This window comes from Cyprinus carpio, chromosome B1 (genome assembly GCF_018340385.1).
Source record: "Cyprinus carpio isolate SPL01 chromosome B1, ASM1834038v1, whole genome shotgun sequence".
Lineage (NCBI taxonomy): Eukaryota > Metazoa > Chordata > Actinopteri > Cypriniformes > Cyprinidae > Cyprinus > Cyprinus carpio.
This window is the reverse complement of record NC_056597.1, coordinates 27,810,036-27,882,124: the sequence shown is the minus strand read 5'-3', so window position 1 is coordinate 27,882,124 and position 72,089 is coordinate 27,810,036. Positions and strand designations below refer to the sequence as shown.

The following is a 72,089-nucleotide window of genomic DNA, read 5'->3' as shown; positions in this document are numbered from 1 at the left end:
CACAGTTGTAATACCATGAAATGTTAATGAAGTTGGAAAAGCTTTTTCTGCATTTCTATCGCTGAATGTGCCGAAATCTGCTGATGCAATTACAACCGCTAAGTGATAGAGAAGGGGAGGGGAGGCCGGGGGAGATGAGCTCTCATGCCCGCTGGTAACAAAAAAAATTAGCCAATCAGCATCAATGTTCACTTTTCAGCCTGATGAGTGGTTGAGAAAGAAACTCGAGGAGGCAAGCCCTCCCTTCTGGTATCAATCTAATCATCATAGAGACGAAATTACATGTGATATTAGTTTGAACGCCCGCTGCTTGCACTGGATAAGGCACCAAGTACTTATGATGATTAGCTTATAGTTGAATATTTGATTGCCAACAGATTTACTGTTGTCATTCAAAACAGTATATATACTGTTTAAATAAAAAAAGGGAAACACGTCTAAGCTGGATACAGTATACAGCAGTCGGCTTAATTAAACGGCACAACAGGCAGCTCTCTTTTAACACACAGACTTTAAGAAGGAATGGATGTTTGCTTCCAGGTGATAGAACAGTTAAGGAAATTATATTATCTTGTTGTATGCATGTCGTTTTTCTTTCACGCTTTCTGACTAAAAAGCAACCAAAAAAGCCATTTTAGCTGCAAGTTAAGTAAATAATAATAATAATAGTGCGGGGATCCCAGACCAATACAATTAGTGTGCCTCCTCTACTTTTAAAACCCATGATACGCCACTGTTTGAAGCTACTATCAAAATAATAGCTTTGTGTAAGTCACAAATACCTGATTTTTCTCTGTTCCTCACAGCATTAAGTTAGCCACATGGTTTCTGGAGGATGAAGGTTTTTCGAATGACCCACTATAGTTCCAAAAGTTCAAAGGTTAGCAAGAGAGAGTTCATTTAAAAAAAATAAAAGAATACTTTTTTCAGCAAGGGTGTCATGGAATTACTCATGGAAAACACTGCAGATCCAAGTGTAGTTTTAATAATCCAAAAAACAAAGATCCAAAAACAGGGCAACAGGCAGAAAACAAAGGCAAAAATGTATCCACAACACAGGAGGCAGAAAACAATACTCATGCAAACAGAACATGGTATATATAGGGGAACTAATAAAACGAATGACACACATCTGAAAATAATGAGAACTAATAGACAGAGCAAAAGGGTGTTGGGAAATGAAGTCTAGAACAGACAAATCCAGAAGGTATGCCCTCTGGTGGCTGTTATGGGCACTCGAGCAGATGACTGTGACATGACCACCGCTGTATTCCAGATGCTCCACCATGCATCAAAGAAGTCCAGGAGGGAGGTGGATCAGGGATTGTGGACTAGGCCTGTGTGGTGGAAAAGGGCATGGGTCCAGAGGTAGCTCATGGAACCAAGGATCATGGGGCCGGCAGGGGCAGGAGGCCAAGGTGGGGCCTGAGTCCAGGCTGAAGATCCAGACCTGCTATTGGCCAGAGATGAGCATAAATGACCAGGACACAACCCCTAAAAGCCCGTTAGCAGCTTGCCAATCACTCCACTGCCTGCGTTTCCATCCTCCTCCAGCTGCAGATTGCTGCCAGACTCAATGTAATTTCTGGCCAAGAACTTCAGGGCTTCATCCATTAAAATAACAGACAGGGACATCTTGTGAATAGTCACCCACTGAGGCTAAGCACAACTGGCCTGTTAAGCCAAAAGGAGGCCAAGGCATGGCCAGCAGAGCGGGAGCCCTGACAGGGCGGAGAATGGAGCCTGATGACCACTTCAGCAGAGCTGAAGATGCAGGAGACCACCAAGGCAGATCAGACAGAACTAAGAGCACAGTACTTATTCCCCACTTATGCAATAAAAAATGTGCAATTTCCCTTATATTTATTTGTTACCACCTCCATCCTAGTACATCCCTTTATCTCACTCTGTTCTATTCCATTTTATCATCTATAGCACAACTGTTCATACAATTTATTATTTTTTTCGATTTGCAATATTTGTCTATTTATATTTTCTTTTCTTTTTTTTGCCTGTGTGTTGTTGTTGTCTCTGTGTTCTGGACAGCTTATGTCACTAAAACAAATTCTTGTATGCATAAGCATATCTTGGCAATAAAGCTCTTACTGATTCTTGATTCTGAGAGGTTAGTAGCATCCTTATGGCTGTAACAGGACAGGCAGACAGTTCAGCAATGGTCTCCTTGACCGTAAAAGGACAGACTGAGAGTTCAGGTGTGGGCCCACCACCACCCAGTGAGGAGCTGAAAGCGGACGCGCCACCTCAGGAGGAACTGGATAGTAGGCCTGTAGGAATGGATTCCTGGACTTGAATGAGACTCAGGCGTGAACTCATAAAACTTGACGTGGGCTCTTGAGGGGCAGCTGAATGCCTTGAGTGGGCTGACTGGAATGAACTTATGATAGACGTGAGTGGCCTTCTGGGGCGGGTGGATTATAGATGGGGAGTGAACCAGTCGAACTAACTCAGAGGCTTGAGTGGCTCTGGAGCAGATTCATGGGTTGGCGTGGGTTCTGGACGTGTCCTCTGGCGGACTCCCTCGGGACCCGGAGAAGCCTCTGAGGTGGACTCCAAGGGCTCCCTGACTGGAGCCGGCTCTGGAGTGGCCTCTGTACGCTCCCAGCGCTGAACCGGGTCTGAGAGTACGACCCTGAAAGCGGCCCATGGCTGCAGAACAGCCATGAAGTGAAAGGCAAAGACGGACTTCTTGATTATGGCAGCAGGAGCGAAATAGGGTGGCTCTCTAGAATCCACTGAGACCTCACCAGAGGCCTGCTCCCCATGACCACCAGGTTTGGGACCATTGGAGTCAGGTTCTCTCAGGACCAATGGACTTTGGGGGAACACCGGAGCTCCACTTTACGTTTTCTTCTCCTTTCGCCGACCTTCAAGCTTCTGAGAGACAGAGACAACGTAAACCCCACGGTCCCTCCAGAGATGCAGTGGCAGACTCAGCCGTCAGCCGGGGTCTAGGCCAGGGGAGCACCCTCCGGACTGAATTTAATGGTACTAGATGAAAGCAGTAACTGAGATAGTCAAGGAAACCCCAATAACAGAGCCTTAAGTCCTTCCATCTCCCACAGAGGGAAGGAGGTATAATAGGCCATTCAGTGAAGATGTTATTAAGCTCAGTATCGCACAAAGCTCCAGCCTCCTCAACGCCATGGTCCAAAAACATCTGAGCTAGGCACCAATCGCCCAGCCCCTGTAGAGTAATGTTTGCAACATGCTGGAAGACGTGGCCTCTTGCTACCTTTAGGAAGCTGGAGGAAGAATCTGAATGTCCCATGGTTCCATAAAGAAAACAGAGAAGACACCACTCCAACTGCTGGATATGGACTTAGGCGTCCATGATATTCTGTCATTGGAATTATTTGTGGAAAACATTGAAGATCCAAGTTGCAGTTTTAATTTGTGATGGGACATTTGACACTGAGGCTACAAAGCACTGTTTTACCTCTATGAAGCACATGTTGAAAGGACGGTGTCGAAATCTTGTATTAAATCTCTGTGAGCACATGATGAGACGTTTGAGGCTTCAGCGCCACCATGAAACACCTGAAGAGAGATGAATGATTCAAATCTTTGGCTCCGGTCATAATTATAAGGAGATGTGAAACATTTGGTGTTCCTCCCTGCTCATGTGTGGACAAGATTCTCAGAATGAAGACACAGTTGCTATGTGCGTAAAGTCGCTTTGGGTTGAAAACTGGAATCAACAAGATGTGCACGCATTTGAAAGTGTGCTATGAATTGTCAGCTGACAACTAGAGTCCTTGTAGGGTCTGTCTTTGAAGCTTTGAAGCTTGGTTTTGGTACAAATCAGAGGAAAAGGCCCAAAAGCTTCATCTCCATCTTAGTTTTAAAATCCAAAAACAAGACCAAAAACAGGGCAAGGGCAGGAAAGTAAAGGCAAAATAATCCACAAACACAGGAGGCAGAAAAACAATACTCACACAAACAGAACATGGTATATATAGGGGAACTAATAACACACAGCTGAAAATACTGAGAACTATAGACATAGCAAAGGGTGATGGGAAATTAAGTCCAGAACAGACAAACTATAATGCAGAAGGGAGTGCCCTCTGGTGGCTATTATGGGCACTTCAGCAGATGGCTGTGACAGGATGCATTAAATTAATTTAAAATAACAGTAAAGGCTTTTATATTGTTACCAAAGCCTATTTCAAATAAATGCTGTTCTTTGTATTCGTTAAATAATCCTGAACACCAAATCAGCATATTAAAAAGTGATGTGAAGAATCATGTGATGCTGAAGACTGGAGTAATGATGTTGAAAATAGAAATAAATTACATTTTAAAATGTATTTAAAAAAAGAAAACAGTTATTTTAAATGTAAATGGTATTTCACAATATTAATGTTTTTACTGCAATTTGGTAAAATAATTGGTGAGTACAAAACTTTTGACCGGTACTATAATTATGACAAATATTTCTTAAAGCTATGAGGGGTTATGATTTACTATATTACCCTCAGTCATTTCCTTCGTCTTTTGGGAAGCCTTTCATCATCAGGAAATTCATACGAAATCCATCATTTCCTGATTGATTAGGCAACTACTTTATTGTGGTTTATGACAGACAGGCATGCACAAGCCTAAACTATTAAACACTCACATTTCTCAAATTCCTCATTATGCCCAAGCATAATTTTTCTTAGATTGTACTGCATCAACTTTCCAAATTCTCAAGCACACAGATGCATACTTACAGGAAGAGGGTCCACATATAAGATGAGGAAGTGTAGGGCCATGGAGAGACAGATGGCTCCCACCACCAGGTTTTGCCCACGGGGCATTTTGGAGAGATTGATTTTTGACAAACGGAACATACACACACAAAGACACAAGACCCGTCCTTTTCCCTGCGTCTTAAAGTCAAACGGTAAAAGTTTGCTTTTTTCCCGTATGATCACTTTTTAAACAAACATATTTTTTTCAAAATCTAAATTACATTTATGAATTTCTTAAATGTTTTTAACCCCCAATTTTAAAAGTTGGGGGCCAATAACTTTTTTTGGAAAGAAATTAAAACCTTTCTTTTCCAGAAAATGTTTTTTTTTTAATTCAATATCCAAAAAAATTTATCGGGTTTTCCAAAAAAATAATAAGGCACTGCTTAAAACTTGCTAATAATAAAATGTTTCTTGAGTTTTTGAATCAGCATATTCAAATATTTCTTAGGCATGTGACCGAAGCTGGGAATGATGCTAAAAATTCAGCTTTCCCATCACAAGAAAAAATTACATTTTAAAATATTTCAATAAAAATACTTTTTAAAACTGTAAATAAATTACATTACAAATAAAAAAACACTATAGTGAAATTTTTATTTTAAACAAAAAATCCAAGTCAAAACTGTATTTTGTGCCAGTTGTATACCCCCACATTCAAAAGATTTCTGTCATTACGTTTTTTTTTTAATCAATACCTTTTGAGGGTTGCAATTCTTTGACCACAAGACAGCGCCATAGTCATGGGGTATAACTCGAACACTGGCACTTCACTCCTGAAAACTAAACAGGACCTTACTGCCTGCAGATAGGGACTATAAAAGAAACCAAGAAAAATTTAATAATACACATCAACAAATTTAAACTTCAAAAAAATTTTTTTATTCCCACTGGTAAAAATGAGCTTTGGCCCACATGAGCTGCCAGAACCACCGGCAGCACTCCAACTGTTGCGCCCCTCATAACCTAAAAACAGGAGAGAAAGAGGGGCAATGCAATTTAAAAAATAAAAAATTTTCAAGTGATTTCTTTGGTTTTTAAAAATTTAAAATTCATGGTCGAAAAGGGGTTGTAAAAAATTTCCCTTTGACTTTTTCCTTGGGGTTTCTTCGGGCGGGGATTAAAATACGGGGTTTTAATAAACCCAATTTTTAAAACGGGGGCATTTTAATGAACCAAATTATTTTTAAATTCCAACATCATCTTTTTTTTATGCTTTTTGTTGACGCAAAAAAAAAAAAAATTTCATTTTATTTTAAACCCGCACTCCCATATTGTACTCTTTAATGGGGTGTGACAGATCTATTCTTAGACTTATTCATATCCTTTATATTCTTATTAAGGGGGGTTTTTCCCCAAAATTTTTTTAATTGGGTAATAAATTCCCCACCCTCATTTTTCACCTAAATTTTAAGAATTTTAAAGGGAAATTTGAGGCTTTTCTAAACCTCCTAGACAAAACCCCCAAAAATACTGGTTCAAGGACCAAAAGGTAGTAAGACATTTTAAAATATCCATGTGACACTGGTTCCATGGTTTTTGGGGTTGCTGACGCGGGACCCGGTTCTGAGTAACCCGATTGCGTCCCTTGTTTACAAGCGAGCTTCTTTCGAAAAATTTTCGATACAGAATACTTAAATTTTTTTTGCAAAACCTTTCTTATTTGACCAGAATACAGACTTTAACAAAGAAATGGCCCCTAGTCAAATGCCGGTGCAGTCACAGCTCACATGATCCCGGGGTGTCTCGTGAACACATCAAAGACTAAATGAAGAGAAAAATTTTGAATAAAGTTTTTTTTTCTTTTTCTTTCACACAAAAAGTTTCTTGTGTTTAAAAATTATTTTGAACCTGATTAAAAAGGACCTTTGTGTTTTCTACCTTTCTACCCCTATGTTCGGGTTACATTGCGTCTATGGGGGTAGAAATTCCTTGATTTCATAAAAATTTTTAATTTTTGTTTTCGAAATAAAACCAAGGTTTAGGGTTTGGAACCAAATAGGGTGAGTAATACATTACATTTAATCTTTTGCAACCATTTATCCAAATTCTTAGAAATGGAAACAAAAAAACATTCAGAGAATGGAGAGAAACTATACAATGCTGGGTTTTTTTTTTTTAAATAAAAGGGAATAGATAAACAGAATAGAAAAAAATAAAAGTGCTATTTTAAATGTCAGGTGCTGGCGAAAAGATGGTCTTAAGAATTTTTAAAAAAAAAATGAAAACGGGGCTCTCATACAGGTTGTTCAAAAAAATATTTTTCACGTTTTTTACATTTTAAACACCTCTCTCCTAGTCTGGCATAACGGCTGGAAAGTTCCGCAAAAATGGGGCCCCGCCTTCTGAAATACGAATCCCTGGTTGGTTCTGCGCCAGTCTGGGGTTTTGTTTGGGTTTTAGTGGGCCGTGTTTTGTTTGCAGCACCGGGCCCCTGGTGGGGAAATGTATCCCCTTAGTCCCGCCTGGTGAGTTCATGTAAATTGCCCCCAAATAAAACCAATTTGGCGGTTTTAAACCCAGTGATTAAACCTCTAAGCTTTTGTCTTGGGAAAAGCTAGGGTCCCGACATAGGTAACACTCTTTTGTCTACCAAAGGCAGCTAAACCAGTCGTCCCATTCTCGATTTTTTTGATAAAAAAACCCCGGAAAAATAGCGTTGACCCAAAAAGTCGTTCGTTGTTTTTTTTAAAAAATGATTTCGTTAATAAATATCCCTTTGAATGGATTTTTGACTTGTAAATTCAGTTTTTTTTTTTTATGCTCAACCAACTTACGAAACTAAAGTTGAAAAAGTGAAAAGCAATAAAACCCCCTTTAAGACAGCGGGAAAGCATAAACTGCCTTTGTCTTTGTGGGTATTTTTTCAGTTTTCAGAAAATCAATCTCTATTTATATTTTTTAAAATACAAATACTCGACCCCTTAAGAATTTATCAATTTTTTTGTGGGTTTAAATTTTGGGTTAAAATTGAAAATTTCTTGTAGAATTTATTAGATAATGGTTACCGAATGTTTTTTTCCCTATAGTTTATTTACAACTGGGGCATGTTGAGCTTTTTTCTAAATTGCAGGGGGTTGCTTTCATAAAAGCAATTTTGATAATAAAAAAGCCATTATGGCCCCTGTAATGTTTAATAGGCTAGCCCTTAACAAAAAATGCACATTTAAAGAATTTGGGAAGGGCCTTCGATATTCCAAAAGAGGCATGGTTTAAAACATTAAACCCTGATGAACTGTTAATGTTTTATGTTTTTAAATAAAAAATTAAACAATATCAATAAAAATTTTTTTAAGTTAGATTATTTCCATGGCTTTGAATTAGAAAAATTCTGTCAATTTACCCTTTAAAAAGTGACAAAATAATATAAAACACGTAATTTTTAACCTGCCATTTAAAAAACAATAATTAATTACTACCCCAATTTTTCCCAAAACCCCTGGACCTTTGTTCATCTTTTGACATGAATTTAAGTTTTTTGAGCATTCTGAGAGCTTTTTTCCCCTCCATGACAGAAAGGGGTACTCCAGCCCAGGTTCAAATGTATCGGGATTCAGTAAATAGTCCATTGACATCAGTAGTTCAACCGAACAAAATTTTTGGCACAGGAAAATAAAAATAAAAACTTTGTTGAAAAATTTTTCCCCCCTCTCCGTTGCGTGGCTTGCCCATTTTGGGGAGTATCAGACGCATGCCCCGTTTTGTGTAAAAGCTGCGTTTTTCCCCCCAGTCCGTTTTGATTAAGCGCGTGCAATGCCTTGCATTTTTCATAAGCGTAATTCATCATCGTGATACTCCCCAAAAAAGGGGTCTTAAAAGGGGTTTGGAATACTTGGGGGGGGTAATTATTGCAAATTTTTCTTTTTTGGGAAAAACTACCCCTTTAAATATGATTTACTTTATTGCAACAACTTTGCATAAATGGTAGCACAAAACCCCACTTTCAAAATAAATAAAAACAAACAAACAAATAAAAAAGGGGTTGATGAGCTTGCCCGGGGATCAACTAAAACTTCCACTTTAACCAGCCCCCCCCAAAAATATGACCACTTGGTATTATAAAAGCTGATCTAACCTTAAAAAACATTCCAATTACAAAATGAAAGGTTTTAAATCTTAAAAAAAGGGGTAGGGTTGTAGACTCACAGCCGAAAAGGTATTGCAGAAGACCCCCAACCCGAAAAATTGGTTCGTAGGTGACGGGGGGTTTGGACATGAGTCCGGTCAGGGGGGTTGAACCGGAGCAAGGGGGAAACCATCCGTCACCAGTTTGCCCCAGCAATGGACGGGATCAGAGCCCAGGCATCCCAGCGCGGTGAGGAAAATAAAAGAACAGAAAAAAAAAATACAGTCTTAAATGTTAATTTTGCAGATAAAACCCGCCATTTTTTGAAATTGGGAATTGCCAACTACATGTGATGGAAAAAAAAATAAGGGAGGAAAAAATGTTTTGGTTCTTTGTAACTGAAAACTTTATTTTCTTTTGGGAAATGTAATTAAGTGAGGTAAAAGTTTTCCTCGGCACATATTTTGGGGGTGTTTAAAGCCCTTTTGAAGGTTTTCTGAAAAACCCCCCAAAAGTGGGCCCCAAAAAATTTTTGGGTTTAAAAATTTTAAACCCCCTTTTTTTTGTCTGTACTACCCGACTCCCTCTCCCAAATTTTTTAAGAAATGAGGAACGGATGAATTTTTTTTTAAACCGGGCCCCCTCCCCTGCCCGTGGTTGAAAAAAAATTTAAAATTTTTGAAAACAGATTTAGCCCAGCTTTTCCTGAAACCCTAGCAAGCCAATCTCAGCCTTTTAACTGGGGCATCATTCACCCATCACCCGTCTGGACAAAAAAAACCTTCATTAATTTAAGTTTTTTCCTTTTCCCTTTTGTAACACTTACATCCTTGGTGATATCATTGAGGCTTTCAAAAACTCACAATGCGGGACTTTTGTTTGGGCCCCCGGGGCAAACACGGGGGGTGCGGCAGGCCGTCGTTGAGGTGGGGGGGTCATTCCCCCCCCCTTTTTAGGCCCCCCGCCATCCCCATTCACCCCTCCCCCTTTCAGGGAAGTGCCCAACCCAGACAATAACGGAGGCCCCTTTTGCCCCGACAAAATTTAAAACGGGGTTTGGGGTTCACAGAAATTTTTTTTGGGTGCCAAAAGATGAGCTTGAGAATTAAATTTTTTTAATTACAATTTAAAAATTTATTAAAAAAAAGGGGATTTTTCACCCCCAAATGGTTTTAAAGGGTTTTTTAAAAAATTCCCTTAAATTTTCGACCCAAAAAAATAAAGGTTTTTTTAATTTTTTTTAAAAAATATACATTTTTTGCGACTTTTTTTTACCGGGGGGGTTTTGATTTTTTTTTAAAAAATTTTTTAAAAAAAATTAATTTTAAAAAGGGGTTTAAAACCAAAGAATTAAAAAAGGAAGGAAATTTTTTTTTTGGGGGTTTTCTAATAAAAGGGAAAAACCATTTTTTTTTGCAAAAAAAGGGGGGTTTTTTTGACAAAAAAAAAAAGAAACTTCTTGAACCTCCCCCCCAAAACGGTTTTTCCAAAACCCCCGGGAAAAAACCAAAAAAATTTTTTAATTTTTTTAATAAAATTTTTACCCTTTTTCATTTATTTGTTTTAAACCCCTTGGGTTTAAATTCCACCGCTGCCTCACCTTCGCCTTTCCCTTTCCTATTAAATTAAAAAGGAATTCATCCATGGAGAGCCAAAAAGGGGTTTAAAAACCCCTTTTAAAAATTTTTAAAATTTTTTTTTTAATCAAATTTTAAATTTTTTTTAACCCTTTTCCGATTTTAGAATTTTCCCCTTGTCATTTAAATTTTAAGGGTGCAATTTTAAAAAGGGTTTTGGGGCGGGGGGTCTTTTGAAAGGAAAAAAACCCCCCCCCCCCCCTTTTTTGGGTTCCCCCAAAAAGGAAAGGGAAACCCAAACCCCCCCTTTTTTTTAAAAATTTTTTGGGGGGCCCCCCCATTTTCCCCCCCAAATTAAAAAAAAAAAATAGCATTGGAAAGGTAAATAAATTAAGAAAAAAAATTTTAAAAGGGAAAATATTAAAAATTTTTAAAAAGAAAAAAATTGTTGGATGGCCTTAATTAAAACCGAAAAGGGGATAAAAAAAATCAAAAGAAAAAGGGAAGTTTAAAAAAATGAAAAACTTTTTTTTTTCAAAACCCCAAAAAACCGAAAAAAAATTTTTTACAAAAAAATATCCCTTAAAAAAATCAAATCAGCTTTTTAAAAATTTTTAAAATTGGGAAGTGAAAAAAAAAAAAAAAAAAAAAAAAAATTTTAAAATTTTATTATATTATTAATTAATTTCAAAAATTAAAAAAACAAAAGGGCCCCAAAGGGAAAAATAAATGGGTTACAATTCCTTGCCCCCCCCTTTTTTTGAAAAAACCCCCTTTTTCACTTTTTTGGGAAAAATTTCAGCCATTTTTTAAACTTTTTTAAAAATTTGCACTAAAAAAAATTTTTGAATTATTTTTTTTTAAAATCTTTAATTTTCGTTTCCCCCCAAAAATTCAAAAAAAGGATGGGAAAAAAAAAAAAAAAAAAATGAAAATCCTTTAAAAATTTTTTACCTAACAGAGGATTTTTTTGGGGAAAAAAACAACTTTTTTTAAAAAAACCCAATCCCCTTTTTCATTAAAGTTAGATGAAAAAAATGTTTAAAAGAATGGGGAAGGGTGGTTTGGGTTTCTTTCCACTTTTTCTTAGGGGGGTAAACACAAGGTTTAAAAAAAAAAAAAACCCCAAAACCTTTTACCCCCCAAAAAACCGGGTTTTTTCCCTTTTCCCCTTTCATTAAAAAAAAAAAAAAAGGAAAATTTTTCAAATAAAAACCAATTTTTTCCCTTTAAAAAGGATTTCCCAAAAAATTAAAAGAAAAAAATTTTTAAAACATTTAAATTTTAAACCCCCTTTCCAGGAAACAAAAACAAATTTAAAAAATTAAAAAAAAAAAAAAATGCCAAAAAAAAAGTTTTTTTTTTTAATTTTTAAAAATTAAAATTAAATTTTTTTTTTGGGGGAAAAAAAACTAAAAAAAAAAAAACTTTTTTTAACTCAATAAATATAAAAATAAAATTTTGAAAATTTTTTTAAAATGTTTTTCATGTAATTAAAACCCAAAGGCCGAGGGGGATTCGGGGGAAAAAATTTTTGAAAACTTCACCCCCGGGGTTTTAATGAAGACCCCATTTTTTAAAAAACCCCCTCCCCCAACAAAAGAAGCCGTTTCAGTGTTCCCCATTCCAAAAATTTACCGAAAGAAAAAAAGTGATTTTTAAATTTTTCAAAAAATATTTTAAGGTTTAAAACCCCCGTTGTAACCCGAAAATCCTTCACGCACAGATGGGGAATTTCCCCCCCCTTTTTAAAGGGCCCCCCCCCACCATCCCTTTCCTGAAAAAAGGAAAAAAAAGAATTGGGGCATTGGGGTTATTTTAAGTAACATCAGGCGCTTTGATATGAATACGAAGTCTACATTTTATACAGTACAATACCCCTCGTTTGTGGCTCGGCTCTGTACACAAGATGACAAGATCGCTCTCTCACCCTGTCCTGCAGTACAGACAATACTGGTTGGTGGTAAGAGTGCCTGTTTTGTCAGAGCAGATAACGGAGGGTACAGCCAAGTGTCTCTACAGATGGGAGGGAACGGACTATAGCATTTTTGCGGGCCATGCGACGTGTGCCAAGTGCCAGGCATGTGGTAATAACAGCAGGAAGACCTGTGAGAAAGAACAAAGACATCAGTGAGTAAGGTTATGGGAAAAGATAGAGGAGTGTAGCACAGTAAAATGTACTATTTAACAATGAGATATTAAATAACAGTTCTCTAAATCTTTTTATTTTTTAAGAAAATCAAGCTTTGGCAAACAACGCGTGTAGATTTAAATGCTGTATTTTTATGTATATGAAATTACATTTTCAGGAAGCTTTATAACACAATGGGTTTCTGCACTTTTTTCTAATTTACTATGAAATATTTCAGTATAAGTTATTTTAACAGCAAAGGTGAATATAAATGATTTTTTTAAACATTTGCTATATTTAAAATCTTTTGCTTTGATAAAAGCAGCACACAAGCTGAAAGTAAAAACCTGATGTTCATGGTTACAAGAAATTATCCAAAATGCATCTCATCTTTTGTACAAAAGAGTTCACATAATCATGTCACAAATTTGATTAATGGATCCTTTTCACAGATATGACGTGTTTCCAGTTATTCCACTGAATACTAGTTAATGCTAATGTTGTGTCAGGGTTAATATAGTTAAATAAAACTAAACCACAAAACATATTTTTGTTACTTGAAATAAAAATAAGCACTAACTGAAATCAAAGAAAAATCTTAACAAAAACTTAACAAAACTTAACTAAACTTAACTTAACAAAATAACTTATTTTATTTCAGCTTGTTGCCAATGCAACATTTCTCATTCATTCATTTTCATTTAGTTAAACTTGATGTACTGAAATAAATAATAATAATACTAATAAAATTTAAGTAAAAAACAAATCTGCTACAGAAAATGTCAATTGCAAATAAAACAGAAACCTTGCCCTTAGAGATGAAGGATCTTCTTCACAAAGATGTATGAGGCTGTGTGGTAAAAGCTGAAAGGAAGCCACAAAGCCAACTACCCTTCTCTCCCTTCAGGAGAACAAACATTGGCACATGGAATGTCAGGACCATGTACGAGTCAGGAAAGATGGCGCAGGTAGCAGCCGAGATGAGGAATAACAACCTGACCTTGTTATGCATCAGCAAAGCATGGTGGACCTAAGCTGGACAGAGACGACTGATGACAGGAGAGCTGTTGCTGTACTCAGGGCATAAAGACAGTGATACACCCCACACACAAGGAGTAGGCTTCATGTTGTCCAAACAGGCACAGAGGGCTCTGATTGGATGGGAGGTGCATGGCCCCAGGGTTATCACAGCATCTTTCCGTGCGAACGACAGTGAAGAGAAGGATAAAGATCAGTTCTACAGCAGACTGCAGAAGATCCTCAAGACCTATATAGAGAAGGATGTTACCATCCTTATGGGAGATGTCAATGCCAAGACTGGGTCAGACAACACTGGATACGAACAAGTCATGGGCACCCATGCCTTGGGAGTGATGAACAAGAATGGAGAGAGATGTGGTGACCTGTGTGCACTCAACAACCTGGTCATTGGAGGCAGCATCTTCCCACACAAGCGGATCCACAAGAGTACATGGATATCACCAGACAGAGCGACAGAGATTTAGATCAACCACGTCTGCATTAACAAGAAATTCAGAAGATCCCTGTGGGACGTTAGAGTGAGAAGAGGAGCAGATGTGGCGTCTGACCATAACTTGATGGTGGCTTAAGACTGAAACTGAAGCTGAAGAGAAACCAGACTGACACATCAGACAGAAGAATGAAGTACAATGTCAGCCTTCTGAAAGGCCCCAAGACGAGAGAACAGTTTGGTCTGGCACTGGAAAATAAGTGCTTCATGACCTTTTTGAAGAGGAAGATAATGTGCTCAACAGGTGGCAGAAGTGAAAGAGACACAAAGATCAACATGTCAAGAAGTAGTGGGACAAAAGGAACACCACCAGAAGGAGTGGATCACAGCAGAGTCCTTGACCAAGATAGAAGACAGGAAGAGAAAGAAGGACACAGTCAACAACAGCAGGACTAGGGTAGCAAAGGCCAAAGCTCAAGAGGAATATGCAGAAGCTCACAGAGTAGTGAAGAGGAGTAGTAGTAAGGACAAGAAAGAATACATGGACAGACTAGCGGCTGAAGCGGAGCAGGCAGCGGCAACATGAAACAGCTGTGTGATACCACCAAGCGACTCTCCAGGAAGTTCAGCAAGCCAGAAAGACCTGTTAGAGACAAGCAGGGCCACACCATCAATAGCTTAGACCAGCAGATGAAAAGATGGGCTGAACATTTTGGAGAAACTCCTGAACAGGCCAGTACCTCCGAAACCCAGACATCGAACCAGCAAATGTGGATCTCCTGATCAACTGCGAGATGCCGACTAGGGACGAGATCAGGAAGGCCATCACCCTGAAGAAGAGCGGGAAGGCAGCTGGACCAGACGACATCCCAGCAGGTGCTAAAAATCAAATCTGGATGTGTCAGTGGAGATGCTATACCCACTCTTTGAAAGGATCTGGGAGGAAAAAGATATACCAGCAGAATGGAAGAAAGGTTACATAATTAAGCTTCCCAAGAAAGTTGACCTCAGTAACTGTGACAACTACAGGGGCATCATACTACTATCTGTGCCAGGAAAGGTTTTCAACTGGGTCCTTCTAGAGAGGATGAAGAACATCATCGAACCACAGCTGCGAGATGAACAGGCAGGCTTCTGGTAAAACAGATCCTGCACGGACCAGACTGCAATGCTCCACATAATAGTTGAGCAGTCACTGGAATGGAACTTTCCGTTGTACATCACCTTCATCAACTACGAGAAAGCATTAGACAGCATGGATCGAGAGACCCTCTGGAAGCTCCTTAGGTTCTACGGCATCCCAACAAAAATGGTCAACCTAATCAGGAACTCCTACGATGGCATGTCCTGCAGGGTGATCCATGGAGAGCAGCTTACCAACAGCTCCCAGGTGTGAACTGGCGTCCGACAAGGATGCTTATTGTCGCCGTTCCTGTTCCTAATTGCCATTGAATGGATAATGAAGTCACCCACCAGTGGGTGCAGGAACGGAGTCCAGTGGACTTTGTGGAAACAGCTAGATGACTTGGAATTTGCTGACGATCTTGCCCTCTTTTCACACAGCCAGCAACAGATGTAAGAGAAGATAAACATTGTGGAATTCATGTCATCACAAGTTGGCCTTGACATCCACAAAGACAAGACCAAGATTCTGAAGGTCAACACCATCAGTACAGAGCCAATCACTCTGAACAGAATTCCCCTGAATGAAGTGCAGTCCTTCACCTACCTGTGTAGCTTTATAGACCAACAGGGCGGCACAGATGTACATGTAGATGTCAAGGCAAGGATTGGCAAAGCAAGAGCGGCCTTCATACAACTCAAAAACATCTGGGTCCCTAGGGAGCTGTCCATGACTACCAAGATCCGACTGTTCAACTCCAATGTGAAGACAGTCTTACTGTATGGAGCAGAGACCTGGAGGATGACCAAGACCACCCTCAGGAAAGTCCAGACAGCTGCCTCAGAAGGATCCTTCAGGTCCGCTGGCCTGACACCATCAGTAACACCAAACTTTGGGAAAGAACCTGCCAACTTCCTGCTGAGAAGGAAATCAGGAAGAGGAGATCGGCTGGATAGGGCATACCTTGCAAACCGGCAATACAAATCACCAGGCAGGCACTGAGGTGGAACCCCCAGGGAAAGCGGAGGAGAAAAACCTGGAAGTGTGACCTTGAAGTTGACACCACAAAGATGGGTTATAACTTTTGACATCTGGAGAGAATGGCCCAGGACAGAGGACGCAGTAAATAAGTAAGTAACTGCCCATACCCTGACAGGGGTAAGTAAATAAGTAAGTAACTGAAATAACTAAAACTAAAACTGCATAAAAAATTATTTAAAATGTTTTTTTTTTTTTTTTTTTTTTTTTACAAGCACATATTTGGAGTAAATGGGAAACAGAAATTATATTTTTTTTTCAGTATATTTATAAAATTGTATTTGTTGCTCTGTTTACCATTATAGAAGTTTACCCAACTAAGTTTACCCAAACGACTTAAACTTCCGAGAACCAGAGAATGTGTAAAGGGTCCATAAAAACCAAAAAAGTTTAATCTTTTTCTTCATTTTGTGCTAACTTTACATTTTTCCTTATGTTTTACATTTTTCAAAAACCTAAAATATTCTGTTCTGTAGGTACATTTTTTTAATTTTAGATTGTCAAAAAGTTTTCAGACATCTGGATCCCAAAATATAGCATTCCTGAGAAAAGGAGATTTAAATTATTTGGCTATGGCAAAGATAAAAAAAAAGTTAACATTTGCGCACCCTCAGGGATGGCGGCTACAGCCAGAGCCACTGCGATCTTAAAGTAGTACACCGCTCCACGCAGCCAGCTGCCTCCGTGCACTGGGTCACTGAAGTGACCGATGTTAATACCCCAAACGGCCACACAGATCACTGTGATCACCTTCAGACAGAAAAAGAAAGAGAAAGAATGACTCAGATTCAAACAGTTACTTCTGACCCAACTTCTGGAGCTCGAAAATTCTGACAAATTGTTGCAGAGGGAATGCTAACCGTTATGTAGCAAATGAGAGGATCTGTCAATGAAATACTGTAAATGTATTTTTACATTTGTATTGTATTTTTTGGTTCATTTAACACTGTTTTTGGAGTGGAATACTAGATTAGATTAGACTAGATTAGATTAGAATACATTCACTTTAATTGTTTTTGGGCAAAGAACACGTACACAGCCAATAAAATACAGTTATATGGTATAAGGCATAGGTGGCAAGAGATAAGTTAAATGCAAATGACAAAGAACAAAAATAAGAGAGGGTGCAGATACAGGGATAATGATGTATAAATGCCAGATGACAATTATAGTGCAAATGGCAATGTGTATAAATATAAAAGGTGCAGTGAGTTCATGAATAGCAAAAATGTGCAAAAAGGACTAAAAAAGTAAAAATAATGAGGTACAATAATGAGGTACAAAAATGGCAAATTACCATCGCAATGCAAATAATATGCTCTAAAAAAACCTCAAAGTGCACTGAGTTCAAGTATAGCAGGAAATAGCTAAATTATGCCAACGGCAGAATATGGAATATGATACAGATTTTGTGTGTTATTCTTTAACCGTTTGGAATATATACTGCACACAGCATATATTAAAGAGCCGACTAGTTTTTTAAAAGTCATATGCACATGCAAGATTAAATATATTATAAAATCAAGCATATTTCAGAAATAAATAAGATTACTTTGTCATTTTAATCACATTTTGTTTAAACATGGATTTTGGTAGTTTAATACACTAATAAAATCAAGGGAAAAAATTTAAAATCACCCTTCCAGTTTATTCATCAAACCTGAAATGGAGAATCACATTGAGCACAGTGCTCTGTTTTATACTGCACATTGTATCCATACAGACATTTTTATAATGTACACAGAAATCATATACAAGGAGCATAGTTACTCGACAAACAATAGAGTGAAGTTAAAAATAAAAAAGAGAGAGGACAGATAATTGAGTTTCCTACCTTTGAGAGTTGCTCTCCAAACTGGTCTAGTTTCTGCTGCAGAGGGGTTCTCTCTGGATCGGTGGCTGCCATCTCATCTCTGATCTTCCCGATCTCTGTATGCACACCTGTGGCCACTACAACACCTATCGCTCGTCCTGCTGCAATGTTTGTCCCCTACACAAACACACATTTACATGTGGATCAGATGAACTGTCATATAGAGTAATTACTATGAACGTAATTGAATTTCCAGAATGGATTAACATCACCTACAGTACTTATAACAAGCTTAGGAATTAAGAAATTGAATAAAATGAACAAATGAATAAAATGTTATTGGCCAGTTGGACAGGAATTGTGACATAATACATTATTTAAAATGCTATTTATAAATGACAAATAATTTAAATCAAATCTAAGCAGTGCAAATGATCTACCAAAACAGAATGTATCTTTTTACCTCACCTTTTACTTCAGTTGAAAATGTACCAACTTTAGAAATCTATTAATCTATTAATCTATTAATCTATATATTCCTGACTTTAAGCTATCAAAATGAAATAATAAAGAACAAAGAACATCATATAACTTCATATATGCTTGATATAGCTTCATAGCACTTAGTAGGTACTTTTTTAACACCTACCATTGTCCGCTGAGACAAAAAAGTTAATTTTGGAGCCAGTTTACTAAAAAACAGTGTACTTACCCAAGAAAGTACTGTAATATAATATAAGGTAACTTCATGGGTTAGAGGTTAGATTTAGGGGTAGGTTCAGGGTTAGTACCTAGTTATTACCCAGTTATTATAATTGTTATAATACATACATAAGTATGTACAAGCAGAAAAGGACTGTAAAATAAAGTGCTACCCATTTCATTCATTGTTTTGCTTTTCATTTTTGATGGGTCCTCCAAGTCACTGTTTATGTTCCTGTCCTTAAATGGCCAGACATCTATTAGATTTTCTCAGCGGGACAGAAGTAATGGAGGCTTTAGCGTGTGTGTGTGGGTGTGGGGGTGGAGTCTTTGAGGCTGGTACTCTCTGGTCATTATCCATCTGAGAGCTCAAAGCCTGTGTGATATGATGACTCAGTCTATAGCCATGTGGGAGCAAACAATATGAGTGATGTTTTATTCAACACACAGACTCGACTGCCGGACAAAATCCACTACAGTACAAAAACCATCATACACATCCACATCTGGCCGAGTTTTATCCAGTGCCTAATCGCCACAGGTAACAAAAACAAAGCCTGAAATTCATAAAGAATAGCTGAAGAGAAACAGATAACTAACATAATCACTCCACATAATCTTACAGAAAAGAGCATGTTTTTCTTATCCTGGTTAACGGCACGGGGGTCAGGCACTGGGTCTGTGTGTTTCAGGACGGATACAGACTCCCCCGTCAGGATGGACTGGTCCACTCTCAGAGTAGTAGAGCGTATGGAGGTCAGTCGGATGTCTGCTGGGACTTTATCACCAACTGGAGAAAAGCAGATTCAAAAAAGATAAGACTCGTGTCATTTTTTTATCAGGCATGTTATGCGATAAGAACAGTAAAGGCATCAAAGATATACATCATTTTCTCCCACTTCGCTTCCTGTCACTACACTGGCCTAAAAAAAACACAAATCTTTAAGGCAAAAAATAAAAATATTAAATATATTTAATATTTTATAATATATTATTGACTGTGCTCTGATGTGTTAATACTTACAAAAGGACCCCTGTAGCATGATCTGCAACACTTAGAAAAGAACCCCTGTAAATGGAAAAAACAAAAAAATTCTATACTGGGATGTTTTTCTATCACTTAATGTTGGGAATTGAGAAAAAAAAAGGTATTTAATTGCTTTAAATAACTACTGTCATTTTGCTACAGTGGGACTCTGAGGTTTAGACTACAATACTGCTGATTAGCACCCCATACTTTACAGTCTATATTTAGAAACCAATGTCAGTCAAGATACAGATCGAGGCAAAAAAGACGTCAACCTTATTTTTATGCATTAGCTTTGGGATTCTTAGAATAGAGCTTTGATTGGAGGGCCAAGAAAATTCTGAGACTGGGTCTTAACCGTTTCTGTCAAATCTGATACCAAAGACCACAAACACTTCAAAAATTGGTTCAAATAAAAATACATCATGTATTATCAGCATAATAATTTGAGTGAATGACTAAGACATTTACATTGCCATTGTCACAAATTTACTTATTTGATTAGTGGCATCATTTCATTTATTTTAAACTATTTAAAATCCTCCCTGTGACCCTACTTGGGAGGGGAATGGATAGATGGATGGATGAGTGATTCAAATTTTAAAACAATCTTTTTTTTCAGGTTTACATTAGGTTTTGAATACTCAGATTTTCACATTAAAATTAAATTAAATTAAAAAAATAATAAATCTACTAAGAAAACAAAAAATAATTGCAAATGCACCTACAAAGGAGAGTCAAATTAGGTTGATTGCCAATTAGCAGCAAGCATCAGCTATAAATGGGTTCAGACGATTAAGACTTTGATGTGAGTTTTCAAAGCAACAGGAGGCAACTAACAGAGTTCCAAAGATGCCAAGCGCTACACTTGCAGGTGCAGAATGCATCCAGGGAAACAGCTTATAAAAATAACATGCGCAAATAAATCTGGAAAAACTTCAGTGACGCAAAAGGAACTCTGGCTGCAAGTCACAACTCACCAACAATAATGGTAGGACAGTTCAATGCATAACTGGCCTAAAGAAAAAGCAAAATAGTATTTAAAACAAACATCATAAAAAACTAACATCATAAAACTACAATTTCATTAAATCAAAATAATACAAAACCAAAAGAATACATAACCTGTTCAAAGAATCTAAAACCCTGTTCAATAAAAAAGTTAAATGATGAGAATGATGAATTTTTCATTAAGTCTGTAGAAACCCACATAGTCTTGCAAAATTTTAAATATGGTGGGGACCTGTGATGTTTTGGGCAGCAGTCTCACGGGAATCATTACTTCAGAAAATCAATGTGCGTGGTTTTTGGAAAGAATCAAACTACGCCAAACATTTATTTAACAATACTTTGCCTAACTGTGGGAACAGCTGGCTATTTTCTTGAGAAACATCCTTAATGCATTTGAGACAGACTGTGCTAGGCAGTTTTGACTGGCTTTTACAAAGAATCACAACACAGCCATCTCTATTCAGCAATGTCCTAAAATTATCTCCAGACATATCCTTTGAGAGTGGGCCTCTCTTTTTTTTCTTTACGGCTACACTACCACATCTATTTTAATTTTCTCTAACTCTTACTCCAGCCTCTAAGAAACAAATTACAAAAGGCAACTGGGACATAAATGAAACACATCAGCGTACAGATGAACAAACTACAAAGAAATCTTTAAATAAATACATTTTTATTTTGGCAAATTTAAAAAAGGTGATGTAAAAATCTAGTTCTCATTCTTACCAGCCACCTCCACAATGTCTCCAGGCACAATGTCCCTGGCTCTGACCCTCTGAACACTCTTCCTGTCCTGTCTGTACACCTTCCCCATTTCAGGTTCATATTGTTTTAGGGCTTCAATGGCATTTTCTGCATTACGCTCCTACAGAATCATAAACACAGTGAGTTGTAATTTCTAGCATATCATCCTGCATTATCGTCTCACCCACAGGCTTCATATATTTTATATTAACATATTTAAGAAGTATTTAACAATTTACACAGGCTGTACCTGCCACACTCCTACAATGGCATTGGCAATAAGAATGAGGAGGATGACAAATGGCTCTACGAAGGCTGTGATTGTTCCTTCACCTTCCTCAAACCAGGCCAGAGTCTAAAAGACAGAGAGAGAATATGTAATGCAAAACATGGGCAGTGCGGATTTTTCTCAAAGCTTTGGTAACAATAGAATGTAAACCATGTTACCATGCAAAAGTTACACCAGATTCACAAAAACTGCATAGACACATACATTTCCATTTAAAATCTAAATTAATCTAAATAAGACTTTCAGTTGGTTCTAAATTTTATCTTAAATTTAGTGCAAACATAATTTTTGTGAGAACATTTGTATATGCAAAGCTTGTGACTGCAAACCAGGCTTTTATTTGTAACTCCATGCATGAATTAAACAAAACTAATAAAAAAATAAAAATAATTTATTGAACTTAAGCATTATTTTAGTTAGTATGTATTCTTAAAACAAGGATAATAAAAAAATTAATTTATATGCATTTAAAATATATTTGAAAAAAAAAATGGGTGAAGAAGATATGTTTAAAAATAATTGGGCAAAATTAGCAATTAGAACTGCATAAATAATGCCAGTTAATGGGTTTAAAAAGGCATTAATGTTTTTTTTTAATTGAATACTGAAATATATATATATTTTTTCAATAAAATTATAAATATGAAACTAAAACCACCAACAGGTGGCGGCAAGTCAGGTCAAGTGAGTCATTCAATTATCCATTCAACCAATTCACTCAAACAACTGAATCATTCAAAAACAAAGCAAGTGACCGTCTTTATGAACGGCTCACTGAATCATCAGCTCACTCAATTTGTTAAAACTATGGATTCGTTCATTAATGAAACATCTGTGTTGCTCTGAGGCATTGTCTTGTGGTGTGTTTTCTAACTATTTTTGTTGGCGAAGTTGAGCAAAAACAGACAATACTGACAATATTGTGTCAGTAAACACAGTATTAACTTATTATTAATTGAACTGTTCCCTAAAATCAATTTGCAATCATACAGATATTTGAGAAAAATCATTCTTGCTTGTGTGATATGCTTAACGATAATTATGTCATCATATCTTGAATTTTAGGGGCATGTAACACTGCATTCTAACAGACTACATCACGCAGTCAGTCGTCGTCCTGCATCATATTTATCAACAACTGTTGCATGCAATGTAAGATCACATACAGCTCTGGGCTGGGCAAAGGTGCGTTAAATACGTTAATAATTTTAACACAATACTTTTTCCATAAATAATTGGACCAAATAGATAGTATTTGTGGATGAATGAAGATTGCTAGAGTTATGTAGATTTAATGCATCTGTGTCTGGTATCTATAAATGTGAAAAGCTTGTGCTATTGTTCTGTGCCAGCACTACTCTCGTGTGAGAGTAAACACAGTCTTTGATTTATACTTACAAAGGAAATACAGGCGGCAAGGAGGAGAATCCGAACTAGCAGATCCTCAAACTGCTCCAGAACAAGTTCCCATAGTGACTTACCTGTAAACACAACAAAAATTGATAAAGACCTACGGTGGTCACAAAGTTTCAACATCACTTTCCATTAAGTGAAAAAGAACTCTCAGAAAACTAAAACCTGGGACACGTAAACCTTGTAACCATGTAAAAACCATTACAAATACATCTTTAATATGTATACATATTTAACATTCAATCAAGATCTATTCAGCTACAAACAGAGTGCAAACCTCATCCAACCTCCTCAAGGGAATCTAATAATAACCAATTATATAGACAACCAGCATCTCCCATGCAACAAAGGTAAGCACAGAGAGACTTTTAACTTAGAGAAATATGATGAAAGATCTGCTAATAATTACACAAACCCAAGGGAGCAGCTCACCTTCTTCTGCAGGTAACTCTGTGGCACAGGTTATAGCAAAGTAAAAGAAAAAACGGGCAGAAGATAAAATATAAAGGTTAAATGAAATCTCATCATGACATTTTCTATTGTTCATAATGCACAAAACAGTTGTTATATCTATGCAAGAGATGTAGTAACGTTACCATTGGGGCCCCAACTTTCTCTGCTCTTCCTTAATTGCTCAGAGCTCAGTCCGGTTGTCTCGTTGACACTGAAATATCCCAGCACCTCCTCAACCGTCTTTGTATGGGCATTGTCCATCCCTGCAAGAAAATAATTTATCTCAAAATCTAATTCCGTCATCATTTCCTCAACCTTATCTGTTTCCATACAAAAATGACAACCACAGTCACTGTCCACTTTGACTGCATGCACAAAAGAAACAATGAAAGTGATTTCTTTCTGACATCTTCAGGTTTGGACCAACCTGAGGGATTAAAAATGTCATATTTTCATGTTTATCTGAATTATACCTTTCATTCAAAAAAGACTATAGAGAAAACTCCACAATAATAAAAAAAACAACATCATAACAAAACAAAAAAAAATAACTAACGTAAAGTAAACACCTGTGTGCACCTGTTGTGTATCTGTGATTAACGTCACCTGCCTGAATAAAAGATAAAAGGATATTATATTTTCATGAAACTATGTAAAGGCTCGAAACGACTGCGCACCTGTTACTGTGCGCAACCTGCAGGTTTAGTTATGATGACCTTCTCAATAGAACCATTCAAGATAATATTTGTTCAGGTTCAGCTTACTAAAATTACAATTCAAACTTAAGCAAAAGACAATGAAAACAAAATTAATATCGACCTATCAAAATCTGAGTAACATCCTACCAAGCTAAACACAACAACACACCGATCAGAAAGCTGACTACACGCAAAATAAGTCCTCACACACCGCTGATCAGATTCCCTCGAAATGACTGATCCTGCAGGCACTGTGATCGATAACTTCCCAATCTACTGTCTTATCAGACACAGCATGATGCCGACGACACCTTACTCACCAGTTTAACTCTAATTCAGTCCTCTGCAAATCAATAAACTTCTGTTACACCAAACCGATGTGCTGAACCGCGACAAGAGAGAATATATCCGCTAAAACCCAACGCGGTGTGCTATTGTAGATCGAATCTGCTGATGAAATCCAGTCGGAGAGAGAGGCAGAGATCGCACTGCAGCGCTGCTCAAGGCAAATGATGATTTTCTGCTGTGCGTGTTCCTTCTGATTTCAGCATGATCCGGAATATTATACAAAAAAAATTCACTGCGGGATGAATGGTTGAATTTTTAGTAGATTTTCTACGTTGTCAAGTCTTCCTGAATATACCGGTAGTATTTAAAATGGCCAAGCCGATGCTATAATCTGCCGCTACCTCCTATCCACAAAACCGTCGCTTTATTTAATACTGGGTCACTGAGCGACATTATTATCGTAAGTGCTTCAGTCGCAGCATCGATGGGCAGCGCTGCAGCCAATGAGCAATCAAAACATCATCCGGACGGATGGAGTGGACAAATCAGCTTCGTTCTTCTACTGACAGTCCCGCCTACTCGGTCTTGCTGCAGGAGGGCGGGGCTTCCAACCGCACTGTGGCTTTCTGTCTAACCAGTGACCGTTGCGTGCGACAGTATACGCCGTATAATTTTATTTACATAAACCACTCAGGCTACGTTAATGTTAAGTGACGCTGTTGTGAACCAATGAGAAACAGCTATAACCGAAGAGGCGGGACAACGTATCCAGCCCCTCCCCCGCATCCACCCGTCACTCAAGGGAGGTGTATTGTGGCTAATGACGCGCTCGCTTCTGAATACTAGGGCCTTAAGAGTACGAGGTCGATATGCAGAACCAGCAAATTTGTTCAACCCCATAATGCACGTCGACGTGAAAATATTATAATGAATTCCAGTCAAACACGCAGGTTGATGGGGTGGAAAGGGATCTGACCTATTTCAGTGGTTACCATAATTATCTGCCCCGCTAATTAATATCATTCTCCAGAGGGGCTGTTGTAATTCCTGCATGCATATATGTTACATGTACATATGCCTTATTGTAAAATCTATTTTAACAGCTAGAAGTGCAAAAAATGCAATTGTCTGTTGAGTGATCAGTAACATGTATCTGTGAAGTGAAAGCAGTGTTTTTTTAATATAAATTTTGCAGCACACAGCACAGGGGATCTTTAGCCATAAAAGATGCTCTCTGAGCATTTCATAAACAAGTAGGCCTATGTAGAATTATAATAAATCATAAAACAATGGATTTTTGTGTAGCATGCCCAATTTCAATTCCATATAGATCATTTTAAAAGCACCAGTAAAGGTGATCATTATTAATCAGTCTGTTAAACAATAATTATTTTGCAAATTATTATTTTTTGATCCACTTAAGTATTTGCAGTTCACTGAATGCTGCTAAAATACCTGAACGCTGATAAATATTGTCAGATATTTGTACATGTTGTTCATAAGTAGGCTTTTTAACTTTTCAATTTGTGGTTTAAGATTATAAGGTACTTACAAAATGTAAATGTAACACAAATGTATAAAAAGTTACCGAATATACAAACAAGATATAAACAAAAATAGAATAAATAAAATAGAATAAATAAAAAAGGCATATAAGGATATGTGTGATTGATACTGTTATGCATATAGAGCAGGTGCACAGAGAGTAAACCATGACTCAACAATAACCTTTGAGTATAAAATGTTTAATACAATTCAGTGTAATAAACAACAAAGTAAACATATCAGAACATATCAAAAACTTCAAAAGTATTTCTTTTTTTTTCTCATCTTCTGTCTTTTCTCCATCAGTTTTTCAGAGGGGATAGTCACGCCAGAGACTGAAACAGAAAGAAAATGAGTGTTATATTGACAGGCTTCGGCTGGTTTTTGATTGTATCTGCATGTGCAAAAGGGAGAGAGAGAGTATGTGAGTGCATATTAGTAATACCTCTGTGTGTACTCTGGGTCAGTGCTCTCCTTCAGTAAAATGTCTTTAATCTCCTGCGGGGGATTCAGCCCATGCAGTGCTGCTCTCTCCCATCTCTGCAGTCGACTGATCCCTAACACACAGACACTATTATATTTTATTTTTATCTTGAAAAGAATTCAAGAGCACAAAGTGACACGGCTGATATATTTAAGAATTGTATTGCTTTACAGACTACAGAAACCACAAAAAAAAAAAATATATATATATAAAAAAATAAATACTGGCATAAAGTTCCACATAGAGATTGGTTAGTAAAGTTAAAAACGCACCTGTGCATGGTCCGAATTTCCAGTCCAGATCAAACTTCTTCAGTTCTTCTAGATCTTTTTCTCTTTCACTCAGTTGTGGCGGCTCAGGCTCTGATAAGTTATAACATTATTATAAATGCTGCTGCATCACTGGTGCATTTGCATGCTCCTCTAAATAGTTTGCACAGTTTAGGAACATGATGACATATTGCAGATCTCTGCTTTCACTGAAATATGCATATACACAAACAGAAACAAACGTCCTGTCCCACCTGCTATCGGCGGTGAAGGAGACTTGTCTCTCTTGCCCCCTCTCCTTGCCTTCTTCACAACCTTGAAGGTGTCGGTTATGAGGCCACGCTTAGGTGTCATATCTAAAAATAAAGACCAGTGGGTAACAGATTAGTTAACTTGAACTAACAATGAAATATATTATGTAGTTAACTGAAGTCATACAGTTGTAAATGCATACTGTTATTGTATACACAACACTTTTTATACGTTTTATGCATTTTGTTAATAGGAAACATCGCAGCAGCGCACAGTAAAGTATATATTTAGTCATAGATCGCGTATGTAAACAAAGTAACCTACAAACAAATCATTTTGTGTGGGTTTTTTTTTTTTTTTTTTTTTTTTTATTTTAAAGCATTAAAATGACCAGTAAAGGCTATTTTAACCATTGATCGATCGAACAACACTGCTTCCGACCGGACTAACGTTAAAGCTTTTGCAAAATTGCACGTACATCCCCTTACATATATATGAAATTCACGGCATACCTGAATGCTGCTAGGATGTTGTTGTCGTACGATAAATTACTTGCCAATGTTGACAGCAGTCTTCATCAATAAAACCGTTTAACTTTAGCTTTGTGACTCGATCGTTTACAAAACAGACGGACATTCAAAAGGAAGGGCGGGGCTACGCATAGCGTGATGGCGTCATGACGAACGCGTTACAATAAGCGCTGCGCTCCGCAAATCTACGCACACTGGACTCGGCCTTGATCCTCTCGCCGAATAACAGTAAAACTGATTCAAATATCTCACATATTTCATTTTATATGCCATAAAAGTGTTCGAAATAAACTAGTCCTGTTAGGAATTTACCTGTCAACTTAAAATGTGTCGTTCGTCACAAAACCAGAAAAATACCAGCCGCTATTGGATGCCAGAATATGGTAACGTTAGCTTCGCTAGCTCCATTTATTTGTTTAGATTTAGAAAAACATTTGAAGTGCCTCTCCAATATATTCAGATTCGCAAAGACTTATTTTATAGCGCAAAGCTAAATGACACCCAAATTAGGAAATTTCTATCACTGACCACACTCTTGAAACGTTTTTTTTTTTTTTTTTTTTTTTTACAGAACAAAATAACAAGACAAGCTACTCTTGAAACGTTACCGAATTCATAAAGCCACCTGCAGAGAAAAGAAAAAATCTATATGAATACTGTATAATGTATATTTTTGATTTTACCTCTGCTGTCGCAGCTTTTGAACGTCACGGGTCCACTCTGTCTAAGCTGGAGTGGCAGACATGAATGAGACTCTGGAATTCAATGAAATTTATCAGGAGGTCAAGGGCACCTGGGTGAGTAGATGCTGCAACAGCCTGCAGTCTAATCTGAGATGTTCTTCTTGAAAACGTCTGACTGATCTCTCTCTACAGAACGATGGGCGGCTTCGCTTCAGTAAGCATACAGTGGTGTATAAAAACAGTAAGACTGGGAAGGTGGACAGCATTCCGGTGCCTGAGCTCACTCAAGCCCAGTGGAGGAGAGTCTGTCTGGGTCACGGCATCAAGCTGTGCACCAGCACTGGAAACATCTACAAATATGATGGCTTCAAAGACACTGTGAGTCCCAGATACAAAATACGTTCAATAAAAGTAGATCAGTTTGCTCCATCCTCCACTGTTTCGTTACATGTCTTAAATTGTCCGCTCTCTTTTTATGCACAGGACCTTGAGAAGATCTCAGAGTACTTCAAAGCCAACTACAAAGTGGAGCTGGTTGAGAAAGATATGTGTGTGAAGGGCTGGAATTGGGGCACTGCTAAATTTAATGGTCAGTGCATTCCTAATGCAACACCATTTCTGAGAAATGTAGATTTTTTATAGTGATCTTAATTCAGGTTTCTATGGGCTGTAAGATGATTGGTACAGTACAGTATTAGATTTTTGACATTGTAATTCTAGAATTAATTAGTGGTTGACTGATACGATATGATTTCACCATATATATTTGCTGATATTTGGCACTTTTGTAATTATGGGCATTAACAAACAAGTTTTTCTTCTTGCCCGATAAGTGTCGCTTAAGCGAGACACTTTGGAGTGCTTATTCTTTATTAATTTACTTTGTTTAACAATTCTCAGGTGAACTAAATTCTTGGTAATAATAGAAAGAAATAATAGACTCCTATTATATAGTTACTAGATTACTAATACATTATTACTATTATTACTAATAGTACTAATAATAGAAAGGCAGACATATTTACAGTGGGGAAAAAAATTATTCCCAGTGCACACAGATTTTGTATTCAGCAATTTCTTTATTTGTGAAAGATACTATAATATTAGGATTTACAGAATCAAGCATAGCTAAGTATTAATATTTTTATTTTACAGGTTCATTTTTTTAATCAATTTCAGATAGTTTTTTTTAAATAGTGATTAATTTCTATAATTTGAATAATGTCTAATTTAGTAAATATTATGTAGAGAAAAAATACAAATTTAATTACAGCACTTGGTATACATGCATTACTTAGAATCTTTAAATAAAACATTGTGATATAATTTATTAGCTTTATATAAGCTATCAGCCATCCTGATTTTTAAGACACCGCCAATGGTCAGACTGTATTGGTCGACCACTAGAAATAATAAATCAATTCATAATAATTAATAGAAATAATTAAAGATTGTTAATAACTAACCAGCTTTGCACTTTAATAAACATTGCTTTCACTGCCATATCCATGTATTAAACATTTTGTCCTTCTGTGGCTTTTCAGGGCCGTTGCTTTCATTTGAGGTGAATGAGAGTCCTGTGTTTGAGATTCCGCTCTCCAGTGTGTCCCAGTGTGCAACAGGAAAGAATGAGGTCACTGTGGAGTTCCATCAGAATGATGACACAGAGGTATCCCTCATGGAGGTGCGCTTCTATGTCCCACCCAGCACAGGAGAGGAGGGTTCAGACCCTGTGGAGGTAAGTGTGCATGCTTGTGTGTGCGCCACTACCTAACAGTGACCAACAGATGGCATAGTCTACAAAGTAATAATCATAATATGCCTATAAAGCAAGAGCTTTCAATCTTTAGATGACCCAAAATATGATCATCCTTGTGTGTGACATCCGTCCTAAAATTATGCTACACATTTTCATGTTAAAAGACTCAAATGAATATAATTTGAATAGAAAAAATCACACTGTAAATGTATAAAATATTATTAAATTTTTTTTTTTTTGTTATATTGCTTTATATAGTACTGTACTGTTAGATGTATTATTTATTTCATTTTCAAATTATTTATTGCAATATTATTTTAATCCATTTATTTATTTTTATTTGCATGTTCAGTTTGATCTGTGTTTCTCTAAACTTTTGCACAGACTCCAGTTAGAGCCCTAAAGTAAAATCTTTGCATCCGTAAAGCCCACTTCAACTGAAAAATAATGAGCTCACAGTACTGTTCTCTGCTGTTTTAGGCATTTGCTCAGAACATTCTGTCAGAGGCAGATGTCATTCAGGCTACAGGAGATGCTGTGTGTATCTTCAGAGAGCTGCAGTGCCTCACACCTAGGGGCAGGTACATATACATAAACATAACATCACATTTTGTTTTCTTATTAAAATATTATGGTGAACTAGTGGTCGCCAAGGCCGATATTTTGGCACTTTTCAAATATCGGCACTGATAAGTTTTTTTCTGCTTGGCCGATGTGTTCGAGGCGGGACTTTTATTTTGATTTCACACAGTGCTCACATTCTCCGCTTGTTCGCCATCATCGTTAACAGTCGGATAGAAGTCTGTCTAATAATCAGATAGAGCAGTTAAACAAAGGAATTAATGTTTACAAAAAGTATTATAACGTTTGCCTTTATATTATTAGTAATTGAAAGACAAACATTATAATACTTTCTTGTTTGCCGTCAGCATTCAGCAAATACGCATTTACATCATTTAAACAAATCTTTGAATGGCTAATGAACATTTAATTTAGCAAACCTTGCAAACTTAGTCAAATCCAGCTGTGAGATGTTTTGAAGTGATCGCATGTTTACTGCGTGACGGTCGGTCCGTGTGAATCGAATGCTTTAAACTTTAAACTCGTGATTTCAAATTATGCTGCGCTCATGCATTTTTCCCACTGTTATTTTCTCTGTGTGCTGTATGTAAAATATGTGGTTATTTGAAAAATATGATTCCCATCATGCACACAAGCTTCCCAGAATACTGAGTGCCCTGTTGGTTACAGTGTTTACTTCCTTTTTAATTATATTTTTATTAAATATTTATTTATTTGTGAAAAATACTTTGTCATCTAAAGTATGTTTATTTTACACATTTATTTTTTATTCCATTGTCAAATTATTTTATATTTCTTTAATATTAATAAAAAAAAAACTAAACAATTACATCAGCTTTATATCAGATATCGGCCCCCCTGCTTTCCAAGATATCGGCATCGGCTGTCAAAAAAAACCAATATCGGTCGACCACTAATGTGAACTTGTGAAGTTTTGATGGTTTTTGCTCTCTGTAGGTATGATATCCGCATTTATCCGACATTCCTCCATCTGCATGGTAAGACATTCGACTACAAGATCCCATACACCACAGTGCTCCGCCTTTTCCTGTTGCCTCATAAGGACCAGCGGCAGATGTTCTTTGTGGTGAGTGTGGCATCATAGTCTGTTAAACAATCTCTGCTTTCTGTCTGGATCCATTTTTAGGACTAGTATAACAGGGCTTTGTCTTTTACAATGATCTGTTTTCATGTGTACTAAATTTGAGAATTGTACTGATATAAGATCTCTGTGTCAATAGCTGCAACCTCCTGTCTGTTTCAGATCAGTCTGGACCCGCCTATTAAACAAGGACAAACCCGCTATCATTTTCTCATTCTTCTGTTTTCCAAGGAGGAGGATGTCGATCTTACTCTCAACATGAACGAGTGAGTGAGAGTGAGTGAATGAGGGACACTGAAGGATGTGATGGATGTCAGAAATAAACTCTTTAGAAAGGTAGCTTACTTTTTTTTTAGCAAGGTTGATGAAACTAATTGAGATCAAGAAGTAATTTAGCAGATGCATTTATCCTAAGCAAGTTACAGTATAATTATTACAGGGGCAGTCACCTTTGAGCAACCTGAGATTAAAAGAATATGTCACTCAAACTTATACCATCATTTACACTCATTCTTCAAAATGTGTTGCCATCCAGCAATACGTTTTTTCTCTCTCGTGTTCTGCAGGGATGAGGTAGAGAGACGTTTTGAGGGGAAACTTCATAAAAACATGTCTGGCTCTCTCTATGAGATGGTCAGCAGAGTAATGAAGGCCCTGGTCAACAGAAAGATCACAGTGCCTGGAAATTTCCAAGGGTAAGCACTGTTTCAGTGAAAGAAAATTAGATTTTAAAAAACCAGCAATTGCAAAAATACTTTTTTAATAAGTTTAAAAGTATAAATTGGCTTAAGTTATTTTAAACAAAGCAACATATACCTAATTTTATAAATATTGTTAATATTATGTTTTTTAAACAATAAAGAGTATAAAATACATAGATATTATACAATATACACCAAAATGCTCTTTAATATCTGATATCTTCCTGATTTATTTTTTAATAGTAATTTGAACAAAAGATTCAGATACACTGCTGTTCAAAAGTTTGGGGTCAGTTATATTCAATATTTCAGTTTTTAAAAGTCTCTTATGCTCAACAAAGCTGCGTTTGCTTGATTAAAAATACAATAAAAAAAACACAAAATTACAAAATACTATTAAAATGTAAAAATTTTTTTTTTCTTTTTTAATATGTTTTTCAATGTAATTTACTCATGTGATGCAAAGCTGAATTTTCAGCCTCATTATTCCAGTCTTCAGTGTCACATGATCCTTCAGAAATCAATCTGATATGCTGATTTGGTGCTATAGAAACATTTCTCGTTATTATCAATGTTGGGAACAGTTGTGCTGCTTAATATGTTTGTTTAAACCATGATATATTTTTTTTCAGGATTATTTGATGAATAGAAAGGCATAATTTATTTGAAGTAGAATTTTTTTGTAACAATGTGAATCTCTTTGCTGTCACATTTGATCAATTTAATGCATCCTTGCTGCATAAAAGTATGCATTTCTTTAAAAAGTTTCCGATATTAGTGTATATTCTGGAATTATGTAGTAGAACAAACAGTAATATCTATACAAATTCAGTGAAATGAAATTTCCTCTCTCTCTTCTCTCCAGTCACTCAGGTGCTCAGTGTATAACGTGTTCATATAAGGCCAGTTCAGGGCTGTTGTATCCTCTGGAAAGAGGTTTCATCTATGTGCACAAGCCCCCAGTGCACCTGCGCTTTGAGGAGATCGCCTGTGTGAACTTTGCTCGTGGAACCACCACCACCCGCTCCTTTGATTTCGAGATCGAGACCAAGCAGGGAAATCAATACACCTTCAGCAGCATCGAGAGGTACCCATGAGCCCAATGTTAGTCTCGTCCAATTGTTGAGAACATAGCTTTGTGGGAACTAGACCACACCAGTAATGAAAAGGCCAGTGTCCATATCCTGTTTTAGGCACTTCCTGGCATTATGTCCTTAAGCACTTACCCCCATCTGCCATGGAAGGTCTGTGCTGCCTCTTTGTGGTGATTTTATTTGTTATTCTGAAGTAAAATTGCCCCTCTCTTTTAGTGACCTGACCCCTTCTACATTAGATGTTAAGGGAAAAAAATCAAAGCTACTTTATGCACATTAAAGTATTTTCAATTTAACACACATTATGACTGAATCAATACACCAAGGCATCAGTTAAACACATCACACTAATGTGTGAGAACACACACTTTCTGCAAAACTATAAGGGATAGTTATACAAAAGTTTGTGTTTTTGTCCATTTTATCCAATGCAATATTCGACCCCACTGACTTCCATTGCGTGGACAAAAAAAAAAAAAACACTTGAGAATTCTTTAAAAATATATTTTGTGTTCCACTGAGGAAAGTTTGAAAAGACATGAGGATGAGTAAACAATGACAGGTCATTTTTTGAGTGAACTTCAACACACTTTTGCACTACATTCTGGTATGTATTTTTGTAAAAATGCTACACACAACTCTCATTGTTCTAGCTACTATATAAAAACATATCTCACTAAAACATTCAAAATTTTCCTATATAACATACTAAAAATAGTTATTCAATTACAAAATTGAATAGAGAGGTCCACACCACAGCTATAATGATAACAACAGAGAGGAACACTATTGATTGAATCACTTTCCTCTTTTTTTCCCAGCTTATGAATGAAACCCTTGAGAGCCAATCAGAATCCATGCAAACTTATAAGAGCTCAAGAATTTAAGATGACAAAACCACAGGACACACTTATAATAAACTTTAACGTTATCATCCATTGGTGTGGAAGCTAATATGTGACCCTGGAACACAAAATCTCTAAATCTCAAAGCTGAATAAATAAGTTTTCCTTTGATGTAGGGTTTGTTAGGATGAGACAATATTTGGCCGAGATAAAACTATTTGAAAATCTGGAATCTAAATATTGAGAAAATCGCCTTTACGGTTGTCCAAATTAAGTCCTTAGCAATGCATATTACTAATCAAAAATGAAGTTTTGATATATTTACTTTAGGAAATGTACAAAATATCTTCACTTAATATCCTAATGACTTTTGGCTTAAAAGAAAAATTAATAATTTTGACCCATACAATGTATTGTTGGCTATTGATACAAATATACCTGTGTTACTTATGACTGGTTTTGTGGTCCAGGGTCACATATAGTTATCATTCTTGGTGTGAACAAGCTTTAACTCACTAAAAGAGTCTTTTTCCTCTGTTTAATCTGCCTCTACCTTCTTCTTCAGGGAGGAATATGGGAAACTCTTTGACTTCGTCAATGCTAAGAAGTTAAACATCAAGAACAGAGGCTTCAAAGAGGTACGTATACAGTTCTTCTTGCTTCCTATCAAGCAGTACATAATATTCATCCACTTAGACATGTCTATAGACACCTCATACCGTGGACGGACACTTATTCTACTCTTTGTGTTTGTGGTGTATGTCTGTATTTGTGTTCATGTAGAAAAAGGTTGGTATTACCCTGCAGTTTGGTCTGGTGTCGGTGCTTCAGTAACTTGCTTGCATGGTGTTTATTTGCGTGTCTCAATCACAACCCGAGTGTCAAATGTGTTCTTTCATATCTTTGATGGCTTAAGGCAGATGTCTCATCCACCAAAATGTGGAAAGGCTGACTGCCCTTAATGATTTGACCAGCTTAACGCTGTGTTCAGATCACACAGACTTACATTAAGACCACAATAATATTTTGTCTGAAATCTGAATATAATTTTGTGGTCACTTTACGAGCCTTAACCTTTTGTATGCCTAGATAATTCTGTGTGCAATGAAGACAGCATTGCTCAAGGGAGTGGCTTTTGAATGAGTTAACACTGATTGCTTATATGAATGTGTGTGTGTGTGTGTGAGAGAGAGAAAAAAAGGCTGGTGAGTATGAGAACATGAGTGGGTTTGAAATCTTTTGCTTGGAGAGGGCTTTCCTGTGTCTGCTTTGTTACAAATACTAAATACTAATGACATTTATATATAGCACTGATGTTTTTTAATTTGTACTCTGTCAGGGTATGAAAGGTAATGATAACATGTACAGTGACTCAGACGACGACCAGCATGATGCATACCTGGAGCGCATGAAAGAAGAGGGCAAGATCCGTGAGGAGGCCAATGACAGTGACGACTCAGAGGGCGAGAGTGGTGAGTGGCAGCTATTTTAAATGCAACAAGTATATAAAATGGCACAATAAGACACAAAAGAAACTCAAATAGGTACTTCAGTTTCTGTAGTATTTATTCTGTTAGACATAAATGGAAAACTTGCAACACTTTATTTCGATTGTGTCTTTGTACTGTTACATTGATTTATCCTGTTGTTTGAAATTATATATTTTTTGTTTTGTTTTGTTTTTATTTATTGTTGACGATTTATTCTTCTTCTATAAGCTTGATAACTTTGTGGCCATATTGCCCACCCCTAGGTGCAGGTGTTTAGATGTCAAAAATGATAGTAATATGTTTTGTGTGAAACATTAACATTTGAATTTTTTTTTTTTTAGATGAGTCTTTTAATCCCGGAGAAGAAGATGATGAAATTGCAGAGGAGTAAGAGGCTTTGTGTTGATATGCCACAGTTTTAGCAAAGGCAAATGTTATTATTATTATTTATTTCTCATACATGAAAAAACTCTTAAATGTAAGTATTAAACTCTAAGTGTATAGTTTGTGCTGCATCGTTTAAAACCTCTTGATACCTCAAATCACATGGCTTGTTAAGGAGAGAGTTAAGGCGGGACTCTATAAAACCACCCAGAATACCCTATCAATGATATTTGATACTAAAAACCACTCAGAACACATTAATGTTGAGGGCAGCAAGCATGCTTACACTTTTTAATGGTAAGGGTGATAAATCATTAAGTCATATTTGTGTGTCAGGTATGACAGTAAGGCCTCTGCCAGTGAAAGCAGCGCTGATGACGGTGACAGTGATGGCGATCGGAAGAAGAAACCAGCCAAGAAAGCCAAATTTGTAAAAGAAAGAAAACCACGAAAGAAAGAGGTGAGAAGAGGGAAGGATAAAACATGTGGGTGACAGAGTTTGCACACTGGTTATTTACATTCATTTCAAGTACATTTAGTAATTTTTTTTTTACTCTCAAAATTCAATGCTGCTTGTGTGTTCTTATGTGTAGAAAAAGGCAAAAGACAGCAGCGCCCCCAAGAGGCCAATGAGTGCCTACATGCTCTGGCTGAACTCTAGCAGAGACCGCATTAAATCAGAGAACCCGGGCATCTCTATCACAGAAATCTCCAAAAAGGCTGGAGAAATGTGGAAACAACTTAACAAAGAGAAGAAAGAGGTGACAACCACTCTCTACCACTGGCACATTCAGTGGAAAAAACACAATATTAAAGGGTTAGTTCACCCAAAATTCAAAATTCTGTCATTAATTACTCACCCTCATGTCGTTACAAACCTGTAAGACCTTCGTTCATCTTCAGAACACAAATTAAGATATTTTTGATGCATTCCGAGAGCTTTCTGACCCTCCCACAAACAGCAAAGATCCTTAGGCTACGTCTACATTAATCCGGATATATCTGAAAACAGCGTTTTCGTTTTTAAATAGAACGCTCTCCGTCCACACTAGCATTTTCAAGCGTTTTTCAAAAAGTGTCTCATCCACACAGAAACATCAGAAAAAGTTAAATTCGCTTTATGCGCATGCGTAAAGCCTCAAAAAAGCTCACTGCAGATTATTCACATGAAACAGACATGAAACGTTTTCATGCAGTTTTTCTGACAGGAAATTTTAATATATTTTATTTACGAAAAGAACTCACCATTCACTGACGCGTCCAGGTCGCACACACTCACGATTGAACGTCTGATCTATAACGCAACTCGCGATCGCGAGTAAATTTGCTTTCATCTTTGCAGGACTGTGATATGAAGAGTGTACAAAGTAACACATATAGCAATAGTGTGAAAGTGAAAGTTTTGTTTCTCCTTCGGTCTCAATTTGAACTTGAACTGATATCTCGTCTTTCCACCAGGAGTGGGAAAAGAAAGCAGAGGAAGCAAAGAAAGAGTATGAACGAGCAATGAGAGAGTACAAGGAGAGTGGAGGAGGCTCCTCAGGCAGCTCAAAAAAGTACTCAAAATATTCACTACTTTTTGTCCTGTGCCTCACTTTGAATGGACATTTTATTTAATCACCATCATATTGTTCCAAAATATGATCTTAGCATTAAGTAACTGACTATTTCTTACCATTTCCCCACATTTCATTCCTGAAGGAGAGGAAGAAGAAAGGAGGGAAGAATGAAGAAAAGAGGAAAAGGAAGTCAGGTGGTGGAAGGGAAAAAGAGAAGGAGCGAGCTACAGGCAACGACAGCTTTAAGAGTCGAGAGTTCATATCCAGTGAGGAGAGCTCATCAGAGTCAGACAAAGGCAAAAGACGGAAGCGCAAGGTAACACACTAACACACACTTCACAAATTTGTTTCATTCATTAACATAGTTACAGCAACAGTGTTTTCCAAAGTATCTTTACTGGTGGGTAAATGAATAGGTGACTGCTCAGAAAAAGATTACAGAGTATTGCATACATCACATCCTGAGAAGTTAGGCTGTCAGAATTGGTGTATTTCTTGAATAACAGATTTGTTTTGCACACATTGCCTTCTCAGTTTCATTAGGGGTGGTCACTTTATATTACAATGAATTTCATTCATATGTATGCGAATGCGGGACAGCGAAACGCAAGCTCAGGTGAAAAAGTTTCGCATTTCACTGAATTATCATATTCAAGTTTGGTGAACTCTAATCTTTAAATTAATATCATGACTGATGCAATGTCCAAAGAAATTTAGCATGCTCAAAGTCTAGTGTGACCACAGCTTAACAAGCAGTCATTTTTTTCAATCACATGTTGCCTACATCTTACTATATCGCATGTAAATTAAGCATAATGCAAAATTCTGTCCAAATTTTGATACACAACTAATGAATTCTTTCAAGATTTACCTCAATAGGAATTTAAAAAGTGCAGTTTAATAAATGTAATAATATATAAACTTTTTTTTTTAAGAGTTAAAATTAAGAGTTTTGTTTAATCTAAATTGTGTTATTGTAAAATAATTAGTCCACACTGATTTAGATAAAAAAAAAATATTCAAAATTTAGATTCTAACCTTAATATGAAACACATTTGTGTGTAGTTTTTATAATTGATACATCCAGAATTCTTGACACTTTTTGACTATTGATCATTTGATTTTCTTTATTTAGTTTTAATCTTATACAAGAAGTATAGTCATTGTCTCCCTGTCACTCTCTGTTGGTGCTATTTTTTTATACAGGGGTCTGATGTTGAAGAGGAAGTGGCCAGCACACCGCCTAGCTCTGAAGAGTCCGGCTCAGACTAAAAGACACTAATGACAGACACATTAAAAGGGGAATGGAAGAAAAACCCATTTCCCTTTCATCATTATAGTGTACATGACCTGATGAAGTCCTGATACACATATTACAGCAAAACATCTTTAAGTTATCATAAACTCTTTTGTATATACTTTTGGTAGTATTGACATTAATGGAATAGTTCACCCAGAAATGAAAATTCTGTCATTATTTACTTACTATCATGTATGCTATATTTTGCACCTTAGCTCTCCTTGGCTCATTCACGAAAGAAGTAGTGATGTCTTTTTCATCAACAAATCATTCTTTTGAGCTATCTTTTTTTTTTTTTTTTTTAGTGAATCAGCTAATCCTATTCACAAAATAGGTTTGAATGTTTCATTCCTGAATCAGCCAATTTTTATACTGCTGGTTGATTTTTCATTCTTTTCTGAAGGTTTTATGCTTCATTCCCTATTCATTCCAGTTTCGGGGAAAAGAGTTTTGGAACAAAACATGGGTGATCTATTTCTTTAAAATAGTGTGTATTTTATGTTGTCCTGTCCTTGTTTAGATCCCTGCTTGTACAGAGATATTTTACAGTGCTGCTTTCCAAACACAACAGAAAACGTATCTCTGACACAGCTGCTGAGCATGCTCTATATGTATTTGCATTTAAATAACAAGTTATGAAAATAATTGCTTAAATGTAAAAATCTTTTTTACATTTGTATTCATCCTGTATTCATGATTTTTGAGTTTGATATGAGCTCACCATTTATTTTATACAGTATTTTGTTCACACACATTACTCATTGTACACGTTTACGGTAACATTAAAAAATCTTCATTTTTAAATGTCATTGTTGTTACAGTTTTTTACAGATGCTAGGACACATTTCTCAATACTTAGGTCACTTTTGCAGAACTCTTCACACAGTGAGCACAACAGAAGTCTATGTGGGCTAAACTGAGGATCAATTGTCATTGCTTTGGCACAAAATGCATTCATTGACTACATCTCTCAAATTTCATGAATTCTTTTCTCACTCCGACACAACCGCCAAAACTCTTTGTACGTACAGGCCAATTTGCACATGCTTACATACAGTTTTCAAAACTGTTAAACTGATGTTCAAAACAATAACATAATACAAAACTGAATAAGACAGCAATTTGCTACATTTCTACAGTAATATTTTAATGAAATATATTTTAAATCTTAAAATTAAATGCTATAAAAACAATTATAAATATGACCATCCACATGATCAAATGTCCCTCCTGGATGCAATGAATGCTGGATGCCTGGACATATCAGCAGAAGATCGCCAGGGATGGATCAGGCATGCCAGAAGATTCGTATTGCCCTAGATGACATAAGATGTGATGTGGATGAGAACCTGTGGCCAAATTGAGAAGACCGAGTAGATTACAGTTTTTTACAGACGCTAGGAAACATTTCTCAATACTTAGGTCACTTTTGCAGAACTCTTCACACAGTGAGCACAAACAGAAGTCTATGTGGGCTAAACTGAGGATCAATTATCATTGCTTTGGCACAAAATGCATTCAATGACTACATCTCTCAAATTTCATGAATTCTTTTCTCACTCAGACACAACAACTGCCAAAACACTCTGTACGTACAGGCCAATTTGCACATGCTTACATACTGTTTTCAAAACTGTTAAACTTATGTTCAAAACAATAACATAATACAAAACTGAATAAGACAGCAATTTGCTACATTTCTACAGTAATATTTTAATGAAATATATAAATGCTATTAAAATTAAATTCTATAAAAACAATTGGACAATTGGACCAGCCACAACTGATTCTCATTGTAGATGAACATCTACACAGGTGTTACTCTTTCAATTAGATTACAAAAGGAGACAACTGCTGAATAGTTTTGTATTGTGATGTAAACATGTCTGATTCATTCCAGTAACATATATTGCAGTGAATTATATACAGAGATGTGTCCTTGTTTTACACAAGAAAACACTGTATAATGCTACATGTTGTTAGTGTTTTTTAGGTCATTGTTTCGTGGGTGACAAAGTGTGTTTGTCGGCTGTCAACCTTTGCTAGTGTTCTGGAAGAATGAGCTGATTTGAGACCTGAATAAAGTGTTTGGTAGTTGTAGTGCATTTTGAATGTGAAATGAACTGCTTTGCCAAGCTGAAAGTTGGTTAGGAGAACTGTGTGAAGAGTTTTGCAAAAGTGAACTAAGTATTGAGAAATGTATCCTAGCGTCTGTGAAAAACTGTGAAAAACTATTCAACAATTTAAAATTAATCTTTAATTTATGACTCAAGTGAATATTCATTATGTCATGAAAACAGCGACTCGATATTTTACAACCCTCATCAGTTCTCCTCTTGAACGTAAGTGGAAATGTAGTGTGGTTTGTAAGTTGATGTGGTTGCATCAACAGTAAAAGGATTTGAACGTAGTAAAAAGCCAACAAACCCAGCAACTGCGAGTCTGTTTTAGCTAATGGATGTGGGAAATTCTGGAAAGTGATGTCCTTTAACTTTCAGTTGTAAAGCATAAGAATTACAAATTGAATATTAGCGTCAGTAAAACATTATAATGTTCACACTTTCTTTTCTGATGAAACAACAGATTGATTAATGGTCAGACAGTCCCATTAGGCCACTACAAAGGGCGCCATTTCGTCTTCGTTGGCATAAATTACGAAGCTTGTGGCCCGTCCCCTATTAAATCATTGTATTTTTCTGCATAGCGTGTGTTGTATATTCCGTCATCTGTTGTCTAGAATCAAAACTAGCGATGCATGGGGTCTACTGCATAAACAGTAGACTATAAGAATAAATAGTCATAACTGTAAGTAAGTCAGTTGAAAACTAGGTAGCCTATGGTTGCGACAGGCAGCTACTCAAACACTAAATCGTTTGAGGCGGTCACTTCGTAAAGAACTAAACAAAACAGAAAGAATGCTGGAAGAAGTGAATATTAACATACGATCAAAAAAAGCCATAATGTGCACAAGCACGTGCAGCTTGTGAACGACTGCTGCAGGTAAAAATTTTCTGAATCAGTTCGAAACACTAAACGGGTGCGTCTCTCGTCAAGGATTACATTTATATTTACATTACATGTATTGATTTTCCAGACACCTTCTTCTTCCAAATCAACTTACAGTGTCTGTTTAGTACAGTTTACAAGTGTTCCCTGGCCTGGGAAGCCCTGACCTTGGCTTTGCTATTATCAGATAGCCTAAACTATATAAAGTCAGAATTAGATTTTTATTTTTTTTATAATTGTTATTATTAATATTATCATTATTACACTTTTTAATAACTCTTTTACACATTGTAGAGAAATATTAAAAGAACCATTTTTTATGGTGAGGTTAAAAAGGAGAAAAATGATTACCATTATTATTGTCATTGCTGTTGTTATTGTTATCCCTTAATTAGGATGTATTCCTCACCTTAGACCACCATTACTATATCTGTGCTGTTTAAATATTCTATAAAATATTTCTTTGGGCTCTGCGTCCTAATTAGTGTTAATTTTCCAATCAATTTGATGTCTATTCCTGTATATGCAACATCTCTCATCTCTTCTTATTCACCACTGCTCCCATTTCCCTTTAGTCTACTTTTTTTGCATCACTCCCCCTGTTAGTATCTGTTACGTTTCTGTGGATTTTGTCTCTCTCTCAATCATGCCTCTCAAACCACTTTGCTTATATTATTGCATTTGGGCCATTGATGACTTTGTTCACCAATTTGTATCCATTTCCTCACTCTCTCCTTAGTCTCTTTCTCTCTCCCCACTTTTCTCTCTGTGTCCTCCCTTCATCTCAAGATCCTGTTTCAAGACAATCAAATCATCAGGAGACATCTAACACTCAACATTATCCTTGACTGATAGACATCTTCAAATACTCCAGCAGTACTTGGGCTTAGCCTCACTCTGCTGTCTCTCATTTGATTTGGTCCTCAGTCATGCGTTACTCCTGGTTTGTGTGTGTTTTTGCGGGGAAGCGAGTCCCAGATGTATTGTACTTATAGAGTGAGGTAACCACATGTTAATGGTTGCTCACTTGGCCATGTCAAGAAATGGTACCTCTCAGTTGTGGTTAAAGTGTGTGTGCGTTAGTGCTTGTTGTGGGATGAATCCTAATCGCATTTTTTCCATTCGCTTAATTGGAATCAGAGTTATATGACATTCTCGTCCAGCTCTTTGTAGAAGAACAGCTTGATGTTTCAGTGTTAGAAGGCCTTTGTTCCTCTGATATATATGTAAAATATAATATAAAAAATTTAATTTACATTTTAACTTTTAACATTTTAAACATCCTCCATTAAAGTTGATATCTGCTTTCTATCTTTGATTAATATACTACTGTAAAATTTTCATTCCGCAAGTACATTAATCAAAAGGGACAGGAAAGATTTTTACGCATTTTATTTTACAAATATTTCATATTACATTTTCTTTTGAACTTTCTATTCATCAAAGAATTATGAAAAATATTCAACACAGGAATAATTGTAATTTAGACCTATTTTACATTGTGATAATATTTTTATAGATTTAATAATTAGTGAGCATAAGGGACTTCTTTGAAAAAGAAAATTAAATATATCGCCCCCAAACTTTTGAATGGTAAAAGAGAAAAGGGTTAATTAAAAATACATAATAATAGTAAAAAATAAAACTTATATTATTGCTAATAATTCTTAATATTATTATAAATCAATGCAACTAACATTATTATTGATAATATTATTACTATTATTTTTACACGTACAACATTATGTGCCTCCAACCATAAAAACCATCAGTCAATCTCATCAAAACATGATGGTTTAGATAACAAGCTAATATTGCAAATGATTAAATACGTTCCATTAACTCATGGGCAAAGAAGGCATAGATGTAATCTATGATATTGTAATGATATTATGTGCAAGTCACTCGCCTAGGTTCAACTATTCCAGACCTCTCACACACTGAACATATAGCATTTTTATGCACTCCTAATACCCTGCATCTGATTCAGCTGTTTTATTATGGATACTGTATGTATGCTTATGTACATTAGAAGACTTTAGGAACTTCTTTGGGACTAATACTTAACTTTGATTTGTAATTGTTTGATTGTGACTTTGGTTTGTGTACTTTTGCAAGTTACTTGGTAAGAAAGCATCTGAGTGTAACGTACATTTTATGTCTGAAGAAGGGATTGAATTACTGAAGGAGGAAGAATGAGGAAAGAAAGAGGGAGGAGAAGGGGAGGGACTAAGAGGAAGAGAGGGGGGGTCTTCTGTGAAAGTATCTTCTCTCAAGATGTGGAGACTTTTTATCAGGCAAACAAATAAGGAAGATTATTGAAGAGCTTGTTTGACTTTTATTGACAATCCATGGGTTTTCGATTATAAAAAAGCAGGATCAAGCATTTGGACGGATATATCTCCGAAGCATTTACACTATATTCCTAACTAAACATTCACACAAATACGTTGATACACGCAGAGTGTAATTTTTGTGAATGCAGCAGTGTTCTGGAAAAATGTGGAACTGCATTACAGATTTCTTTACCTATGAGACGACCAAGTCCGTGGTGGTAAAGAGCTGGACTATTGGCATCATAAACCGTGTCGTCCAACTCCTCATCATCACATACTTCATTGGGTGAGTTGTTTTGAGACAGTGTTTTTATAATGTCAGTGGAATAGATAGATTTATGATTGTGCCCAAACAAATAAAAAAAAATCAAACTGGTTTCTGTTTAAAAACATTGTAAAGTGAAATATATTATAGTAAATTTGATTAAACATTACCAGACAATTCAATGGTTTGTGTTTAGTCTTTTTAACATAATTGATTTAAAGTACTTTAAGAGGCAATTGTATGAAAGTAGGAATCATCTTTTTGATCTTGGTAAAAAAAAAAAAAAGTGCTTGGACAGCATAGGGTACTTTTTTTTAGTATTTTGTAATATTTGTGAATGTTTTACATTAAAGAAAGTAAAAAAGAAAGTAATTAAACCACTTTTAACGCTAAACACCATCTTTTCCCCCCTCCTTCTCTCTATTTCCACCCTATCCAACCTCCCTCAGCTGGGTGTTTTTGTATGAGAAAGCATATCAAGTGAGAGACACAGCTATCGAATCATCAGTCATGACTAAAGTGAAAGGCTTTGGAGAGTAGAACAACAACCGGATCATGGATGTAGCCGATTATGTCACACCTACTCAAGTAAATTTCAAGCAGTTTTTAAATATTTAGAGATGTATATACTTTAGTAACGTATATATACAATATACTTTAATACAGTACATATACATATACTGTAAACTACATATAATCTATGTTTGTTTATATAACATATCACATTATTTGATGACTGAATTGTCATGAAAAGATAATTAAGTATAAAAAAATCTCCCTTTGGAGACATTTGAGGATGTTCTAATTTGGAAAATCTGTTCATAAATGCAGCAAATACTTTGTACTATTTGAAATTCAAATGTCTTCATTTTATAGTATGTCTTTTTTATGTAAGTAATGTGTGTGTGTGTGTGTGTGTGCCAGGGGGCATCAGTGTTCTGCATCATCACTAAGCTCATCACAACAGAAAATCAAGTTCAAGGACAATGTCCAGAGGTGAGCGAGGACACTGAAATCTGTCAAGATTAATGTACATGAATTTGATTGATTCTTGTCTCTGTGTGTGTTTATGTGTTTGTACATTTAACTCTCTTTAGAGCGAGTTGAAATTCAAATGTGAGAGTGACGGTACTTGTAAGAAGCTTATGTCAAAACCATCTAGCAATGGTAAGATTTTTCTTCTTTGAGTTTATTGAAAGACCAAATCATTAGGAATCATCACATTTTTACAATAAAAAAAATAAATATACTTGTGAATTATTTTGCATTTAATCTTACCGTTTGTTTTGTGATCCTGAAATTGTCAAGGAAAACCTATTTAACACAGTAACATCATAAAATCAATCAATTGATTAAAATTTGACCCCCTTAATGGTCTATTTGGGCAGAGCTCAAAATCATCACAGTAAGGTCTAATATCAGGGGTGTCCAATCCTGCTCCTGAAGGGCCCACATCCTGTAGAGTTTAGCTCAGACCAGCTACTTGCCTGGAAGTTTCTAGTAGCTGTGTTCCAATTCAGAGGCTGCATTCTTTAAAGCATGCGGACTTAAAAGGCCAAACCTTCAAAGGTCAGACCGTGCATTGTCAAATGGAATGGTCTAGCATACAGAGGATTGCTCTTTTCTTCTACAAAACGTAACAAGTGCCATTGATAAGAGGCAGTACTGTTAGTACTAGTTCAATTCAAAAGTCTGAGAATAAAATAGGGTTTAGAACCTGTCTAAATATGTTCACCTTGGTCCATTTATGTACATAATAAAAAGTTTTAATTATCTATAAAAGAAAGATAAAGAAAGTTGTTGTTTTTTAAACCCAATACTTAATTTAAAAGTGTTATCCGGAATTTTCTTTTATTTAAAGCATTTTTTTTTTTTTTTTTTGGCATTTTGCTATGACAGGATAGTAGCGATATGACAGGAAGTGAGTGGGAACAGGAAAGGTCCACGAGGCAGTATTCGATCTCGGGACATCCGAAGTGCAATTGCGCCATATGTCAGCGTGCTGCTTACAAGGCTATCCGTGCCAACAAATCCAGCACTTTCTCACCAAAATAAAAAATAAAAAACCATCGTCACCAGTGCACAATGAACAGTGGGATAGTTTGGACCACAAAGATTCATCTGTTGTATTTCAGGCAATGAAGAATACAACAGATGAATCCTTTGTTGCCCAGACCATCCCACGGTTTGTTGTGCACTAGTGACAAAAGCAGCCTTCAAAGGATGCATCCTTTGAGTTAGGACATATGTAGTGAGTCTGAAGACCTTGATTAGCTGGTTCAGGTGGTTTGATTAATTGGGGTTGGAGCTGGACTGTGGACCTCCAGGAGCAGATTTGAACAGCCCTGGTCTATATGTTATGTTAATTTTTGTTGGCTGTCTCAGGGTTGCTGACAGGACGATGTGTGAACTTCAATGCTACCCACAAAACCTGTGAGATCAAAGGATGGTGTCCTGCAGAGATTGATGAAATTCAGCCGTGAGTCTGCTTGTAAATGAACAAATGAATAGATGTGTAAATGGTTGAATAAAAGGAATGATGAAGATTTTTCTTACTCAGAAACCCCATGATGGAGGTGGAGAACTTTACCATCTTCATCAAGAACAGCATTCGCTTCCCACGTTTTAACTTCACAAAGTAATGCCAATTACACACGAAGACAAATTGTTGCAAGATAATATCTGCATTTCTGATGTTATTAAATATTTCTATTTTCCTTTCAGAGGAAACTTTTTGCCCAACATCAATAGCTCCTACATAAAGCAGTGCAAATTTGACTTTGAGAGTAACATGTATTGTCCAATATTCAAAGTGGGGGATGTGATCCGATTTGCACAACAGGACTTCACTACTCTTGCTAAAAAAGTGAGTGTTATTTTATTTATTTATTTGGTTAATTTCACCCTTGCTTTCTTACTGTAATTAATGTATTTATTTATGTGAGTGTTAGATTGCTGCTATACAACAATTCTATAAATACGTTTGATACACAGATCATTTAAAACTAATTTGGCCAGTTAGTTCATAATATTTACCTCCACCAATGGAAATAGTTATAGACAACAAAGAAATACCTGTTATATTAACTGTTTTTATAAAAGTATCTAATAAGTGTTGAATAAAAAAAGATTTTTCTCTCCGAAAATTGAATTATCTTTATTTCTCCTTAAGTGCAAAGTCAAATTGGATTTGTGTAAGGTATCTCTCTCTTTCTCTCTCTCAGGGGGGAGTGATAGGGATAAAAATAGCATGGCTGTGTGATTTAGACAAGGCAGATGATGAGTGCAAGCCGGCCTACTCCTTCACTCGCCTGGACGCCATGTCAGAGAAGACCACTGTGTCTCCAGGATACAACTTCAGGTTCTGGAAGCTTTTGTTTCTACCTTAAAGTTGAATGAAGAATGCTGCAGTCTGCAGAGCTCTAATGATACTGCACAAGCAACCGCACATACTTCATTCATATGACTTAATTCCTGATGTTTGTAGTTGTTACTCACCAAACTTTTAGAGTGGCCCCCATACTACACTATTAAAAATAAAGCTGCTTCACGATGCCATAGAAGAACCTTTTTGTCTAAATGGTTCCATAAAGAACCAAATGGCCTCGCTGTGAAAAACCTTTTTTTTTAAGAGTGTATAAAATATTACAAAAAGGCACTAAATCATTCAAAGTTAACAGGTTGGATAACCCTTATTTGTCTAAATCTTTGTCCTTAGGTACGCAAAGTATTTTAAAATGGAGAACGGGACTGAGTATCGCACTCTGCTGAAAGCCTACGCCATCAGATTTGATGTGCTGGTTAATGGAGATGTGAGTTCATATCAACATGTTTGTGTATTTTCAATGCAAGTGTGAGCATAATTGCTCATTACATCTTCTCTTTAAAGGCAGGAAAATTTTGACATGATCCCAACTCTAATCAACATGGTTGCTGCGTTCACTTCTGTGGTGGTGTGGTATGTGTCTTCATTGCTAGATTCTGGCATGTACATTAAACCGTTTAGTTTCACCAAATCCGATTCAAATATATCTTTTAGTTGTAAGTACACTTATTCAGTGTACTTACATTTTGGCATACGCTCTTCTTAGAAAAAACTTTAAAATGTCAGTCAATTCAAGCAAAAATGGGAGTCTTAGAAAAAAAAATGTGTGTGACAGTCCTGGTCTGTCCAAGCACAAGACTTTTACTGCAGTTCTGACCAGTGTAAGCATGTAATGAAATAACTCAAATAATGAAAATGTGTAAAATCATCTGAAAATGTGACCCAAGTGAGAAGTGAGCAAACCGCCTGACTGGCCCTAGATCTTCAGGAAAGATCGATCAGTATAGACATAATTTACTTGCATAATGCAGATACTTTATGGAAACCAGGTAATATCTCAGAGAACCACATACCAGTTCTTTTGTATAATATACGGTATATTTATCTTTTTATATAACTATAATTTTCATGACATCCATCCTCATCTTGAACATCATTAATTAAATTACATTTTGAGATACACCAATTCATGTATTTCCACGAAGGCCTGACATTAATGGATGCATACAAATGTTTTATCATTGTTCATGTTCTGAAATGATTCACAATAGAAAATAATTCATATTTGTTAACATTAATGGGAAGATTAAATATCAGAATATACCGGAATATGAGACCCATTTCAGTGGACAAAACTGTCATTTTTTCTTAATGTTTTTTTTTTTCGTTTGTTTGTTTATTTTTATATTTTAGGGTACAGTGCTTTGTGACATCATTCTGCTGAACTTTTTGAAAGGAGCTGACCAATACAAGGCCAAGAAATTTGAAGAGGTTTGCATTTTGCGAGCAAGTTGACAGCAGCATTACATCTATCTAGTTAGGATGAAAATGAAGATAATCTTTGCCTGTCTGTCTCTTGCTCTGTTTGTAGGTATCAGATTCACATGTTCAGAGCAGTAATTCACTGTACAGGAGCAGAGACCACAGCGAGCATTCAATCAAAACTGATGAGAAGTTCTCCAACGACTCCGGAGCATTTTCCTTCGAACGTTATAGTTAATAGTGCTGATCACAGCACTTCGGGAGGAATTAAAAAAAATATATAAAAATATATATATATATATATTCATAGTTCTTCTTTAATTGCACTTCATACGAGTAATAACTAATATCATTTTTTTCCACTAAACTTAGACCCTTCCACATAAAACAGTCTAGACAGATATGCCAATATTATAAATAAAAAAAGAAATATTTAGCCTCCATAAGCTATCAATTTCTGAAGCTGAACTTCCCCTAATTTTACATTTGCCTTTAACATAAGGAATATTTTAACTATAGCTGTGGCCCCAATCTTAAACATCTCAAAATCAAAATCAATCGGTCAAAATGAATTATTTGCCTGACTGATCTATATTTTGTAAATAGTATTAAATAGTAAGTATGTATGCTCATAGTGTTTGCATGGCCATAACTAGCAATTAGTTAATAATATTTAATAATTCATGTGATTGTATAGTATACACCCAAATGTAGCTTTGCAGCTGTATGTGTTGTTTTTTTATCTTGTGATATTGTTTATTGTTCAACTAATTGTGAAAGAATATCAGGAATATCAAGGAAACATTGCATGATAAAAAATTTTCTGAGCTATTATATGTTGTTAATACTTTTTTATACTACCAGTAATTCCATTAATTTGATTCTAAACTTTGATGCAGGTTATGGGGAGGCTCAGGGCAATAAAAAAATAACATTTACTTGTAATTTGTAATATAAATAAAATGTTCTCATCTTAATTAGTGATTTATGACAGAGAAACAAGACTGACAACATATCTGAACATTCCATTTAAGAGTAAAAAGTACATGGTTAACATTAGAAGGTTAATATTACTAAAAGCATTTGGTTTTCAGTGTGAAGACTGCTGAATGAGTTACAGTTCAAATGCAGTAAGATACGGTAAGATGGCGGATTGTGGACTCGGAAGTAAATGCCCACTGCTTTGATTGGCGAACAGTTGTGTGTGTTTGACAGCCTATGTCCTTCATAGATGGACGCTGCTGTGATTTAGGTTAAAAATGCATAAATACTCATATTAAACAATGTTTAACATACAAAGCAATAGTGATCACGTAATAAAAAAGTTAGTTACACTTGTGTGTTACAACATTACTGTTGGATCCAATATATATTCGGCACAGCATCGTCTTTTAGTTTCTATCTTTCCGAAAATCTCACATCGAATTGTGCCTTGTTTGTAAACAAATTAAAGGACCAAGTTCTTACTGACACAGCCTGGAACTTCATTCAAAATAAAGTTCATCCACCTTTTCCTAATGTTGGGATTAGAAGGAAAGTGATGCAAAGACTGTTTTTCCACAACTTGGCACTGCATAGTGTCTCGTTGTCTTCGGAGGCATCCATTTTTGCGTAGACCAATTTGCCTCTCTCGTAAACACTGCATGCATGAATCGGTGGGCGGGGCTAAACAGGCAGTGATGTAGAAGCAGACATTGATCTTCTTCTGCAGAGGTGGGGTTTAGCCGCACTATTACATCATAAAGTGACACATTCCACAACCTCTCGTTTTGGCAGATTGGCTTCAATATAAGCTTTTTTTTTAGATTAACAAGAAAGTTTTGACTTCTGAAACTTACAGGATGTTTTTATAGTACAATTACCTCTTATATGTCAATAGATCAAGGGAATTTTGGTTTCTCAGTTCATGGCCCCTTTAAATAATAATAATAATGTAGGGGCAAGCAACCCACACATCACTGACATACACACACACATATGCATATTTGACACATCACCTTTAAAAGTTAGAGAGTTTTGTTGATGCGTATTTAAGACGCAGAGAGTGTGAAAAGAATAAATAAATGACTGTTCATGGCCCGGTTCCCCGATAACGCTCACTCTTAGCGCGCTAAGAAGACTCGAAAGATATATCTTACCAAAGTTGTTTATGTTCCTAAGTGTGTTCCCCGAAGTGTCCCTTAGGAAGCTTCTTAACACGCTGCCTCTTACGTCCGACGTTTACAAAGGCGCTGTCCCAAGTGAAGGTGCTGAATAAGTTGGCATCGATTGCTCAGGAATCGATTTTCAACTTCACGCGAAGGTGCATTATGGCGTTAAGAAAGACCAGGGGCGTAGCACCAAATTTTGGGCCCTGGGTACAAACCATCTTGCTGGGCCCCCGTACTAAATACCATAGTGATACCAATGGGTAGGGTATTGCATTTTTTTATCATAAAAACACTTAAAATGTAAACAAAATAAGCCACACTCTGATTAATATATTTTTGTTTTATTGTCAAAAGTACTACTACTTACTGAGATGACAAAAGGTCTAGCAGGTTCCAAACCTGGACTAAATCAAATATACTGTAAAGCAGTTCTGAACAATGACCATACCAAATGAGAAAAGACTTTGGTCTGAACATTAATAAACACAAACTAAATAATGACTAAATGCCCATTGACAGGTCTTTGCATGCGCAAATTTGCTGGTCAGGTCTTTAAAGTCCAGTTTTTTGGCCAACTGAGTTTCTACAGAGAGTATTGCAAGGCTGTGGGTAAGTCAATGGGGACCAGCAACTGTTTTAATTACCAACCTTCTTTAAAATATCTTCTTTTGTGTTTAGCAGAAGAAAGGAAATCATACAGGTTTGGAACAACTTGAGGGAGAGTAAATGATAACAGAATATTCATTTTTGGGGTGAACTATCCCTTTAAAGTTTTAATTTGTACAATAACAATGTACACATTTTGCTTATTTCCTCTTAACACTTAATTACTAATTACTAAGTGTTAAAATAGGCAATTCCACTAAAAGCTCACCTTGTCTCACTGTCACATTCACCTCACTGTCACTGCATTCACCTGGCCATGATGAGGGGCCTGCTGCTGCAGGGTCTGAAACTGAAATATATGGCTTCAAATGGTTGCTAAAATATCCTTCAGGGTTTCCCACACATTGATTTATTTGTGGCGGGCCGCCACAATATCAAAACTGACCGCCACAAATAGATTTCCAAAGGGCTTAGGCTTCACTGAATAAACATGAGCACTGCACGTTTCAAAATCAAAAACCGATGTGGGTGTTTATATCACTGTATTTTAGAAGGAAACCAACTGTATTTAGAAAATGTTCGATTTAATTTTCATTTCATTTTGCATGTAATGCTTGATAATGCAGCGTTTGTGAGCTCAGCGCTGCTTTACAGTCGTTACAGGAGAATCCTGTATCTCTCCCGCTCTTAAAGCGCCTCCTGCTGGCAGAAAATTAATTTGCATATATATGTATATATGGGGGCGGGGGAGTGCCGCCACAAATAGAGTGTAAGGCTGTGGGAAACACTGTCCTTTATTGTCACAATACCTGTTTTAAAGTGTAGGCTAAGTACAAGTTAATTGCTGATTATTTGTCTGTTTAAAATAAATGCAGATTATAGAATCACAAGGTACACTAACCGCCAAACTAGACATTCAGTCTTTGAATTACGTTTTAAAATAAGTCATTTTCAATCATTAAGATGTGCATTAAAATGAGAACACAATCCTGTACTTAATGTAAGAGCGTGCGCGAGCTAATTTGCATAACAATTCGGTAAAATAGGCGCTTACGATCTGTGTTTTCGCGGGTGCTAGATTTTGACAATGGAGGGAAATATACAGTGTTTTCATGTAAACTTCTGACTCTGGGGAGAACTGCAGCAGAAGAGGAGACCTGCGCAGCTGCCTGGAATGGCAGTGTGTTGAGCTCCCAGCTCCGCCTCCGTCTGCTTCTCACACCCTGTTATTTACCCAGAAATATTGTTTGCTCGCTATGTAGGGTGTGATACTATAAAGTATTGGTATATTATTCAAATAGAGTACGAACATAAATGTATGCTATTCTGCCTGGAGTAGATATTTATGTTAAAACAATGTCAATGCTCGATGATGCATTTGGAGCTCACCAGGCGCGCTGGAAGCTGTTTCATGCGGGGGGGCTGAGGGCTGGGTTGGAAAATATGTGACGTCATTATGTTGTGACTGACGACATGAAATTTCTCTACTAGTCTTCTCTCCCGGGCGTGATTGTTACTGTTTTATACACAAAAATTGTACTTGATGTACTTGTACTTTGATGTTAATAATAAAAAAATAAAAAAAAAAAAATAATAAAAATCTCTGTACTGTTTTAGGTATGTGTTGTAGCCATTAAAGAAAACATATTTGGTTTCATATTTGTTTAAATATTATAGGCTAATGTAATTTTTTTATTTATTTAATCAATGTTTATTATGAAAAGTGAGCATGCAGCATGAGAAAGATATGATACATCATGCGCAATAGCCTATGAGACATGGAGTGGGTAAGACATGATTTTAACCCACTTTATTGAGTTTTGTTTTTTAGAAAGACTCTGTTTAAAAGATTTTCGTTTTGTATAAAATTGTATCTTAATTTTGATCAATATTTTATCAACCCATTGCCTGTATTTAATAAACAAGCAAATATATTAGCAGACAATGTAATAAGGTGCCGGGCACATCACTTGTATTGCACGTGAACTGGAGGGCGCAGAAACCTCAGCTTGTGCCTCACAGACAGTTTTTGAGAAATATAGGCTATCTATTATAGAAAGCTTAAAAATATCTACTTTTAAACGAAAATATTCAAAACGAAAAGAAATAGGCTACTCTCTGAATATGTCGGCCTAATCCATATTGAAATGTGCATTTCTCTCTGGCGTTCATGGCGAGTCCGCATCGTCTTTGCAGCGACACAGAAATATTAAAATAATTAATCATTAGTTTATATCTTATACACTATATCTTAATCCCACATTAAACACATTGTTTTATGTCTGTTTTTTAATTTTTTTATTTTTAATTTTTTTTCACGTTTTTTTAAGTACAATATTAGGTTAGTCCACAGCCCCCCACCAGGGGGGGCTGATGCTATGACGGGGGGGGCTGCAGCCCCCGCAGCACCCCCCTTCCCGCGCCATTGGAGCTCACCTTTCTTTTCAAAAAACTGAGTGAGCAACTCCTTGCCCTCATTTGCCTTTCTCTCTTTAAATCTTCTTTTCTTTTCGTTTTTGAGCCCCTGATTTTCCTTTCTTAAGGAAAGACATGACTCTTCCCCTGTCTTCCTAGGTCATATCACGCTAACTCCAGCTCCTGTCTCATTAACTCACTGATTCACCGCAGGTCCGCAGCAGAAGCACCTGACCTGCGGGTCGTACCATTTACATTGATTCGAGAGGGCTGGTGGGGCCCTGCACAGCATGAAAATGACCTTTTTTTTATACCAAACCAGTGCCTAACTACAAGTTTAGTTTTGCACAGGAACTTTTTTATTTGTATATAAACGCTATACAAATGTTAGTGCATGTATAAGCCCCCCCCCCCCCCCCCCCCCCCCCCCCCGCGGCCCCCCCCCCCCCCCCCCCCCCCCAACCCCCCCCCCCCCCACCCCCACCCTGGGCCCCCCCCCCCACCCCCCCCCTGCCTCGGGCCCTGGGTACTCGGTACCCTTTACCCCCCAGTCCGACGCCCCTGAGAAAGACAACACGTTCTATGCAAATAAAACATTCCTCAAATTATTCCAGTAACATTTATTTTAACATAGTTTAAGTTATCCTTAAAATATAGACTATTAATTAAATTATCAAATTGTCAGTAAAATGTTCACACGATATGTTGTGATGGGTAGACGAACCGGGTATCCCTCGCTAATCATCCACCCTCCTTATCCCGTTGTGCCACTTGTGCAGCTTCTTGACATGGGTTTAACGACTTCCAAAAATTATGTAATACACTTTTATATTAATGGTAAGGTACTTTACAACCAGAATTCCCCGACTTCAGGGCTTAAAGCAAATTTCCGACGCGTTAGCCTGGCAAGCGCAGGTCTGATAAGGTCCAGCAGCTCCATAATGAGTTGTCTTGGGAGGCGATTTTTTTTAAATATAGCACGTCAGGCAAAATGTCAAAAGGGCTTAAGTTTTGCAGAATAAAAAAATTGACATGGACCTAAACGGCTCTGCAGCCGGCGCCGTCTTTGATTCAATACAAGGACACGTTGAATCGCTGCCCTAGTTGGTCGCTTACTGGACACCACCCATGCTTACCCATTTATAGATCTTAGCCATTTAGAGTCAAATTGTTTGCCAGATTTTAATTATCAAAAGTGACTGGCAATTTAAACGCTTTAATGACATTACGAAATAGCCTCGGCTAATTACCCACCATATTAGTTCTGATACCAAATAAAGTCAACTTCATAAATACTTCACCGGCCACCCCTGAAATTTGGCTGGCCACCCCAGGTGCCACCTCAGATTAGGAGTAGGCTTATCTCATTAAATGGAAGCAAGCTGATTATAGTCAGCCTTAGTTATTTATTTTATTAATAGCCTTATTATTTTAGTTAAGTGCTTAACTTATAAATATGCATTTATTCAATTGTTTTATTAAGTGCATTTGTATTTTGTTGTTTTTGGTATATAGTTTGCAATAAAAGCGGATTAACCAGGTTCCAGAAATAATCGCTGATGGGGCTTCTAAAATTAGTGAGGGTGCTCTAATCTTAATGCCCATTTTCACATATTTTCTTAACGTGAAATTTCCCCGCCAACCTCTTTGAGCCAGTGCCCCAGACTGGCCACCCCATTTAAAATGCTCTAGACACGCCCCTGGGCCTGTATCCATTGCGAACATATTTTATTATTAGTCTTAAAATGTCCATAACATAAAATCAATTTAGAGCCACAACATTGTCAACATACCATAGTTGGACTTGTACTGGGCTGCGCTGATTTCTAAAGACTGCTGCACAGTGGCGGCGACTAGCGTCTTGAGCTTAAACAACGCTAAGAGAGAGCTTACGAATGGTCCAGACCAACCTTACGAAAGTGTGACTTACAGAAGATATACTTAGCATACGAACGTGTCGGGAATCGTGCCATAACATTAAGAGAGAGGTTAAGGGAATAGGTTAAGAACTACTTAGCGATAAGAACGTTTTGGGGAAACCGGGCCCTGGTCTGATGCAGCAATCTTGACTCTGTGTATTTTTGATAGCTTATAAAAGCTAAAAAAAAAAAAAAAAAAACTATGACCTATAAGATATAAACCTTACTTAGGGAAAATTTAGCATTTAATTTGTTGCCACTGGAAACAAGGCACATAGACATAGGGTGCATTCCGATCAACTCAACTCAACTTATTTCTAAAGCACTTTCAAAAACCACAATGGGCACCAAAGTGCTGTACATGAAAGAGAAAAACAAAAACAAATACATACAATCCACATACAAGTTATTAAAAGCCAAAGAAAATAAATATGTTTTTAACATCCTCTGAAAATACCCCAGGAGACGTTTTTAAGGAAAGGGGAAGCTCATTCCATAGTCTAGGGGCAGCCACGGAAAAAGCTTTATCTCCTCTACATTTCAAGCATGATCGTAGAATCATCAGGCACAGCGAAGAGATCTCAAAGGTTGATGTAGACAAATTAAATTGGAAACATACTCTGGTGCCAGGCCATGGTGAGATCTGAAAACATATAACAACACTTTATGTTGAATTCTGTATCGAACTGGTAACCAATGTAGTGAAATCAGAACAGGAGTAATATGGTCTCTCTTTTTGGTACCAGTTAAAAGCCTAGCAGCTGAAGTCTGAACCCCGCCTGCAGGCCAAGAGAGAGAAGCCCTGACTCACACCCAGCTACAAAGCATTTGCAATAATCCAGACGAGAAGACACAAAGGCATGAACAACCTTCTCCAAATCACTGAAAGAGAGAATAAACTTCAACTTGGCTAAATTTTTCTCAAATTTACACAATTATTGGCACCCCATAAATTCTTATGAGTAAAATATCTCTGAAGTATATTCCCATTCATATTCACAATTTTGAGCACTCCAGCATGATTATAAACATGAACTCATCCAGCTCTGGCTTCCTGTTTCACAGAAATATAAAGAGGAGGGAAAACAAAGCCCAAATTTCCTTAATCATCCATCACAATGAGAAAAACCAAAGAATATATTTCTGATGTGCAGCAAAAGATAATTGAGCTTCACAAATTGGTCAAGTGGCTTTAAGAAAAGAGCTAGAGCAGTGAAAATTCCCATTTCCACCATCAGGGCAATAATTAAGAATTTCCAACCAACAGAAAAATTGTTACAAAACTGCCTGGAAGAGGACCTGCGTCTATACCGTCCTAATGTGCGGTGAGAAGGAGAGTTTGAGTAGCTAAAGACTCTCCAAGGGTCACAGCTGGAGAATTGCAGAAAATAGTTGAGTCTCTGGTTCAGAAAACCTTTAAAAAAAAATTGTCAAACAGAACCTACATCAACACATGTTGTTTGGGAGGGTTACAAGAAAAATTCTCCTAGGTCATTCAAAAACAAACTAAAGCATATTCAGTTATCAGCCATGACTGGAACTTTAAAATGGGAATGGCTTCTACGATCAGATGAAACTAAAAAAATTTGCTTTTTAGCAGCAAAACACTCAAGATGGCTTGGTGAACACAGAGAAAAAAAGTACCCATGTGTACAATGAAATATACAGCTGTATTTTTGATGTTGTGGGCCTATATTTCTGCTGGAGGTCCTGGACATCTTGTTTAGATATGTGGCATCATGGATTCTATCAAATACCAACAGATAAAAAATCAGTAAGTGACTGACTCTGTCAGAAATCTTATAATGGGCCATGTTTGGATCTTACAATCATACAATAACCCAAACACAAACCTCAAAACAACAACAGAAATCGGTCACTGAGCTCAAAACTAAGCTTCTGCTATAGCCATTCCAGTCCTCTGACCTGAACGCTACGGAAAATGAGAGGAGTGAACTGAAGAGGAGAAGCACCAGCATGGAGCTGGGAATCTGAAGGGTTTTAGTGATTCTGGATGAAGGAATGGTCTCTGATCTCTTGTCAGGTGTTCTCTAACCTAAAAAATAAAAAAACAAGAAAAATTATACCCAATAAACATTAAAAAAAAAACATTCAAAAAATAATGAAATAAAACTCCCACATTAATTGTGGCCAATGTGTATTAGAGAAAAAACATTTATTTTATAATGAGATTTCCCTCCCATTTTAAATTATTATTCTCCAATGAAAGGATACATTTTTGTGAATTTTTTAAATAAAAGACCAAAAGGATTAACAATGCAGATGAATTTTCACAGCCTTTTTGATCATATTTACCAAGGGTGCCAATATTTTTGGCCACGACTGTATATAAGATAAAAGGGAACTAGATTTAACAGCACCATTAATTTGGCAATCAAATATAAACTCTGAGTCAAAAATAAAGCCAAGACTTCTTTTTTTTTTTTTACAAAGGAATGTTTTTTCCCAGGGAGCAATAACAGATTGTCATTAGAATCCATACCACATCCTTTCTGAACAAAAACAATAAACTCTGATTTGTCCTCATTCAATTGGAGAAAGTTGCTTGCCAACCAACACTTCACATCAGCCAAACAGTTATACAAAGACTCAAGAGAAGATTGGTCCCCATATTTTAAAGGGAAATAAATTTGATAATCATCAGCATACAGATGGTAATGTATACCGTGCTAATCAAAAATCTTTCCCAATGGAAGCAAATAAAGGGAAAATAAAAGGGGTCCCAAAATCGAGCGCTAAGGAACCCCAAACGTCAACGGTACAACAGAAGAAGAGTAGTTTCCCAAACTGAATGAAATGGTTCTACCCTTAAGATATGACGAACACCAGTCCAAGGCTAGACCTTGGATACCCACTTGGTCTTTGAGACGATCAGTGAGGATATCATGATCCACCGTGTTGAAGGCTGCACTAAGATCCAACAGTAGAAAAACAACAGGACTACCTGAATCTACATCTAATAAAATATAATTTGAAACCCTCAATAAAGCAGACTCTGTACTATGACCATCTCTGAAACCTGACTGAAATCTATTGAAAATATTATTACTAACTAAAAAATCATTCAATTGTACTAATACAATCTTCTCTAATATCTTTGAAATAAAAGATAGTTTCGAAATAGGACAAAAATTATTTATATCTAACAATCGAAAGTGTCCCTACATAGTGGACTTAACATGGTATTCAGCACTCTTCAATTTAGAGTGCAATCTGGGGGAAATTTACTCACCAGTCATTGCACATCACACCAATACTGCAAAAAAGCACACTAAAATAAGCACAGTGAAAAAGAAAACTGAGGTTCTGGAAATTTTTATTGAATTTACCCTTGATTGTTGCAACAGTCCAAATTCAACCATCATGTTTTACAGCTTAACCATTAAACAAATACACTGCTTATACAGACTAAATAAATTAAACATGTCCATGTTAAAAATAGCTACAGACATTTATATTCAGTTTAAGTCTTTTTATATTGACTTTACATTAATTAAATGATAATAAATTTATATTTATGTAAATGCACATAATGTATTATCTAAACATACATATTACTCAACTTTTGTTCATGTTTGATGACTTTGCAAGGTGTTCAGATTCAAAATGAACAGATTTTGTCAAGTCAAATGAAACTTCAATAGATATCCCTGTTTAGGGAGGTAGTGTGCAGTGAACTGAGATGAAGTGAGCACCTGAAGCTATGCTATCTGTTCAGTTAACTGTTACTGTCTTAAGGTCGTAGGTCATGGTCAAAATTTTTTTGTCAACCGGAAATATATTTTCAATGTGTTGGTTGACTTAATCAACAGTTACTGTTGGTTTCTGTTTGAGTCAAAGCACATCACTGACATCTGTTCACAGTGTTTATGAAAGCATCCATAAAACAAACACAGGCCAAAGTTTGCTTAAAATGACCAAGAAAGACATTTCTAAATGTCTTTTTAGCACATTTATCTATCTTTTTTTTACCATACTGTTCCTAAATACATTATTATACATTTAAGCCTCTAAAAAGGATGTAAATAAGACAGAGTTTATAGCATACATACTATTTTTGGCGATTTGTCATCTAGAAAAAGAAATTAGATGAACTAATGCTTTTTGCAGCATAATGCTGTAAGCACAGCTTAGATATCATGAGGCAACATTTTTAAGGGTGTTTCATGTGTTAGAAGTAACTCTGAAAGTAAGATGTGACAATAAAATGTGAGGAAAAAATGTGAGAGAAAGAGGATGGGTTGTGAAAATGAAAGCGATATAGTATGGCTGGCTTAAAAATTATCAAGTAAAATTATCTTGTTAAATAGTGAAGTTAACAGAAAAACCTTAACGTGTATCACATCATGTGTTTCTAGGTTGTGGGCCCTGTGCTAAAATGTACACATCAATCTACACTATATTTGTTGTAGATAGTAAAAATGTGTAAAGCAACCAAGTCTACTGAGCAATCGACTTGAGAGCTGCAGCAACTTCGGCAGCACTGATACTGAGCAGTCACAACGGTATCTGTAACCACAAGAATTAGGGGTTTCATTGTCTGCTGTGGAAAAGTAGTAACTTTTCAAGTGTTTGTCATTTACTAGATGCTTCTTTCTGAGCCACCTGCAAACTACTGTCTACAAAAATAGTCCCCAGAGTGACACTTAAACACTCTGCTCCCATAAATGCTGCATCATCTGAAATGGAAAACTTCTACAAATGCATATATGTCAGCCGCAAAAAATAATTGTCTTTAGTAAATCCTGACAGTCATTTTTAAATTCCAAAATAGGGTTTGCGCTGGTGCAGGCTGGTAGTAAATCTGGCCCTTAATGATAGACAGCACACCCAAATATATACAAGACAGTCCCACTTAGATCACATTTTCACAATTAAATAAATACTGAAGTAAATAACGAAATAACTAATGAATTGATTAATGTGTTTAAAAAAGGATGTTAAACTGCAGTCACTGAAGAAAAATGAAAATCAAAATTTAAAAAACTCTGCCCCAAATTTGAACCAATACATTTGTATAAGCTAATTTTAAAAGCAAAATAAGATGATATTATTATATTATAGGTGGTATTTTTAAACAGAAATGTTAATGAGTCTGAAAGGTTAACACTGATTAGTTAATTTTTAATGTGAGTGTGAAAATAATGTTGTTGTTGTTGTTTTTGTTTTGTTTTTTTTTCAAAATGTGTATTTTTTTGTCAGTTTAAATATTCACAGCTTAAATATACAGTTATGCTGAATTTCAGCCATCCAAGTCTTTAAAATACAGTGTATTAAAATGCAAGCACTGTTAATGCAATACATTTTTTTTTTTTTTTTTTTCAGATTTCAATATCAAATCAAAAAACGAATTATACGAAGATACACAGACCGCTGGGGGAACAAAAGTTAATCTTGTTTACGTTTGCATTAAGATGATTTTTCTTACCCCATGGCAGATAATTTTACTTGTTTAAGTAAAATGAATGCACGTCAATGCACTTGTTATGCCCCCTAAATAATCATATATAAATAGCATGATAAAAAATAATAGTATTTTAAAAAAAACACAAGTAAATATTCCTTATACGTGAAAGTGCAAAAAAAAATAAATAAAATAAAAATCCATCTTTTTAAAACACCTGTATTTATGTTTCCAAATATACTGTGATAAACCTAGTAATAATGATTTCATATTTTGAGAAGTGTCGGGACGGATTTCGCGGAGAATTCTGTAGGCTACGTCATTCGCCCGTAGGTGACACGCCATATAAACCACTGTGGCTGACCTATTACATTACTCAATAATGATGTTAAGGTGTTTGCCATTATTTTTTGCAGAAAGATTAAAAAAAAATGCTTAGAAACAAATGTATAGATGATTGCCAATCAGGATTCATGAAGGGCAGACATATAACTAATAATATTCATTTGGTCCTAGATTTAAATTATTATAATGATTATATTGATAGTGAAAGTTTTATATTTTTGGTAGATTTTGTAGATCCACAAATTTATATTTGAGACTTTGGATTTTTTTGGCATTGGTGATTTCTTTAAAAGGGCCATTTATACTTTATATAATGGGTGTAATAGCTCAGTCAAACTTGCAAATGGACACTACCCCCAGATTTCTCTTAGAAAGAGGCATAAGGCAGGGATGCCCAGTATCTCCTTTTTTTTTATTTTTACTTGTAACCCAGACAATTACCCTTTACATTAACGAAATATAATTTTCACGGAATCAGGATTTTTAGAAAAGAGAAATAAAATGCAGTCAATTAGCAGATGATTACAAACAATATTTTTGTTAGAGATTCATTAGAAATTAAAAAATGTGATTGATTGTTTGAATGACTTTTCATTGGTTTCAGGGTTAAAATTAAATTTGAACAAATGTGAGTTGTTCCATCTGAAAAATAGTGAACTTTTTGATATTAATGGCATCCCTAAAGAATGTTGTTACCTATTTAGGAATCAAAATATGTAAAGATGAAAAGGAAATGGGACAGCTTAATTTTCAACCTGTGGTTCAAAAAGTTAAAATAGATTTAATTTATGGTCAATGAGAGACCTGTCAATGAACGGTAGAATTCTTTTTATCAAAAATCTGAATGTCTATGTCTCTCGTCTGCTCTATAGTAGATAATTTCTCTAGAAGTCCCTACTAACATCATTAATAAAGAAGTAGATAAAAATCGTTACAATTTCAGTTGGAGAAATAGATCTCATTAAAAAGGTAGGCCTACCTTAACTAATTTTGGTTGGTAATGGAGGCTTAAAATGTGCTGACTTCAGCACATCAAATGCAATTTTAAGGAATAGATGGATCAAAACGCTGTCACGATTATGGACTGTTTTTGTTTTGTTTAAATATGATAAATATTATTTAGCGTAAATATGAAAGTTTGTTGTCACAAAGAAAAATCGACCATGGATCATTCAAAATTAGCGACCTTACCTTCACTGTTTGTAAACCATTATTTATTTGTCTGTCTAAATAAAATGTTTTGTTTGCAGGGGTACATTAGTGCCTTGAACCGCATGCATCCACCCACGCACCGGAACAGTGCCGGAGCTCAACCAAAACATCTTGATCTTGATCTTCCTCAAGACCGCATGCATGCATTTTTTTATTTTTAACCGCTAGAGGGCTTAACCAGTAACTGTCTATCATGGTTGGACCTGCAGGTCTCTGGTGGATTTTCGTTTGACTTGATATCCTTTTAAGGTAAAGAGCAACCATTGACTGTGGCATGCGAAAACGAACACATACCGGCCAACGTATGTTTTTAACTGTAGGCTGGCTTTAAATGACCAAACTATTTTATTTAATTAGCCTATGTTTTTATCATCATCCTGTAGTTTATCAGTGGTTCCCCAATCCTGGTCCTGGAGAACCCCCAACACTGCACATTTTTGGTGGGTGTCTCTCTCTTATCTGACACACACATTTGAGGTCTTGGAGTCTTCACTAATGAGTTGATGAGTTATTGAATTGAAGGAGTTGTGTTTGAATAGGGAGACATCTAAAATGTGTGCAGTGTTGGGGGTTCTCCAGAACCAGGATTGGAAAACACCTCTATAATATATCTATGGATAATCTGTAACATTTGCAAATTAAAAAAAAAAAAAAAAGTATAATAAAAAAATAATACTATACACTTAAACAGAACAATATCAACAACCTAAAACTGATATATATAGTGAAAGAAGACTCTATACCTTTATGAAAATTAACCATGGTTTTACTACAAATAAAACCAAAAAAAATAAAAAATAAAAAAAACATAGTATCATTAGTTAAACCATGGTTACCACAAATTAACCATGGTTTTGCAACACTAACCATAGTTTAACCATGGTATTTGTAGTAAAACTTTGGTTATAAAAATAGTCAATATTCCAAAAAAACATGGTTACTATAATTTTACTGTAATAACACCATAGTTCATTTTCGTAAGGGTATGTAAAAATTCCTCAGCAATAAAGCAAAAAGAGAGTTGGAAAGAACCAACATCAGTGATTAAGTTTGTAAGAGAAGGTAAAAAAATGCCAACTACAGCAACAACAAAAACTTATTACAAAAGGCCCAGGAATGGGAGATGAGAGTAGATCTGGCAGGAAAATTGCAGTTCCCCAACTAATCCAAGTCGAGGTTTCATGTAGAGGATTCCCGGCCCAGTCAGTATGGAGAATGTTCACTAACAGGGAAGGAGAGGAAGGTAGCAGTCCACATGATGGGGGAAGCAGCAGAAAGTGTCTCTTGATGGTTACTGAGTAGGAGAGAGGAGCAAAGCTGGAATCAAGGAGGAGAAGAATGGTAGTGATTTGGCCACCAACCCACCAACAGGAGGGTGTTACGGTTCAGGGTCGAAACACCCAAGGAGAGTTGGATACTGTCTGATGACATCAGCTCCTCCTAGCCAAAGCTACACTCTTGCAAAGTGAATGTAAAGACAAGAATCTCTTAGATCTTGCATAATAAAAAAAAAAAAAATAATAAAAAAAAATAGATGTGTGACGGTTTCCTGTGTGATGAATAAAAAACTGTTCTTCACCCATGAGACAGTAAGACAGAGAAGAGGAGGAGTTGTGAAATCGAATGGAAAGGTATAAAAATAAGGTGAGACAGATGCTAAATTATTGTGAGGGAAGAGACGACAGAAGCTGGGGAACTACAATGGCAAGTCTTTGTATCATATACAGGTCCTTCTCAAAAAATTAGCATATTGTGAAAAAGTTCATTATTTTCCATAATGTAATGATAAAAATTAAACTTTCATATATTTTAGATTCATTGCACACCAACTGAAATATTTCAGGTCTTTTTATGTGTTTTAAATACTGATGATTTTGGCATAAACCCAATGAAAAAAAAACCCAAAATTCCTATCTCAAAAAATTAGCATATTTCATCCGACCAATAAAAGAAAAGTGTTTTTAAATACAAAAAAAAAGTCACCTTCAAATAATTATGTTCAGTTATGCACTCAATACTTGGTCGGGAATCCTTTTGCAGAAATGACTGCTTCAATGCGGCGTGGCATGGAGGCAATCAGCCTGTGGCACTGCTGAGGTGGGTTATGGAGGCCCCAGGATGCTTCGATAGTGGCCTTAAGCTCATCCAGAGTGTTGGGTCTTGCTTGTCTTCTCTCAACTTTCTCTTCACAATATCCCACAGATTCTCTATGGGGTTCAGGTCAGGAGAGTTTGGCAGGCCAATTGAGCACAGTAATACCATGGACAGTAAACCCATTACCAGTGGTTTTTTGGCACTGTGAGCAGGTGCCAGGTCGTGCTGAAAAAAACGAAATCTTCATCTCCATAAAGCTTTTCAGCAGATGGAAGCATGAAGTGCTGCAAAATCTCCTGATAGCTAGCTGCATTGACCCTTGCCCTTGATAAAACCACAGTGGACCAACACCAGCAGCTGACATGGCACCCCAGACCATCACTGGACTGTGGGGTACTTGACACTGGACTTCAGGCATTTTGGCATTTCCCTTCTCCCCATTCTTCCTCCAGACTCTGGCACCTTGATTTCCGAATGACATGCAAATTTGCTTTCATCAGAAAAAAGTACTTTGGACCACTGAGCAACAGTCCAGTGCTGCTTCTCTGTTAGCCCAGGTCGGGCGCTTCTGCCGCTGTTTCTGGTTCAAAAGCAGCAACGACGCCTGTGCACGTATGGCTCCTGGATGTTTCTACTCCAGACTCAGTACACTGCTTCCGCAGGTCCCACAAGGTCTGGAATCGGTCCCTTCTCCACAATCTTCCTCAGGGTCCGTCACACCTCTTCTCGTTGTGCAGCGTTTTTTTTCTGCCACACTTTTTCCTTCCCACAGACTTCCCACTGAGGTGCCTTGATACAGCACTCTGGGAACAGCCTATTCGTTCAGAAATTTCTTTCTGTGTCTTACCCTCTCGCTTGAGGGTGTCAATGATGGCCTTCTGGACAGCAGTCAGGTCGGCAGGTCTTACCCATGATTGCGGTTTTGAGTAATGAACCAGGACTGGGAGTTTTTTTAAAAAAGCCTCAGGAATCTTTTGCAGGTGTTTAGAGTTAATTAGTTTGATTCAGATGATTAGGTTAATAGCTCGTTTAGAGAACCTTTTCATGATATGCTAATTTTTTGAGATAGGAATTTTTGGGTTTTTCATGAGCTGTATGCCAAAAATCATCAGTATTAAAACAATAAAAGACCTGAAATATTTCAGTTGGTGTGCAATGAATCTAAAATATATGAAAGTTTAATTTTTATCATTACATTATGGAAAATAATATGAACTTTTATCACAATATGCAAATTTTTTGAGAAGGACCTGTATATATATATATATATATATATATATATATATATAATTTGTGCTTAATAATCATATTCCACTTCTTCAACAGGTCAAATCAGGATCTATTGGCGTTCTGTTGATGATTCTCCTTTTTGGGAGTGGAAACTTCTTAAAAATGGAGAGAGGTCATTATTGATTCATACTAAAATATATTTATGTTGACTTTTCATAATTTTATCTATTACTTCACACACATTTCTTAATGAGCCCCTAAAATTAATTAAAGGGCAAACCAGGTGATTTTAAACAAAAATGTGGATATGGTTTATAAAGTATTTGTTGAGATGACTTGCTTTGAGTATGCATTAGTAGATTAACAGAGTAATAAATTAAAAGTTCATCTTTTAAACAGGCAAGAAATACTACCCACATATCATATTTATAAAATTCTTAGAGTTCAAATATGTGATTCTGTCATTTAGAGTTTGCTGCAGGCCATACAAAATTGTCACTGCTAGGTGTTCTATGCCTAAACCGTGTAATGTGTACGGCTTCACTGACTGGTACAAAGTGGGCAGTGTCTGTGTCAAATACTTCAACAGACCTCTCAACTTCACTGACGCCGAGGTATGGTTTTTTGTCCATGCAATGTGAAAAAAAATCACTGTAATGTGTAGTCATTAAATGTTCTTCCTTGTTCATATCCAGTTCAACTGTAGGACCAAAGTCCCTGGTGCACACCTGGTGTCGGTGCATAAAAAAGAGCACAATGATTACCTGCTCTGCATTGTGAAAAAATTCAACCCAAATAATCTGCGCATCTGGCTCGAAGCTTTTGAACTTTTTAAGGTAAAAAAAAAGACTGCTGGTGTTTACAAACAGGGGGAGCAAAGAGAAATGACTGATTTTATGTTATTATCTGGTTTTCTATGACATGCATGCACTATAGATTCTCACTAACAACTTTTTTTGTCTTTCGTTTTTTCTTCTTTAAAATCTCCTTCTCATTCTCTCAGTCTGGTCAGTTTCTTTGGCTTGATGGATCCAACTGGAGTTTTAAAAATGGAAACATGGTGAACCCAGCCAAATATACACCAGCACAGAGGAATGTGTGGAGATGAACTGGAAAGGTAACAACAGAGAGACACTAATGGGTTATAGGATAATCACATTGAATTTTAAGTGAATGTTTTGCTAAATGATTTATTCCAGTGATGCTGTGAGGAATATTTGGTAAGACACACTGCAGATGGTAGAATAATCTCTTCATTTCACTGTCCCTCATTTTCAGAGATTGGCAAATGGAATGACGATGCTTGTTATGTCAAGAAAAACTACATATGTGCCTTCAAACGAAATGCCATCTTGAAACCAGGCTCTGAGGAGATGGAGTAATTTTATCTGGGTACTGTCCCATAAAACTTTCCGAATTAAATGATATTCTCTGCATCAACAAAAAACTTACAATAAAAATAATTATTCAAATAGCTTTAAAATGCTAATAAAGAATGTTTGCAATCAAAATCAGTTGATTTTATTTTTTTGATTGTTTGTCTGATTATGACTGACTAATGACAACACTTAAAAAAATTAAGTTTCCAAATGTGTGTTTTTGCAGTGATGCCTAGGAGAACCATTTTTGGTTCCCAAAAGAACCTTTCAGTAAAAAGTTCCTAAATTAAAAATTTTGAAGAACATAAAAATATAAAGAACCTTTTTCGAATATAGTGTACATGGTACTGCAGGGCACTGTAGGGTATAACATGACTATAGTTTAAGTCAGTCTATGTGTAGACAAAAAACCTAAAATTTTAAGAGTTTATAGATATATAGGAGACCAGATCTCTGTGTGGAGGCACTGGATGTTGTCAGACAAAAATCTCATTAGATTATTACAATAATGGCAAAATTAATTTTTGGAAATGTAAACTGATATTTCATACTGACACACTACAGCAAAAGATAGAAATAACTTTAAACCTTAATAACTTTAAACTTAAAACAATTTTTTAGCTGGGGAAATTATATTGTTCTAATAATTTTGGCCACCACTTTATGCTTGTGTCAGCTTAATAAAAAAAAAGTATGACAATTAGAGATTAGACTGTACAGAAAATGAAATCTACACGCTAATACACACTATAATCATTAGTACTGTGTTCGATACATCGATACCACGAGAGTATCGATATAGCTGGCCCTATATCGATATTGTGGCACGTGCGCAGCAGTGGACAGCGCTTAATTTGAATACAAGAACACCGTTTAAAATGGAGTAGAAAAGTGCAAGGTTTCTAAAAACTAGAGCATAATATATATTTATTTACATTAAAGGCAAAATAACTGAAATAATAAGAGCGCAAGTATAGATCTGGAACTCCTTTAAGTCTGTCTAAAAATCATTTAGTAATTTCAATGTCTTCTGGTCCATATGCTTTCCTTAGGAAGGTGTGCTAGACACTGATTAATGTAACATACAAATACTATACATGTTTATATATTTTGTTGTTGTATTGTGGAGTGACACTTTCATAAACTTTTCTATACTCCTCTGATTATATAATGGTAAATATAACAATAACATAGCACAACAACAGTGATCAGCAAGAATGATAAGCCTAATACTCACAATAAAATAATAAGGTCATATAGATCATAACACAGTCTCGGAGGTAAGAAGTAAATTATCCTTCACCTGAAATGTTTTGTCTTTTCATATTGAAATGCGAGTCCAATGTTGGATAACAACATTAGGGACCACAGTATTCCACAAATTCCTTCACTCGATTGGGATGTTCTCTTTTTATTCTGGACAGCAAGGGCAGTGACTGTAACATCGAGTGTATTTTGCAGTATTAAACACGCATTTATACCGATTTCATCAGGCTCCGAAAATTCTTCAAAAAGAACACAAAGAATGGCCTTCTCAGGTGCAACTCTTGCTCAACACAAGGGTATTCAACACACCAACGTTTCAGTTTAAAAAAAACGTTTTGCACCGTTTTGTTGGGGCTGAACGCAGCCTAGATCAGTGGTTCCCAACCACGTTCCTGGAGGCCCCCCAACACTGCATGTTTTCCATGTCACACACCTGATTCAAATCATTAGCTCATTAGTAGAGACTCCAAGACCGGTGTGTCAGATTGGGTGTCAGACAAAGGAGAGATGCAAAATGTGCAGTGTTGGCCTAGATAACACGGTCACCAGTTAAACCGTAACACCGGGACAACTTCTTTACAGATATGACGTAATGATGTGGCAGCATGCTCAAATTTCCTGTGAAAACCTACCTGTACCACTCAAATTAAAAAAACATTACTAAAAGCTAACCATTGTGAATCAGGCTAAAGTAAGGCGATAGTTACTTGCTCAAATATTGATTTCAGATCATTTTTAACCAAAAAAAGTTACGGACTGCAGCTTTAATGTAGCCCTATAATATGAAATATAAATGTTCAATTAGAAATCCAGTCAGTATCGATGCTCCCTGTTGTGCAATGGATTGTGGAATGGATTTGTGCCAAAAATAGTTGCAACTTCTGTTTCATCTGTAAGGTCCACGCACTCGGTCCAAGGAAGGTATCCGGTGCTGGCTGAAGGTTTCCTGCGTGTTCGGTCTTTTCAGCGGTAGAGTTATTCAATTTAGGTTAAACTCAAATCTGACTCCATTTTATGATGTCCTCTAATTTAGGTTGGAGTGCAAATTGGTTGTTTGTCTGTTTCTAATTACTATTCTTCTGACATTTGATTATTCCAGTTAAACTCTTTATTTTATATTTACTCGTTCATTCGGGTGCTCATGACGCTAACAAGGATGCAACGTAATCTACTAGAGTCAATAATTACAGAGTAAAACAGAATAAAATCAAATGTAACAATTTATTATCAGTCAGGTAAATATGTATTCTGCCAACTACATATCCAATTCAAACATATCAAATCATAACAATACAAAACATCAAATTCTCAAAGATGAATCTAAAAGTAAAATATGCATACCTGACCTTAGAAAATACATAGTATGAAGTGAAGAGACACACACCACACTACGGGCTTTCTGGCTACAGAATCGCCCTGATCCTCTTGCAACATTTCCTTAAGTATCCCAGACCAAGACAAACATCCCCCGAAATTGAGACAGGAACTAGCACTTGGAAATTGCATTAACTCAGGTCCCAAACCTGGGTGGTTTACAACTCAATGGGAACAGAACGTAATTTACATGGAGGACCCTGGGAAAGGGCACTCCCATTACAGTAAGCAAAATATCTCTTAACTCTTAGGATCTGTATTATCTTTTAGTCTACCTTTGTAAGATTGAGACCATTGTACCAGTTGCACTGAGATATTTCAAATGATACCAGATATGACTGTTCCTTTTCCCTTGCATTGACATTTTCATGTAATCATTTTGAGCAGATTGAGTAGAAGGAAGCATGGGTGAAGAGATTTAAAATGAAACAAATGGCCAGAAGGGAAGGAGGTCTCCTGCACCTCCACTCTGTGGGGTGTCTCGAAGATGCCCGTGTTTGTATTGTCTGTTTCTCAGGAGATCAAAGTATCTGAGTTTCTTTTATCCTTACACATCACAGATTTAATTAACTGATATTGATACATTGTAAATTATTTAAAAGCCATCATTTAAGTTTTTGAACTTAAACTGTACTTTTCTTTCTCAATCAAGGTGTGGCCAAAGGTTTCATTGGTGTTTTGTCATCATTGCAAGATTTCAGATGCAAGATCGAAAAAAACCCCAGCTGAAACTTGTACCAACCCGGAAGTAAGATTTTCTGCACAGAAATTCTCCTTCATTCGTCCAAATAATTTTTTAAAACTTTGGCCATGTTTAGCATGAGAATCCATCTCTTTAACACTGTGAACAACTCACAATACACAAAAAACCATTTTATCCCCCCACAAAAGTGTCCTTGTTACCAGTTACATACTTTTATAATAACAATAAATTATGCATAATTGTATGCAAGTAACCTAAAGCCAAACCCTAATCCTAACCCTTACCATGTAAGTATAAGTAGTTAATTAACAGGCCAATTACTTAAATGTATAATTACACTGTAACAAGTACACCTTAAACTAAAGTGTAACCCAGAT

The 72,089-nt window shown here is 36.3% G+C and overlaps 4 protein-coding genes and 1 pseudogene across 6 annotated transcripts; 3 read left to right on the top strand and 2 right to left on the bottom strand.

Moving 5' to 3' along the window:
- Window positions 1-12,366: 12,366 nt before the first annotated feature.
- Window positions 12,367-24,770, bottom strand: LOC122135930 (sarcoplasmic/endoplasmic reticulum calcium ATPase 2-like). The gene is made up of 10 exons (XM_042717132.1): window positions 24,634-24,770; window positions 23,759-23,878; window positions 23,595-23,612; window positions 23,148-23,230; window positions 21,711-21,815; window positions 21,443-21,581; window positions 19,302-19,468; window positions 17,998-18,153; window positions 16,772-16,913; window positions 12,367-12,506 (listed from the first exon to the last, which is right to left on the bottom strand). Exons 2-10 carry the CDS (start codon window positions 23,874-23,876, stop codon window positions 12,382-12,384), a joined length of 1,053 nt encoding a protein of 350 aa, XP_042573066.1. The 5' UTR covers window positions 23,877-23,878; window positions 24,634-24,770; the 3' UTR covers window positions 12,367-12,381.
- A 1,665-nt stretch (window positions 24,771-26,435) lies between these two features.
- LOC109051445 (DNA polymerase delta subunit 4) lies at window positions 26,436-27,800 on the bottom strand. Its single transcript, XM_042717131.1, has 5 exons — window positions 27,664-27,800; window positions 27,154-27,255; window positions 26,903-26,992; window positions 26,592-26,703; window positions 26,436-26,481 (listed from the first exon to the last, which is right to left on the bottom strand). The coding sequence occupies exons 2-5, from the start codon at window positions 27,251-27,253 to the stop codon at window positions 26,457-26,459; spliced, it is 327 nt and encodes a 108-aa protein (XP_042573065.1). The 5' UTR covers window positions 27,254-27,255; window positions 27,664-27,800; the 3' UTR covers window positions 26,436-26,456.
- LOC109051840 (FACT complex subunit SSRP1-like) lies at window positions 27,799-39,984 on the top strand. 3 transcript variants are annotated; one of them, XM_042717127.1, is made up of 19 exons: window positions 27,799-27,909; window positions 28,379-28,478; window positions 28,557-28,742; window positions 28,848-28,953; window positions 29,909-30,102; window positions 30,604-30,704; window positions 31,663-31,792; window positions 31,970-32,073; window positions 32,374-32,502; window positions 33,374-33,595; window positions 35,013-35,085; window positions 35,231-35,236; window positions 35,787-35,919; window positions 36,279-36,324; window positions 36,658-36,781; window positions 36,915-37,082; window positions 37,780-37,877; window positions 38,022-38,196; window positions 39,087-39,984. In XM_042717127.1, the coding sequence occupies exons 2-19, from the start codon at window positions 28,425-28,427 to the stop codon at window positions 39,150-39,152; spliced, it is 2,115 nt and encodes a 704-aa protein (XP_042573061.1). In that variant the 5' UTR covers window positions 27,799-27,909; window positions 28,379-28,424; the 3' UTR covers window positions 39,153-39,984. The 3 variants fall into 3 exon arrangements, with proteins under 3 accessions (XP_042573061.1, XP_042573063.1, XP_042573062.1); XM_042717128.1 differs by having other exon boundaries at window positions 27,896-28,064; XM_042717129.1 differs by lacking the exon at window positions 35,231-35,236.
- Window positions 39,985-44,448: 4,464 nt separating this feature from the next.
- Window positions 44,449-50,889, top strand: LOC109094967 (P2X purinoceptor 3-like). The gene is given in 12 exon segments (XM_042717126.1): window positions 44,449-44,808; window positions 45,237-45,375; window positions 45,712-45,783; window positions 45,885-45,954; window positions 47,173-47,266; window positions 47,348-47,425; window positions 47,512-47,653; window positions 48,012-48,148; window positions 48,506-48,599; window positions 48,681-48,740; window positions 49,526-49,603; window positions 49,704-50,889. Coding segments are annotated over 12 exon segments (1,236 nt in total). The 5' UTR covers window positions 44,449-44,665; the 3' UTR covers window positions 49,833-50,889.
- Window positions 50,890-67,489: 16,600 nt separating this feature from the next.
- Window positions 67,490-72,089, top strand: part of LOC122135924 — a 140,364-nt pseudogene continuing 135,764 nt past the window's right edge.

Excerpts from the sequence above, each read along its gene's own strand:
- LOC122135930 (XM_042717132.1), bottom strand. The coding sequence starts at position 23,876 with ATGGACAATGCCCATACAAAGACGGTTGAGGAGGTGCTGGGATATTTC. Across the intron at positions 21,816-23,147 it reads TTGCCGCCTGTATTTCCTTT|ACTCTGGCCTGGTTTGAGGA; the intron begins GTAAGTATAAAT and ends TCTGTCTTTTAG. Across the intron at positions 16,914-17,997 it reads TTGGAGAGCAACTCTCAAAG|GTGATCACAGTGATCTGTGT; the intron begins GTAGGAAACTCA and ends TTCTGTCTGAAG.
- LOC109051840 (XM_042717127.1), top strand. The coding sequence starts at position 28,425 with ATGAATGAGACTCTGGAATTCAATGAAATTTATCAGGAGGTCAAGGGC. Across the intron at positions 28,954-29,908 it reads GGGCACTGCTAAATTTAATG|GGCCGTTGCTTTCATTTGAG; the intron begins GTCAGTGCATTC and ends GTGGCTTTTCAG. Across the intron at positions 37,878-38,021 it reads TCCTCAGGCAGCTCAAAAAA|GGAGAGGAAGAAGAAAGGAG; the intron begins GTACTCAAAATA and ends TTCATTCCTGAA.
- LOC109051445 (XM_042717131.1), bottom strand. The coding sequence starts at position 27,253 with ATGACACCTAAGCGTGGCCTCATAACCGACACCTTCAAGGTTGTGAAG. Across the intron at positions 26,993-27,153 it reads TCCTTCACCGCCGATAGCAG|AGCCTGAGCCGCCACAACTG; the intron begins GTGGGACAGGAC and ends ATAACTTATCAG. Across the intron at positions 26,704-26,902 it reads GAAATTCGGACCATGCACAG|GGATCAGTCGACTGCAGAGA; the intron begins GTGCGTTTTTAA and ends TCTGTGTGTTAG.